We start from the raw sequence: 71,345 nt of genomic DNA on the forward strand, positions 1-71,345 counted from the left end.
CGTACTTCGGAAAAAGAGGGTCTCGATGGGCCAAAACTGGGCCCAATGGGCTTACAGACCAATATGGGTAAGAGAGGGGCAAATTAGCCTGTTAGTTAGATGGTGGAACCAAATGGCATAAAACTGTTGAAAATTACTGAAGTAGCTTGTGTAGTTGCTAAGTTACGAAAATTACCCCTAAAGAGCAAAATTACCGATATACCCCTAAGGTTTAAATTGGCTAATCTGCATGATTGATTAATACTGTATTTTACATGATATGCTTTTATTAATATCTGTTGCATGGGATTGGGGTATTGATGGAGGAAGTATTGAAAGTGGTTCACCCACGTACTGGAGGCTTTGCCTCAACTTACTAATATTTGAGCAGCGTTGCTGCAACTGTGGAGTGTAGGGTTGTGTGGGTTGAGATATTCCCCACATGGAGTGTAGGGCTGGTATGGGTGTAGTGTAGCGGTTGGTGGGTTGAGTAGTCTCCCCAGATGGGTTTGCATGTATTACTACTATTGTTACCTATGTTGCTGAACTGGGCCTATGGGCCACACTGTTATGTAAAAAGGGGCTACTGTATTCTGGAAAGGGCTTCAGTCCACTGTGTACTGTTATCTGAATAGGGCTTAGGCCCAATGGGCTCGAGCTAATTTGGGCTTTGGATGGGTTTCTGTATGCACTGAGTTTCCCAAACTCACCCCTTCCTCTTCCATCCTTGCAGGTGAGCCCTAGTTGGTGGACTTGGAGCTGGGCGGGATTCAGAGTGGCCATGAAGATTGATTGCCGGATTTAATAAGTTTAGCATTTAATTTGGATTATTTTTATTATGCCTAAAGTTGTAATAAGGCCGCCCTTTTTAATTAATTTTATTTTGGGGATTATTAAACTGGTTAGCATTAGGGTTCGTTTTATAAAAACTACTTGTTTTTAAAAAAAAACTACCTGTTTTTAAAAGATCACGATGACGCCAAAGTTTCCGCAAAGTAAATGTTTTTCCCAAGAAAATAAATATTTTAAGCAGACTTAAACTTGTTTTAATGTTCGTAGACACGTAACCTGCTTAAAGTGTGGCAATGGATGTCTGCATGTCTAGGATTGGATCCGGGAAGAGCTTGGTACTTAAGCGGTCCTATAAGACTCACCTCCTCTTTTCTAGCTTCCTACCTGGTGCACAGCTTCCATTCACTTTAACTTAAAACAAGAACAGATTTTTGCTAAACTCTAAACAAAGAATTTAGATAAACACATGTTTTTTTGAAACATCTCCATGTGACATACTAAATTCGGCCGTAACGTTTGGGCCGGGTTTGGGGTGTTACAAGTTTCCTTTGGGATTTGAGGTTGACAGCAGAAAAGGGAGATTTAGGGATTTTTAGGGTGTAAGCAAATTGCTTTGAGGGATATGAAAATTAGTGGAATGGAGAGGGGTTTATATAGGGAAAAATTAGGGCAACATGTAGAAAAAAATTAGCTACATTAGGGTTACTTGGGCAACAAGTAGTGGGAGTGGCGACAATAGGTATGGATTTTTCCCTTCTTTTTGCTGTCTTGGGCCTCAAATCAGACTGTATTTTCATGCTTACTCAAGAGAGAAAAAAAACTGATTAGTACTTGGGCCAAATTCGACCCCCTCTAAAAATTTAAAATTTAAACAAAAGAAATTAAACCTAAAAATTTTAAATCTCAATTAGAAAATTTCTTCTCAATAAATTAAATTAAATTAATTCCCAGGAAAGGTTGGAGGGGCCACAGCGGTCCCGCTTAAGTTCTAATCTTCTTAGATAGAATTAATTGAATGTACTAAATTAAGAAAATAATTTATTTACAAAATAAGCTCATGAAAAATCAAGGGTCTTTAATTTGAACAAGGATTCAACTCACTCAACTTCACCATCCTAATAATGTTTGAGACGTTGACCATTAACTTTAAACGTACCTCCGTGATTGTCGTATAATTCAACAACTCCATGAGGATACACTCGGTAGATGGTATAGGGTCCTTTCCATCGGGATTTAAGCTTCTCAGGAAATAACTTCAACCTTGAATTAAACAACAAAACCTTCTGATCTTCTTTAAACTCGTGAGGTTGTATATGACCATCATGCCATCTTTTTTTATCTTTCTTTATACATTTTAACATTCTCATAGGAAAACAATCTCAACTCTTCCAACTCATCCAATTGCAACATCCTTCTCTCATCGACTTGCTTAAGATCAAAGTTCAATTGCTTCAAGGTCCAGTGAGCTCTACTCTCCAACTCTAATAGCAAATGACATGCCTTCCCAAAAACTAACCGATATGGAGTTATTCTTAACGGTGTCTTAAAAACTGTTCGGTAGCCTCATAATGCATCATTGAGCCTTCGAGACCAATCTTTTCTACTAGGGTGTACTACCTTTTCAAGGATACCTTTGATTTCATGGTTCACTCTCTCAACTTGCCCATTGGACTGGGGGTGATAGGCAGTAGAATCTTATGCTTCACATCATATTTGTCAAGCAACCGCTTAAGCCATTTATTCACAAAGTGAAAACCTTCGTCATTAATAATAGCTCTTGGTGTCCCAAATCGTGTAAACACATGCTTATGTAGGAATCGCATGACTACCTTAGCATTATTTGTAGGGTATGCTTTAGCTTCAACCCACTTGGAAACATAGTCCACAACTACTAAGATGTATTTGTTCCCATACTAAGAAGGAAACGGGCCTAAGAAATCAATGCCCTATACGTCAAATAATTCAATCTCCAAAATGCTTGTCAAGGGCATTTCATTCCTCTTTGATATATTTCCGGTCCTTTGGCATTTATCACAGTTCTTCACATAAGCATAAGCATCTTTAAATAGTGTAGGAAAAAAGAAACCTACTTGCAAAATCTTAGCTACAGTATGTGAACCACGAAAGTGTCCCCCACTTGGGGATGAATAGTAATGATACAATATCTTAGCAATCTCACTTTCAGCTACACACTTTCGAATTATATTATCTGCCCATGTCTGAACAAAAACAGATCCTCCTAAAAATAATACCGACTATCATGATGGAATTTTTTTCTTTGTTGGTTTGTCATTTCTCGAGGAATTATTCTAGATGCAAGATAATTGGAAAAATCAGCAAACCAAGATCTTTCATGAATTTGACTTACCTCAAATAAGTGTTCATCTGGGAAATTCTCGTTGATAGGCACAAATGATTGAGTTACCTCATCTTGTTCCAACCTTGACAGATGATCAGCTAATTGATTTTTGACACATTTTCTGTCTTAGATCTCAAGATCAAATTCTTAAAGTAAAAGGATCCAATGAATTAGCATTGGTTTCGCATCTTTCTTTGTGAGCAAGTACTTAATGGCCGCATGGTTAGTAAATACTGTAACTTTGGTACATTCCAGTAGATCTAACATCTAATCCATAAAGGGCAATGGAAAATGGTCCTTTCGAATGGCTTTGTTCAACTTTTTATAATCAATACAGATTCTTCAACTAGTAACAGTTGTCATTCGAATGAACCCGTTGCGCTCATTTTTAACAATCATGATTCCACCTTTCTTCAGCACACAGTGTACCAGACTTACCCACGGACTATCTAAAATAGGATAGATGATTCCTATATCTAACCATTTGATCACTTCCTTTCTAACAAATTGAGTTGCACAAATTCTCTAACCTCCAACTCCAACGGTTCAAACCATGTGGATTGAATAAAATTTCTCAGATTGGCTTCCATCAAAGCCATGTTTTCTTCACCTTCTTCATCTTCCAAAGGGTCAAGATCTAAAGCTTTATCCAATGGATCTTCTTCAAAATTGTTTTCCATAGAAACCAAGGTTTCTATCTCTTCCATAACTGAACATTCTTCTGCCAAATCGAGAAATTTCACCATTTTAAGAATGTTAAAGGTTACCTGATCGTCTTGAACTCGCATGGTGAGTTCACCTTTTTGCACATCAATTAACGTTCTTTCCGTGGCTAAGAATGGTCTCCCAATGATGACCGGCACTTTCTTATCTGCTTCAAAATTTAAGACAATGAAATCAGCAGGAAAAATAAATTTATCGACTCTTACCAAAACATCCTCGATCTTTCCTTCGAGATATGCTAAAGATCAATCCGCTAGCTGAACCGTCACAGTTGTAGGTCTTACTTCACATATCCCTAATATCTTGAAAATGACTTAGGCATCAAGTTGATACTTGCTCCTACATCACACAAAGCTTTACCACAATAGGATTCACCAATGTTACAGGGTATAGTAAAGCTTTCTGGATCTTTCTATTTCGGTGGAAGTTTGTTCTGCAGGAATGCACTGTACTCCTTTGTCAAGGCAACATTCCCATACTCACTCAGTTGTTTTTTCTTGGACAATATATCCTTCATAAACTTCACATAATTTTGCATTTGTTCTAAAGCATCCACCAATGGAATATTGATGTGTAACTACTTCAGAACATCAAAAACTTCTTGAATTGCACCTCTTGTTTCTACTTGTGTTGCTGTAGTCTTTGTAGATATAGAGGTGATGGAACTTTCGGTTGAACCGGATAACTCTTTTGAGTAGGTAAATCTAGATCTAAAGAAGATGTTAAAGTATCTAAATTCAGTAAATTAGGATTTACCTGTCAGTCTTTGCAGATTCTGATTCCTTTGGTGTAAGAATTTCAACAGCTAGTGATTCTTCTCAACGGGCTTATCTTTGACATCAATCAATCGGGGCTCCAAAATTTTTCCACGTCGCAATGCCACTTCCTTTATATGTTCTTTACCCAAATTTCTTGGATTCTCAGTACCACTCAGCAAGATTCCTTACGACCTATTATGAAGCTATATAGATAACTGACCCATTTGTTTTTCCAAATTTTTTAGTATTGCTCTTGCTTTGGATCAAAGTGTCATTCTTTTCCATGTATGCTTTCAACAAGTTCTCCAAACTATTTGATGCCTCAGCTTGAGGTGGTTTTGGAGCTTGTTGATTAAACCCATGAGATTGGTTGAGTCTGTGCTACAATGAGTTGTGGTTCGATCTATTTCCTTGGTTGCTCCAAGAAAAGTTAGGATGTTCACGCCACGAAGGATTGTAGAAGTTGGACTGGGGTCCTTGTCCACTCCTATTCTGATGTTGGTTCCCCACATAGTACACTAACTTCGGATTTGATGGGCAATCTCAAAAGAATGACCTTTCTTACAGTACACACAGGAAACTACTTTCGTACGGACTTGCTGGCTGAGCTACAAAATTATTAGCACTATTAGCAGTAAACTGTTTTAACATAGAGGAAATAGACGATACTTGAGCTGATAACAAAGTGAGGGTGTCAACTTTATGAACTCTGGCTACACGTCTTCCTGAAGCTATTTGACTTGTTGGCCATTGATAGTTATTACTCACGATCCTCTCGATGATCTCATAAGCCTCATTATAAAACGTAGACAAAATTGCACCATTTGTAGAAACATCTACCACCAATCTCGTATGTGCATTGAGACCATTATAGAATGTCTCCAACTGGATACAATGAGGAATCCCATGACGAGGAAACTTACGAAGTAATTCCTTGAATCGCTCCCAAGCCTTATATAAAGACTCGTCATCCAATTGTTGGAAAGTTGTGATCTCGTTCCTCAACTTAGCATTTTTGCTAGGCGAGAAATACTTAATGAAAAATCTCTCTGCTAATTCTTGCCATGTAGATATGGAACTTTGTGGCAATGAATTGATCCATGCTCGTGCTCGATCTCAGAATGAGTACGGAAAAAACTTCAACCTCAGTGCATCTTCAATCACACTGGCTATCTTGAATGAATCACTCACCTTCATAAACAATCGAAGGTCGAGATGTGGATCTTCTGTGGGCATACTACTGAATTGGCCCACCATTTGGAACATTTGAAACATCATTGGTTTCAATTCGAATTGGGTTGCCTCAATATCTGGCTTCTAATTCCTAGGTTTAACTCACAAAAAAGTGGCACAGCAAATTGTCTGATGCTTCGATCCCTATCATCGATAATGAGGATAGGATTTCATACATGATTGGCTTCATTACCTTGATCTTGGTTCTGATTTCCAAGGTCCATCTCGACTTGTCTTTGAGTTGTTCATTCACATCTTCTTTGTCTGAAAGTTCGCTCAATTTTAGGGTCTACAGAGAGTAAATTGATAATTCTATCTATGCTCATAAACACCTGAAAAGAAAATCACAAAATTAAAAAAATAAGTTAGTAATGTTAGAAATAAATCAAATTGAAAATAAATAATTTCACGAAAGAAATGACTATGGCAACAGTTGACAATCCCTGGCAACGATGCCAAAAACTTGTAATGCGTAGGTTTGTGCAAGTGAACACAGTCATTATCAAGTAAGTATCGAGTTATCATCTCTACAGGGATTGTATTTGTGCTAGGTCACTTAATTTGTAAAATTCTATTAACAATTTGGTAAATAAAAACACAATTTAGTTGAGAAGTGATGATTAAAATATATTAAACTAAATGCAATGATCCCTAATGCAAGTTAACCTAAGTATGCAAAGTATATGAATGAAATAGATTTTAGCAAAATTAAACACAATTTGCAACAATTATAACATAAATAATCTAGGAAAATTACTTTAATTAAACTCAATCTATTATCAACATGCTTAATAATGTTCGAAAAAACATTCCATGGCAACTCGATCTTTCATGAGTTTGGAAACCACGTTAGGTCCTTTCGGTATCCTTTACTTAGAAAATACACATTTTACTGATCCTCATTTACTAAGGTTTTCTTAGTATTCGTGCGAGGTAACATGGACGTGTTAGGTTTGAAACAGTTTAATCACACAAATCTAAAAACTATGTAGATAACAGAGCCTGGTGAGGGTTGTTATGCAACTTGCAATATAATCGGGTTAGGATCTAAATTTAGCATGCACATTTTAATTATGCATCCACTAGCCATCGTCTGGTTAGGATCGCTCAGCTAATTCAGGTGCTTTTCAATCACGTATGAATGAAATACAGACTTGATTTTAATTGAAAACATGATCGACTGAGGCATAAACATTATAAGCATGAATCTAATAAATATTATTTAATCAAAGTAATCATCCTAGATCAAATAAAATTAAGCTAACATTGTTGTAAACAAGAACAAAGAACACATAGCAAACATCTTTAAATTAAATTAAAGAAAAGAAAGATTAAACCCAATTCAAAATGGCTGTCACCCAAGACCCTGACTGACGAGGCTCCTTCGTTCCTTTACTTCGCTCATTTGCTGATGGCTCTTCAAGATGGTCGACGAAGGGTTCTTTAAGAGGCTCAAATGCTAAAATCTTTATGAAAAGGTGATGATAGGTGTGGGGAGAAAAGTAGAATGCTAAGAGAATGAATGAGGAATGAAGGATAAGTGATGAGGGATGATTAGAAATGTGAGAATGAGGTCTTATTTATAGGTGAGGAGAGGGGGTAGTTTATTAAAAATAGGAGTTTTCATCTTTTGAAGCATCTTCCATGGGTGGCCGGCCATAAATTGAGGAAGTTGAGCTGATTTTTGCTTGATTTTTGCTTGATTTTTGGTCAATTTGAGTGCCACAACAACTCAAGACTGAGACTCAGTCAACTGTAAATCTTCAGGTAAATCTCTAATTTCTTCAACTCTTCAAGCACCTTGTGCAATTAAACTAAAAATTGGTTTATGGACAGCTATGTCCAGCCGAATTTTGGGTTGACTTGGTCCCAATTTGGACGGTTTTGTAATTCAGCAAAACTATCAGACTGTCCAGAATAAATCAACAAGTTATTAATGAAATATTTTAAAATGAATTATTCAATATGATTTTATGTTTTATTATTTAATTTAATCATGCATGGCCCACTTTATGTCTTAAAAATATAATATATTCGAATTAATGTAAAATAAGCCATTTATTGCATGAAAACTATATAATAAAACATATTTTAATAATTTTGATGTCCTAATTTCATATTTTCACATATTTCATCAATTTATTAAACAATTACTTAGTTTTAACAACATATTTAAGTAAAAAAGTGATAAATTACATAGGAAAAGTCCTATATATTTTTTAGTTTACATGCTTCTTCCATGTGGGGTTCCTACGTAGAAAACTTCAAAACAAAACAAATATAAAATCTATTGTTAGTCCTATTCCTAAAACTATTAATTACAATCTTTCAAAATAAAATGCTCAATTCAATCTTCCTCATCCTCTTTAGAGGCTATCTCATTTGCCTCTTCTCTTTGCTCTCCATTTTCAGTTCCCTCTTCACTCTCTTATTCTTGTTTTTCACAATGAATTTGCATCAGATTAAGCATGTCAATCAAATAATTAAGGACTCTCATGTTGTTCCATCGTGCGAATTCATAAAGGATCAAACTTATTTCTTCTATCCATCATATCATTTTGTCTATTTATACTTCACTATTCTCAATCGTTTTTCTTTGTGGTGTCATCTTTTCTTTTCTTCTGAGCAAGGGGGCACATCAATCTTTTCTATTCTCCTTTAGTTCCATTCTATAATCTAATTTCGATTGACTTCTCGATACTGAATTTAAATAAAATCATCAATTAAACTCTTTTGTTGGGCGTATGTATTGTTTATTCTTTCCATAAAAACCTTTATTCTTTTGCAAAGTATCGTCACGAGATGGGGGAAGAAAATCCCAACCTTCTAACCTTTAATGTAATACTTCATACTTTGATGGATCCATTGCCCTATACATACATGTTTTCTCTATAAACTACTATATATTATAATAGCTCGAAATGTATTGACATTAAAAACATTAAGAGTAGGTGTAATTCTAGTGAAAATAAATTACATCCACATTTTAGCTATTGGAAACATGATAGCATGATTAAAGTTGGTCGGTAGTCTTGTATCTGGTCGGATATTCCATTCACCTCAATTTTCAGTTAGATACTTAACAATGCTTTCCATATCATCATCTTTAAATCACATTAGATCAGAGTTTTATAAATAGTCAGGCTCATAATATGTAGTATCATAGTATTTACAATTTTTTTTTTGTGGAGAATGGCGTATCCTTCCCTCTTACTGTTACCGTTTCCACATGACTTCATGTGGCCTCCGGGTTTCCTAGTCCCTAAGAGCAACATAAAATACCTAGATGAGTGGGATAACAACATTTTCTTTTTTGATCGAACAAAAACATTCCCATTTATGATACCATACTAAAGACCAAGTTTCGTTGTAAATAACTGTAATAGCCCCTTTTTTGGTCAAATCAGAATAGTAATTTCGGGACCACAAATCCAAAATAAAATAATTATTTTATTATTATTTCAATTTTTACAGCATGATAGTGTGTTTGTGTGAAAGTTTCGTTAAGAAATTTTATCATTTGAGTGTTTAATTTGATAAAAAGGACTAAATTGCGTAAAGTGCAAAACTTGAGTTCTCTTAGCTAAAGGTGTCTAATAGCTATAGAACCTTAGAATAAAGGTCCTTATGTGGTAAATAGCCCATTAATTATATAGTAGATGTTAATGGTTTGGCATTATTGAAATTTTGAATTAGTAATAAGGTTATTTTTTATATTTAGTAAATATAGTTAATTATAATAAAACAAACAAAAATTAAATGCTTTCATCTTCATATTTTGTCAAAATTGAAGAGAATAAAAATCCATTTCTAGGGTTTAAAGTTTTGGTCAATTGCTAGCCTAATTGTAAGTTCGTTTTTGTCTCGTTTTTAATGATTTATATGTTTTTTAGAATGTTGCAACTAGGTCTAGCTAGCCCAGGGACTAATTTGTAAAACTGCTAAAGGTTTAGGATGTTTCCATTGATGAATATGTATCAGCTTTCATGATTGATGATAGATTATGAATGTTTGATGATAGTTATACAAGTTTTGTTAAGTGATTTTTAGTAAAAATGCAAATTAGGGATTAAATTATGAAATGTGGAAACTTTATGGTTAAAAGGTGAAATAAATGAAAAATATGGGTTGATATGTGTACTAGGAAGATTCGGCTAGCATGGGTTGATATCAAATTGCATTAATTTGTGTTTTCATGAAATAAGGACTAAATTGTAAAAGTTGTGAAATACTTAGGGCAAAAGTGTAAATGTGCTTTAATGAGTGTTTTTGGATTAAATTGAATAGAGTGATAATTAAATAAGCTAAATTTTATTACATATAGATCAAGAAAAGCAAAATTCGGATCTAGATTGGGGGAAAAACAAAGTACTCGACTAATCGACCTATTTCGCCGTTTTTGCATCCGAGGTAAATTTTTATGATTAATAAGCTTAATGTTATATGTGTTTATATGATTAAATATTATAATTGTGATATTACAACACTACAGAACCTATCGACAGAGCATTGACACAGTGAGAATCTCGGTTGAACCTTAGGAATAGATAGGATACTAGTGACATGTCATTAGGGGTTATTGTGATTATGTGATCCAGGTGCTGGTCTTGTACGTCCTACCAGTGGCTGAGTATATTGGCATGTGTTACGGTTATTTGACAGCTTGTGTGAGTAACACCGTGTAGCTATGTCTTGACTGACAGTTTGTGTGAGCAGGCCCGTTGATAGCTCAAAAGTGAGCATATATGTGATATGAGATTGATATAGAATTGGCTATGTATGTGGCACTTTGGTGCGAGATTTCCTAGTATCCAATATTACTTTGAATGGTTCAACGGGAAAAGATGATGGTATTAGGATATAAGCAATGATATGGATCAGTTCAAGTACTCGTGATAAGTTTGGCAAGTAAGTGATAATTGATAAGTTTATTTGAAACGTAAGTGAAAGTTGATGAATTTATACTTGATACATAGAATTACGACAATGTGCAAATTGTTGATTTGAATGTAATACTTATGTTACTTATGTTCTTTAAATGGTGAATGAGTAGGCAAATTATACTTATTAATCATATGAGCTTACTAACCTATAAAGCTTACTCTGTTTATTTTCCCGTGTTTTTCATGATTTCAAAGCTAGCTCGGATTCAAGGATCATTGGAGACTTCATCACACTATCAGGCTATCGTTTTGGTACTTTTGAATCTACATTTTTGGAATATATGATGTGTATAGGAACTTTGGTCATTTTGGTATATGAGTTAATAATGATTTTGGTAATTTGAAATGGCTTGTAAATGTTAAATGCTTCTAGTTTTGTATATAGCCATGTGAGTTGGCCTAGTTTGGTTAGTTTGGTTATGAATATATATGTGTGTAAATGGCCTATATTATGTGATTGAGGTGGGATTTTTATGCTTATTGATAGAAGGGATTATGGATGTCAAATGGTTGATAATAGAGAAGATGGATGCTTGTGAATTTTAGCATAATGATGCATGTTAGGAAATGTTTAATTAATTGAATTGTATATGTGAATTTGGTATAAGGTAATAGCCCATTTTGTGACTTGTGTATAATGTGGATAATGGAATTGAGTTGGCATGATTTAGGTTTGATTTAGTTGGTTTGAATGCCTATATATGTTATGTTATGGTACAATTTGGTTTGGTGTAAGTGCATTCAAATTTGGGAGGCAAAATGGTTTGGTAAATAGCCTATTTTTGTCCACACGGGTTGGGACAGGGCATTTTTCTCATTCGTGTGTGACACATGATTATGTTACACAGCCGTGTGTCCCTTGGATTTGAATTAAAAATCAAGTCAGTATGCTCCATATGGCCTAGCACATGTGCGTGTGATGAGACGTGTGGCCTAAGTCAATATACCCTACAGTTTTGGCACGGCCTAGCACACGGCTTGGTACACGGGCGTGTGTGACCATTTTTAGGGTACACGGGCGGTAACACCCCTAAACCATATTGTAACACCCCAAACCCGACCTAGACGCTATGGTCAAAATCTGGCGTGTCATATTGAAGTGTTTTTTGAAAACCATGTTCTCATTGAAAACCCTTCTTGCTATTTAGAACCTCTGGCCATTTTAAAAATTTGTGAAAACCTTAGTTCTGTTGGTTTATTAAAATCCATTCTCTTATAAAAATTATTACCTTTAAAACTTTATTTGCTGCGGAACCTTAGCTTAAAGTTTTGCAAAAACGTGATATTTTGAAAAACAGTTATTGTTTTGGAAAAGAAAACCGTGTTCTACTCCAGCAGTTATAAAATAGTATAAAGAACCAGAAATTAAAAGAGGCCTTGTTACAACCCAGATCAAATATAAGTACTTGTAAATATATAACTTAAAAGAAAGTCAGAAACAATAGCAGTTGTGTGGCCACCTCCGAGTCCCTCGCAGCACCGATCCTCCTAATGCTGGGGATTACCTGCACAGTTAATAAAAAGGGTAAGTTTATGAAAACTTAGTGTGTAATCCCCTCCTAAACTAAAATAGTCAGTAAATAGACAGGATTCAGAATTAGTCTGGGCCGGAGCCCATTACAGCAATAGAACAACGTGTGTAGGCCAAATCCAAGTACAATTTCACTTGGGTCTCAGCCCTCATTAGATCAATTGGGCCTACCCCATTCTCAAAATCAATAATAGTTGGGCCTAGCCCATTAATAGAATCTGGTGGGCCTAAGCCTAGTATAGAATCAGTATCAGATGCAGATATGCAACAGATTCCCAGCCCAGTCCAACCAACACACCATGTGGGATAAAATCGACCTACCTAGCCAACACACCAAGCTTAGCACCGGTTGTGGTACTAAGGCAATAGGACGACTCAACACCGTAAATAGGATGGCTCAATGCCGTAGAAAGGACGGCTAAAGGCCGTAAATATCGCAGCAATGCTGCCAGTTAGCAGAACGACTATAAGCCATAAGTATCACAGAAAGGCTAAAGCCTTATATAAAATGGCTACAGGCCGTACACTTCCTCCGTTCATAATAACCCAACCCCATGCAATATGTCATTTCATAAATATTACATGCATGCAAAGTCATACTCAGCACAATCATATATGTAAATCATATGCACATCAGTCATACGGAACATAAGGGCATAATCGTCATTCTACCATACAGGGGTATTACAGTCATTTTACACTATAATGGTATTTTGGTAATTTTACAAACTGAGGTCTTAACGACCCAACAGAAGGTCCATCGTCACCTCGAGTGAATTAAGTAACCTAAACAGACATAACAGTACAAATAGCCCTAAGGCCCATTACTCGGCCTAAGTGGGCCCACACCCTCGTGTGCCCTACTTATCCCAAATTTAGATACGGCTATGTGACATGTATAGCCCAGTCCAATAATTATCACAAGTTGCAGATTCAAATCATGTGGGGCCCACGAGCCTATTAGGCCCATATAGCCCATCTAGGCCCAACGTGGCCCAGAACTACCAAAGTCGTGTGCGCGACATGTCAAGTCTATCTACATCCCACTTGATAGTGAAGTTTACACAAGCGGGCCCACAGGCCCATCGAGGCCCAGCACAACCCCAGCACACGAGAACGCTCGTGGCAGCCTCTACAGTCTTTCACCCATGATTTGTGGGCTAGGTTTGCCCCTTGTACGCTCGCACACTCGTGAGGCCCCTAATGCCGAGGTTTCAGCTTTTCAGATTTTGCCGACTTCCAACAAAGAAGGGCTTGAATACACACTTCTTTATGAGAATGCACCGAAGTCCACGATCACTAACCTTGGCACATCCTGCATTGAGTCTTAATCACTTTTTCCCTCACCAACTCATCTTGTTCGCTCTATTTAAAGTCAACTTCTCGCCAAAACTCATGTTAGCTTCCCGATGTGGGATCACTTTCAACCATTAAGAAGATTTCTTTTTTTTATATGACCACTTCAACCACAGAGTTCCAGTCCAACTCCACCTCCTACACAGCTCAAACAGTAAAATAAATACTCCATTGCACATCCCAGGACTTGAACCTTAGACCTCACAGTTACACAACACGCCATCTTGCGACTATGCCATAAGGCTCTTTGTGTCACCATTTTAGCCTCAATTAAATATAAGGTCTATAGGTCAAAGTTCAGGTTTTTTTAAAAGAAGCCAAAATAAATTGCAAGGCCAAGACTTGAACCCAGGCTCCCTTGCAACCTTAATGACACCGCAACCACTAGACCACATGCTTCCTTGAGTCATTTATTTACCACAATAATTTAAAAGCCCTTCATCCAAGCACCTAGGGTTTTATTCACTTAAAACCAAGATTTTTGCTGAAGCCCAGATTTGAACCCAAGATTTCTCCAACACTTTTCAGAGTCATTGACCACCAAAGCAGACATTTAATTGTGTCATTTCCTTGCACAATTAAATGATTATATACAACCTCCTAACAGACCCATACTCAAGGCCCAATACTTCTAGGCCCAAATTCGAGGCATTACATTTCTACCCCCTTAAAGAAATTTCATCCTCTAAATTTCCAACTATCTGAACAAGCGCTTTGCTCAATCAACACCACTACGCTCCTGCTGCGCACTTTAATTCCAAACTACACTAATACACTTTTAACTTAAGCTCAAAACCTCTCACACCCAACCAAACATCTAACCACAAAAGCAAACAGATATTTACCACACATGCATACAATTTCTATATTCAAACATCACATCCAAACAAAACAAACCTGACTTAAAAGGAACTGTGCAATCCCGAACCCGATGCTCCTTAGACCCGAATCTGAGACACGCTCCTGACTTCCTCTATCATTCGCCAGGATGGCACCTTTTGGAACGCTCGCAAGCCAAAAATTTCAGACACGCCTTAAAGCATTTCACAGAACGAGGCTCCTGCTTCAGAGGACTATGATCCCTCTTCCTACTGCACTCCAAGCGCCTAGCCTTAAGTGTTTCATCATACGCCTTAACTCTTACCTCGGACATTTCCTCCAGCACTTTCCTTACCAACCAGGTCAATGCCTCCGTACCAAGTTCCATGTTATTGTTACCCGAATTTGGCGGACTTACCTTGACTACAGTTTCTTGAATCATTCCATGTTCCGGGGAGATGGGCAACTCCTCGCGACCTTTCTTAACTTCAGATTCCATCACAGTACTGTTGCTAACTTAAAAAAAATTCAAATTTCCAGAACATACACTGAATAACTACAAAATCTAACTTTAAGTACAGTCTAAAAGAAAACATACAAATTCGGCATCGGCGGTAACCACACTTTCAGGAAAATATTTAGAAAAACATTTCAAATACTTCAAATATTTTCAAACCTTTTTGAAACAATTCTTTCAGAAATACAATATTAAAATCCATTCCACAATCGAGTTTTACAACTTGGCTCTGATACCACTAAATGTAACACTCCAAACTCGGCCTAGATGCTATGGCCGAAATCTGGCGTGTCATATTGAAGTGTTTTTCGAAAACCATGTTCTCATTGAAAACACTTCTTGCTATTTAGAACCTTTGGCCATTTTAAAACTTTCTGAAAACCATAGTTTCCATTGGTTTATTAAAAGTTATTCTCTTGTAAAACATTATTACCTTTAAAACTTTATTTGCTACGGAAGCTTAGTTTAAAGTTTTACAGAAACGTAATATTTTGAAAAACAATTATTGTTTTTGAAAAAAAATCGTGTTCTACTCCAGCAGTTATAAAATAGTATAAAGAACCAGAAATTAAAAGAGGCCTTTTTCTTGTTACAACCCAGATCAAATATAAGTACTTGTAAATAGATAACTTAAAAAAATCAGAAACAATAGCAGTTGTGTGGCCACCTCTGAGTCCCTTGCAGCATCGATCCTCCTAATGTTGGGGATTACCTACACAGTTAATAAACAGGGTGAGTTTATGAAAACTCAGTGTGTAATCCCCTCCTAAACTAAAACAGTTAGTAAACAGATAGAATTCAGAATCAGTCTGGGCCAAAGCTCATTACAGTAACAGAACAATGGGTGTGGGACAAAACCCAGTACAATTACACTTGGGCCTCAACCCTCATCAGAATCAATTGGGCCTAACCCATTCTCAAAATCAGTAACAGTTGGGCCTAGCCCATTAACAGAATCAGGTGGGCCTAAGCCCAGTACAAAATCAGTATCAAATGCAGATATGCAGACAGATTCCCAGCCCAGTCCAACCAACACACCATGTGGGGATAAAATCGACCCACCCAGCCACCACACCAAGCTTAGCACCGGTTGTGGCACTAAGTCAACAGGACGGCTCAACATTGTAGACAGGACGGCTAAATGCCATAAATAACATAGCAACGCTACCAGTTAACAGAACGGCTATAAGCCATAAGTATCACATAAAGGCTAAAGCCTTATAGAGAACGACTACAGGCCGTACACTTCCTCCGTCCAAAATAACCCAACCCCATGGAATATGTCATGTCATAAATATTACGTGCATGCAAAGTTATACTCAACACAATCATATATGTAAATTATAGGCACATCAGTCATACGAAACATAAGGGCATAATCATCACTCTACCATACAAGGGTATTACGGTTATTTTACACTACAAGGGTATTTTGATAATTTTACAAACTGAGGTCTTAACGACCCAATAGAAGGTCCACCGTCGCCTCGAGCAATTTAAGTAACCTAAACAGACATAACGGTGCAAATGGCCCTAAGGCCCATTACTTGGCCCAGTGGGCCCACACCCTCGTGTGGCCCATTTAGCCCAAACTTAGATACGGCTATGTGACCTACATAGCCTAGTGAAATAATTATCACAAGTTGTAAATTCAATTCGTGTGGGCCCTACGAGCCCATTGGGCCCGCACGGCCCTGTTAGGCCCAACGTGGCCAAGAACTACCTAAGTCGTGTGTGCGACATGACAAGTCTACCTACATCCCACTTAACAGTTACACAAGTGGGCCCACAGGCCCATCGAGCCCTTCGAGGCCCAGAACAGCCTCAGCATACGAGAACACTCGTGGCGGCCTTTACAGTCTATCACCCATGATTGTGGGCGTGGTTTGCCCCTCGTGTGTTCGTACGCTCGTGAGGCCCCGAATGCCTAGGTTTCAGCTTTTCAACTTTTGCTGACTTCTAACAAAGAATGGCTGGAATACACACCTATTTATGAGAACGCGCCGAAGTCCACGATCACTAACCTTGGCACATCCTTTATTGAGTCTTAATCACTTTTTCCCTCACCAAGTTATCTTGTTCGCTCTATTTAAAGCCAGCTTCTCACCAATTATCATGTTAGCTTCCTAATGTGGAATCACTTTCAACCATTAAGAAAATTCCTTTTCTTATATGACTACTTCAACCACAGAGTTCCAGTCCAACTCCACCTCCTACACAGCTCAAACAACAAAATAAATACTATATTGCGGATCCCAGGACTTGAACCTTAGACCTCACAGTTACACAACATGCCACCTTGCCACTACACCACAAGGCTCTTTGTGTCACCATTTTAGCCTCAATTAAATATAAGGTCTATAGGCCAAAGTCCAGGTTCCTTTAAAAGAAACCAAAATAAATTGCAAGAGCCAATACTTGAACCCAGGCTCCCTTGCAACCTTCATGACCCTGCAATCACTAGACCATACGCTTCCTTGTGTCATTTATTTACCAAAATAATTTAAAAGGCCTTCATCCTAGCACCCAAGGTTTTATTCACTTAAAACCAAGATTTTTTCTGAAGCCCAGATTTGAACCCAAGATTTCTCCAACACTTCTCAGAGCTATTAACCACCAAAGCAAACATTTAATTGTGTCATTTCCTTGCACAATTAAATGCTTATATAGAACCTCGTTACTGACCCATACTCAAGGTCCGAAACTTCTAGGCCAAAATTCAGGACGTTACACGTATCCGTCACCGGACTAGGGTTATGAGGCAGTACCGAACATACCAGAAAATTTCGTAATCATTTCAAAACAAAAGTCATACATTGTCATATCATAGTCAATTATCAACATAAAATCCCTTTCTTAGGTTAACGAGACCTTAAACATGCATTAGGAAGAGGTCGGGACTAACCCGAACACATACATAATTTTTCAAAGCTAAACAATTTTTCTAAGTTACAAAGTCACACACTTGTGTGAACAGGCCGTGTGCCTCACACGGCATTAGACACGCCCGTGTGTCTAGGCCATTGAGAAACAGGGCATACGTACTGACTTGTCTACACGGCCACAAGACACGCCCGTAAGCCAGGCCGTGTGAAAATTATGGAGGCTACTGACATGGGTTACATGGCCAGTCACACTCTAACACCCCAAACCTGGCCTAGACGTTATGGCTAAATCTGCGATGTCACATTGCAGTGCGTTTTGAAAAACGTAGTTTCATTGTAAAGTCCATCTTGTATTAAAACTCCGTTGCGATTTTTAAGAGTAGTTATCCTATCTTGTTTACTGTTAAATTGTAGGTTGGTTTAGCAAAACATGTGTCATATTAAATTTTTATTATACTTTAAAAACAATGTTTGTCGCGAAAGCTTTTAAAACAAATTGCGTAGCGTGGTAGTTGAAAACATTTATCTTTTGAAAACCCGAGCCTTACTGCTAACGGAAATAAACCAACATTAATAAATCCCCAAATAAAAATAAAAACTTAAAGCGGCCTTATTCAAAAAAAATTCCTAAATAAACTACTTTTACTTAAAAGTCAAATACGAAATCGTAAACAGTGGTATGGCCATCTCCAAGCCCATCGCAGCATCGACTCGCCTAAGGATTACCTGCGCAGTGTGACAGCCCAAAATTGACCCTAGTCGGGAAGTGGTTTCGGGACCGCTAAACCGAGTCATAAAAATAATTAGCTGTCATATTTGATGCTTATTATATGTATATATGCATGTGTGAAAATTTCATATTTGAATTTTGTTTAATTGTAGGTGAATTTTAGTAAATAGGACTTATGTGAGAAAATTTTGAAATGTGATAGGTTGATTTATAAGGACCTATTAAAGCATGTAGTGAAAATAATGGCTTTGCATGTCAAATACTCCTTTTTTTTATACATAGTGGCCGGCCATGATGGAGCATATATTAGAATATGTGGTAAATTTCCATGAAGTGGTCATTATTTTATGTAAAGGAAAGGAAATAATAAAAGAAATACTAAGGATAATAAAAGAAGTAAAAAAAAAGGGGTTATTACCTTGTTCTTCTTAGCCGTACAAGAAGAAGAAAAAGAGGGGGGGGCAAAGGCATTCGGCCTTTTGAATGAAGAGAAGGTTAGTAAATTTTGTTAATCTTTCTTTTGAAATCTTAGTTTGTTCAGGTTAATCATCACGTTTTTCTTACCTAGCCATACCAAAATTTTGAATTTAGAGTGTTGGATGGAACTTTCGGTTATGGTATGTGTGAGAAGAACTTGATTTTTTTCTTACCTTTAAGTTTTGATGGATAAAGAAACAAAAGATTGTTGATGAAAGAAATTAATGTGTTAAGAGATTATATGAAACTTATTCATGTTTATATATGTTATATGCATTGAAAATGGTTGATGATTTTGGATGTGATTAGATTGAATCGGCCATGGTATATCCATAAGTATGATTTATGCTTGTTATGTTACTCATGGTTAAAACGATTCGGCTATGGTTCATGTAAAAATAAAATATACATGTGAATTTAAAAGATGGTATGAACAAATGTGGAGTTTTGCTAGTTTAGGATTATTCGGCCAAGTGTTTATGTGGTGGAAATTAAGTGTTAAATGGAATGAAAATGATATTATATGGGGGTATGTATATTCGGCCATATGAGTAAATATATAGATGCTGTTAAATTTGATTATGTATAATGGGCCATATAGAGTACACATTGTGATATTAACTTTAATTCTCTATAATTGATCAAGTGGATGATATTGGTTTATATGGTCGAATTTGAATTATGAATATGTACCTTGAAATAAAATGTTGTTGTATGCTTCTTTTGATATGAAACTATTAATGTTATGGGATATAAATAACTAGCAAGGTAATTAAACTAGTTGATTTATTTATTTAAGCTCAAGAACCTAAAGGAGAGGCGTCCAACAAGGGGAAATCGAAGGTCATCGAGTAGCCGACTTGGAATTATTTTACCCAACATAAAGTAAGTCATTAAGCATATAGTTTGTATTAATTTAAATGGTCATAACGTCTATGTAATGATGCTGAATGGAATGATAAATATATATATATACGTGTATGTATGTGGTGATGAAAGTGTTGAATGAAAAGAAAAGAGGTGAGATGTATTGAGTTGTTGATCTCGGCACTAAGAGTGCGGGTATAAACATTTATGATCATGAGATTGGCGCTAAGTGTGCGGGTTTAAATTGTACAGCACTAAGTGTGCGAGTTTGATTATGTAGCACTAAGTGTGCGAGTTTGATTATGTAGCACTAAGTGTGCGAGTTTGATTATGTAGCACTAAGTGTGCGAGTTTGATTATATAGCACTAAGTGTGCAAGTTGATTATATAGCACTGAGTGTGCGGACTTAATATATACTTTTGAATCACTATGGACACTAAGTGTGCGACATTATTGAGTTGATCACGGACAGCGGATCGGGTAAGTACCTCGAGTTCGTGACTAATAGGCGCTATGTTTATATTTGAAGTTGAGCTTGGTAAGTTTGAACCTATGTGACAATTATAATTGAAGTCACGTACATAAGATTTATCATGGAATAGGTGAAAGGTCGTTTAGTTGTATGATTGTAACGAAAATAAAATGATGTATGAAAATGCCTCAAATATCCTATTGATTAGTATATGGAATGTGAATGCATGACTTGGTATGAGCTTGAACCGATAGGTTTGAGGAACTATGGTATGGTTCGGTATGGATGGAGTAACTAGCCTCGTTCCATTTTGCTTCCTCTTGTGATAATGTTATTAATGGATGGTAGTGCATTGCTTATGACTTACTGAGTTATATACTCACTCGGTGTTTCCTTGTCACCTATTTTAGGTTTCTTGGACTCGTCTCTTTTTTCGTGATCGGGCCGTCATCGGAGTCATCACACCGGCTAGCAACTTTTGGTATCTTCTTTTTAGTCGGTCTAGGAGAACATTTCGGCATGTATAGGCTAATATGTTTTGTTGAAATTTGGTATGTAAAATTTTAGCCATGCGAAAATGGCATAAATGTTCGGTTTGATTTGGTTTTATAACGTTAGGTAGTAAGTCTTGGTAATTCGATTTTCTTTTTATGCCATATGTCATGGCTGATTAATTTTGGTGTTAAGATTCATGATATGGCAATAGTGTAGTAGAGAGATGTTTGACAATGATTAGCCTTTGGTATGGCTAGTCATGATTATAATTTTGTGATATGTATGATGAATTACTAGATAGATCAATGAGAAATCACGAAATGGGCATAGTTGCTTCAGTAACAGATGCTGGCAGCAGCAGTGATGTGGGATTGAAAAATTACAAAAATTAGTAGAAATGGAATTAAATAGTGAATAAATTATGTAATCGAAGCTCGATGAGTCTATTTTCATATAGAAGTAACGAAACGATCATATGGATAGTATGTTAAGAGATATTCAGGTTCTCGTGAGACAGGGCCAGAACGGTTTCTGGGTTCCCTGTTCCGACTTTGGAAATTCATTATAAATTTACCAGAGATAATTATGAGTCATGCCATATATTTATAGATTCCTCTCTGAGTCTAGTTTCTATAGAAACAAACGGCATCAGTATTGAAGCTTTGTGCAGGGAGTTATCCAAATCGTAATGCATGAAGGTCAGTGTAGTCGCACCCTGTAATAGGGGAGAATTTAACTAATAAACTGTACTAATTGGCCCGACCAAAAATTCTACAAAAATTCTACCATATAGGTATATGAGTCTAGTTCCAGGGAAAATTTACGAAACTGGATTTTGAGTTTCAGAACTCAAGATATGATTTTTAAAGCGACTAGTACGCAGATTGGCAGCTTGTCTGGGAAATGTCAAATAAGTGGTTTGAAGTCTGTTAACACCTCGTGTTCGACTCCGGCGACGGTCTCGGGTTCGGGGTGTTACAATTTTATTGGTATTAGAGCCATGGTTTAGTCGGTTCTAGGACTACCATAGCACGTATGAGTCTAGCTATACATGCCTTAATGTTAATGTTTAAATGTGTGATGACTTCTGACGGTTAAAATTTTTGTTTTGATTAGTAAATGGATCCCGGTGTAGAGAGAACCTTGGCGGATGACGTTGAAAGTGTAGCGGCTGCTCCTGCACAAGGGACGCCGCCTGTTGAACCTCAGTCATCTGCGAATGATCAAGGTGAGGGGGCTAAACAAGCCTTCTTTACCATGATGAATGAGTGGGTCGCACAATATGCCCGAACCAATTCGGCTGTCCAACAATTCCCGAATTTGAATAATCCACCCCAAGAGCCCATAATGCCATCAGTCACTGATCCTGTGAGGCTGAGTAAGCCACCTGTAGACTTGATTAGGAAGCGCGGGGCTGAGGAGTTCAGGGCCATAGTTACTGATGATGCTGAAAGGGCCGAGTTCTGGCTTGATAACACCATTCGGGTGTTTGATGAACCGTCATGCACACCCGATGAATGTCTAAAGTGTGCTATATCCTTGTTGCGGGACTCAGCCTACTATTGGTGGAGGACCCTGATTTCCATAGTCCCAAACGAACGAGTTACTTGGGACTTCTTTCAAACAGAATTCCGAAAGAAATATATTAGCCAACGGTTCATTGATCAAAAGCGCAAGGAATTCTTGGAACTCAAGCAAGGCCGTATGACAGTATCTGAATACGAACATGAATTCCTAAGACTCAGTAGGTATGCCCGGGAGTGTGTAGCTGATGAGGTTGCTATGTGCAAAAGATTCGAAGAAGGATTGAATGAAGATTTAAAGCTACTAGTGGGTATTTTGGAGATAAAAGAATTCGTAACACTAGTCGAACGAGCCTGCAAGGCGGAAGAACTTGGAAAGGAGAAGAAGAAGGCTGAATTTGAAGCTAGAGACTATCGTAAAAGATCGACGGGTAAAGCTCCATTCTCAGCTGTAAAGAAGTTCAGGGAGGACACTAATAAGTCGAGGACGACTGCGGGAATTTCCATCAGGGCACGACCATCGACGGACTCCCGAGCTACTTCGGTAGCTAGTGTAGGCAATAATCGTCAAGAGAAACCTGAATGTCCCCAATGCGGAAGACGACACCTAGGTGAATGTTGGGGTAAGTCTACTAACAGGGCCTGTTACGGATGCGGTTCGAAGGACCACTTTATTAGAGATTGCACAGAGCTTGATGAGAAGAATAAGATTCAAGGTGCAAGACCTAGTGGAGTGACAACTAGAGGTAGACCACCGAGAATTTTAGGAGGTAGGGGTGGTAGTCAGAGAGGGGCCTCTGATACGACTGTTCGAGCCGAGAACCGTACTCCTGCTAGAGCATATGCCATTCGCGCACGAGAGGAGGCATCCTCCTCTGACGTCATCACTGGTACCTTCACTCTCTTTGATACTAATGTGATTGCATTGATTGACCCTGGCTCTACTCATTCATATGTATGCAAAACCTTAGCATCCAGTAAGACTCTACCTGTTGAGTCTATTGAGTTCGTAATTCGAGTGTCAAACCCTTTGGGTCAATGCGTACTTGTTGATAATGTGTGTAAGAGATGCCCTCTAATAATCCGAGAATCCTGTTTTCTGGCCGATTTGATGCTTTTTCCATTTGACGAATTTGATGTTATTCTTGGTTTGGATTGGTTGACCGCGCATGATGCGATTGTGAATTGCAAAAGCAAGACTATTGATTTGAGGTGCGCAAATAACGAGATAATCCGAGTTGAGTCTACAGACTTAAGGGGGTTGCCAGCTGTAATATCAGCAATGTTGGCCCAGAAATATGTAAGAAAAGGGTGCGAAGCATACCTTGCGTATGTACTTGATGACAAGGAATTAGAAAAGAAACCCGAATCTGTGCCGGTGGTTTGTGAATACCTGGATGTTTTTCCTGAAGAGTTACCGGGTTTGCCACCTGTTCGGGAGATAGAGTTTGGTATTGAGCTTGTACCTGGAACTACGCCAATTTTGATAGCTCCGTATCGTATGGCACTAACCGAGTTAAAGGAATTGAAAGCTCAATTGCAAGAGTTGACGGATAGAGGTTTCGCTCGACCAAGTTTCTCACCTTGGGGTGCACCAGTATTGTTCGTGAAAAAGAAGGACGGAACCATGAGATTTTGCATTGACTATCGTCAACTGAATAAAGTGACGATAAAGAACAAATATCCATTACCGCGCATTGATGATTTGTTTGATCAACTAAAGGGAGCCTCAGTGTTTTCAAAGATAGATTTGAGATCGGGTTATTATCAATTGCAGATTCGAGATTCGGACGTACCCAAAACTGCTTTCAGAACGAGGTACGGTCACTACGAGTTCTTAGTGATGCCGTTCGGGCTCACTAATGCCCCTGCGGTATTTATGGATTTGATGAATCGGATCTTCAGACAGTATTTGGACCGGTTCGCAGTTGTGTTCATTGATGACATCTTAGTCTATTTAGGAGATGAGACCGAACATGCTGAGCACCTGAGATTAGTGTTGCAAATTTTGCGGGATAAGAAGTTATATGCTAAGTTCAGTAAGTGTGAGTTCTGGTTAAGAGAGGTTAGTTTCTTGGGTCATGTGGTATCCGCATCGGGTATTCGAGTTGACCCGAGCAAAATTTCAGCCATACTTAACTGGAAGCCTCCAAGAAATGTTACCGAAGTTCGGAGCTTCCTGGGGCTCACCGGTTATTACCGACGAGTTGTAAAAGGTTTCTCGATGATAGCCACACCAATGACGAAGCTACTTCAAAAGGATGCTAAGTTCGAATGGACGGAGAAATGTCAGAAAAGCTTCGATCAACTGAAAACTCATTTGACTGAAGCTCCAATTTTAGTGCAACCCGAATCAGGCAAAGAGTTTGTCATTTATAGTGACGCATCCCTACTCGGGTTGGGTTGCGTATTGATGCAAGAAGGTCGAGTTGTGGCCTATGCGTCGAGACAATTGAAGCCACACGAGAGAAATTATCCAACCCATGATCTCGAACTAGCCGCCATCGTATTTGCTTTGAAAATATGGCGACATTATTTGTTTGGCGAAAAGTGCCATGTATTTTCGGATCACAAAAGTCTCAAATATTTGATGACTCAAAGAGACTTAAATCTGCGACAAAGACGTTGGCTTGAGTTGTTGAAAGATTACGAGCTTGTCATTGATTACCACCCGGGAAAGGCTAATGTGGTTGCGGACGCCTTAAGCCGGAAATCACTGTTTGCTTTACAAGCGATGAATGTACACTTGTCTGTTCTACCCGACAATGTGTTAGTAGCTGAATTAAAGGCCAAACCATTATTGATTCATCAAATTCGTGAAGCTCAGAAAGTCGACGATGAATTGGTTGCAAAACGGGCTGAATGTATTCCGAATATGGAATCCGAATTTCAAATTGATGATGACGATTGTTTGAGGTTCAGAAGTCGGTTGTGTGTTCCAAGAAATTCAGAACTCATTTCGATGATTCTGAACGAAGCTCATTGTAGCCGAATGTCAATTCGCCCGGGGAGTGCAAAAATGAACAACGATTTGAAATGTCGGTTTTGGTGGCATGGTATGAAACGGGACATCTCCGACTTTGTTTCGAGATGTTTAATATGTCAACAAGTGAAAGCGGAACATCAAGTGCCTTCAGGATTACTTCAGCCGATCATGATACCCGAGTGGAAATGGGATCGAGTCACAATGGACTTTGTGTCCGGACTGCCATTGTCAGCAAGCAAGAAGGATGCGATTTGGGTTGTTGTTGATAGACTGACTAAGTCGGCTCACTTTATCCCCGTGCGTACGGATTTTTCATTGGATAAACTAGCCGAATTGTATGTTTCTCAGATTGTGAGATTACATGGAGTACCTATTTCTATCATGTCGGATAGAGATCCGAGATTTACCTCGCGATTTTGGAAGAAATTGCAAGAAGCTTTGGGTACCAAGCTGCATTTTAGCACCGCTTTTCATCCACAAACCGATGGTCAATCCGAGCGGATAATTCAGATACTTGAGGATATGTTGAGATGTTGCATCCTCGAGTTTAGTGGTTCATGGGAACGGTATTTACCTTTGATTGAATTCGCTTACAACAATAGTTTTCAATCAAGTATTAAGATGGCACCTTACGAGGCTTTGTACGGTCGTAAATGCCGTACACCATTGTTTTGGACCGAGCACGGTGAAAGTAAAATTTTCGGAGTCGATTTGATTAAAGATGCCGAACAGAAAGTAAGGGTAATCCGTGAAAGTCTAAAGGCAGCCACGGATCGTCAGAAATCGTATGCGGATTTGAAACGAAAAGACATTGAATATCAGGTGGGAGATAAAGTGTTTCTTAAAGTTTCGCCTTGGAAAAAGGTACTCAGATTTGGCCGAAAGGGCAAGTTGAGTCCGAGATTCATTGGGCCATACGAAATATCCGAACGAGTCGGTCCAGTTGCGTATCGATTGATTTTACCCCCTGAACTTGAAAAGATTCACGACGTCTTTCATGTTTCGATGCTTCGACGCTATAGATCTGATCCTTCGCACATAATTAGTCCGTCGGAGGTTGAAATTCAAGCCGATATGAGTTATGAAGAAGAGCTGATGCGTATCCTAGCTCGTGAAGTGAAGGGGTTGCGAAACAAAAGGGTTCCGTTAGTAAAGGTGTTATGGCTCAAACACGGGATCGAGGAAGCTACTTGGGAAACCGAGAGCTCGATGAAAGAACGATACCCAAACCTATTTACCGGTAAGATTTTCGGGGACGAAAATTTCTTGAGTGGGGGAGAGTTGTGACAGCCCAAAATTGACCCTAGTCGGGAAGTGGTTTCGGGACCGCTAAACCGAGTCATAAAAATAATTAGCTGTCATATTTGATGCTTATTATATGTATATATGCATGTGTGAAAATTTCATATTTGAATTTTGTTTAATTGTAGGTGAATTTTAGTAAATAGGACTTATGTGAGAAAATTTTGAAATGTGATAGGTTGATTTATAAGGACCTATTAAAGCATGTAGTGAAAACAATGGCTTTGCAAGTCAAATACTCCTTTTTTTTTATACATAGTGGCCGGCCATGATGGAGAATATATTAGAATATGTGGTAAATTTCCATGAAGTGGTCATTATTTTATGTAAAGGAAAGGAAATAATAAAAGAAATACTAAGGATAATAAAAGAAGTAAAAAAAAGGGGTTATTACCTTGTTCTTCTTAGCCGTACAAGAAGAAGAAAAAGAGGGGGGGAAAAGGCATTCGACCTTTTGAATGAAGAGAAGGTTAGTAAATTTTGTTAATCTTTCTTTTGAAATCTTAGTTTGTTCAGGTTAATCATCACGTTTTTCTTACCTAGCCATACTAAAATTTTGAATTTAGAGTGTTGGATGGAACTTTCGGTTATGGTATGTGTGAGAAGAACTTGATTTTTTTCTTACCTTTAAGTTTTGATGGATAAAGAAACAAAAGATTGTTGATGAAAGAAATTAATGTGTTAAGAGATTATATGAAACTTATTCATGTTTATATATGTTATATGCATTGAAAATGGTTGATGATTTTGGATGTGATTAGATTGAATCGGCCATGGTATATCCATAAGTATGATTTATGCTTGTTATGTTACTCATGGTTAAAACGATTCGGCTATGGTTCATGTAAAAATAAAATATACATGTGAATTTAAAAGATGGTATGAACAAATGTGGAGTTTTGCTAGTTTAGGATTATTCGGCCAAGTGTTTATGTGGTGGAAATTAAGTGTTAAATGGAATGAAAATGATATTATATGGGGGTATGTATATTCGGCCATATGAGTAAATATATAGATGCTGTTAAATTTGATTATGTATAATGGGCCATATAGAGTACACATTGTGATATTAACTTTAATTCTCTATAATTGATCAAGTGGATGATATTGGTTTATATGGTCGAATTTGAATTACGAATATGTACCTTGAAATAAAATGTTACCGTATGCTTCTTTTGATATGAAACTATTAATGTTATGGGATATAAATAACTAGCAAGGTAATTAAACTAGTTGATTTATTTATTTAAGCTCAAGAACCTAAAGGAGAGGCGTCCAACAAGGGGAAATCGAAGGTCATCGAGTAGCCGACTTGGAATTATTTTACCCAACATTAAGTAAGTCATTAAGCATATAGTTTGTATTAATTTAAATGGTCATAACGTCTATGTAATGATGTTGAATGGAATGATAAATATATATATACATGTATGTATGTGGTGATGAAAGTGTTGAATGAAAAGAAAAGAGGTGAGATGTATTGAGTTGTTGATCTCGGCACTAAGAGTGCGGGTATAAACATTTATGATCATGAGATTGGCGCTAAGTGTGCGGGTTTAAATTGTACAGCACTAAGTGTGCGAGTTTGATTATGTAGCACTAAGTGTGCGAGTTTGATTATGTAGCACTAAGTGTGCGAGTTTGATTATGTAGCACTAAGTGTGCGAGTTTGATTATATAGCACTAAGTGTGCAAGTTGATTATATAGCACTGAGTGTGCGGACTTAATATATACTTTTGAATCACTATGGACACTAAGTGTGCGACATTATTGAGTTGATCACGGACAGCGGATCGGGTAAGTACCTCGAGTTCGTGACTAATAGGCGCTATGTGACAATTATAATTGAAGTCACGTACATAAGATTTATCATGGAATAGGTGAAAGGTCGTTTAGTTGTATGATTGTAATGAAAATAAAATGATGTATGAAAATGCCTCAAATATCCTATTGATTAGTATATGGAATGTGAATGCATGACTTGGTATGAGCTTGAACCGATAGGTTTGAGGAACTATGGTATGGTTCGGTATGGATGGAGTAACTAGCCTCGTTCCATATTGCTTCCTCTTGTGATAATGTTATTAATGGATGGTAGTGCATTGCTTATGACTTACTGAGTTATATACTCACTCGGTGTTTCCTTGTCACCTATTTTAGGTTTCTTGGACTCGTCTCTTTTTGCGTGATCGGGCCGTCATCGGAGTCATCACACCGGCTAGCAACTTTTGGTATCTTCTTTTTAGTCGGTCTAGGAGAACATTTCGGCATGTATAGGCTAATATGTTTTGTTGAAATTTGGTATGTAAAATTTTAGCCATGCGAAAATGGCATAAATGTTCGGTTGGATTTGGTTTTATAACGTTAGGTCGTAAGTCTTGGTAATTCGATTTTCTTTTTATGCCATATGTCATGGCTGATTAATTTTGGTGTTAAGATTCATGATATGGCAATAGTGTAGTAGAGAGATGTTTGACAATGATTAGCCTTTGGTATGGCTAGTCATGATTATAATTTTGTGATATGTATGATGAATTACTAGATAGATCAATGAGAAATCACGAAATGGGCATAGTTGCTTCAGTAACAGATGCTGGCAGCAGCAGTGATGTGGGATTGAAAAATTACAAAAATTAGTAGAAATGGAATTAAATAGTGAAAAAATTAGTAGAAATCGATGAGTCGATGAGATATTCAGGTTCTCGTGAGACAGGGCCAGAACGGTTTCTGGGTTCCCTGTTCCGACTTTGGAAATTCATTATAAATTGACCAGAGATAATTATGAGTCATGCCATATATTTATAGATTCCTCTCTGAGTCTAGTTTCTATAGAAACAAACGGCATCAGTATTAAAGCTTTGTGCAGGGAGTTATCCAAATCGTAATGCATGAAGGTCAGTATAGTCGCACCCTGTAATAGGGGAGAATTTAACTAATAAACTGTACTAATTGGCCCGACCAAAAATTCTACAAAAATTCTACCATATAGGTATATGAGTCTAGTTCCAGGGAAAATTTACGGAACTGGATTTTGAGTTTCATAACTCAAGATATGATTTTTAAAGCGACTAGTACGCAGATTGGCAGCTTGTCTGGGAAATGTCAAATAAGTGGTTTGAAGTCTGTTAACACCTCGTGTTCGACTCCGGCGACGGTCTCGGGTTCGGGGTGTTACACGCAGATAAGCAAAAGGGTGGGTTACGAAAACTCAGTGTGTAATCCCTATGTATCAAACAGTAGATCATGCAGCGCAAAACAGTCTGGGCCTAAGCCCATATCAATGGCAATATCAGTGTGGGCATTAGCCCATTATAGTAATAGTATCAGTGTGGGCCTTAGCCTAATTCAATACTTTATCAAAGATGCAAACAGAGATCCTACCCATCCATCCTCTACACTCCACTCCATCCAACCCTACACTCCATGTGGGGATAAAATCGACCCACCCATCCCTACACTCCAGAATATAGCACTGGATACGGCACTAAACAGTATTTGCAGCAGAGTTGCCAGTACAGTACACTTCCTCCAAAAATATCAATCCCACCCCCATGCATCCTATCATGCCATAATATAATACGTGTATGCAAAATGTCATGCTCGAATATAACCAAAAATATCATAAGGGTATATCGATCATTTTACCTCTTAAGGGTATAACGTCATTTTATCAGTACGGGGTCTAAATGTCCTTACTGTCCCTACAGTAGGTCCACAGTTGTCTCGGACAATTCGGGTAACCCTAACAGTTAAACAGTGGAAATGGGCCCAAAGCCCATAACACGACCCATGAAGGCCCACACGCTGTATGGCCCAATAAGTCCAAACAGTTGCCTTGGTCGTGCGAACTACATAGCCTGGCCCAAAGTCTTCATATTTCCATGCATGGCCAACAAGCTCGTAGGGCCCACACGACCCATTTTGCCCAACATGGCCACAGTCGGCCTAAGCCCATGAAATTGATCATGGTGGCCTCCACGATCGAATGCCAATGTTTCGTGCATTCATCTCACTAAACGAGCGAGTGTCTGCTCGTGTAGCGTCAACAATCGTACATTTTTGGCTTTTTCTGACCTATGCTAATAGCTGTGTGATTACACACCTGGTTGTAAAAACAAGCAAATTAGCCCACGTGCACTTGGAATGACGGAAATGTGCAAGTGTACACAATTGCGACAAGTAATAAAGTGACAAGTAAATGTTGAGTTATCGTACCCACAGGGACTGTAAAAAAGATTATTTATGAATGCAATTTAAAACACTTTGGTGAAAAAATATTTTGTTTAAAGAGGGTGATTAAAAAACTTAAGAAAATTAAAATAAATAAAAAATGATGTAAAAGAAAGTTCTAATGCGCGATCTCAAAATAAGATTTAATCAAGATGATATAGTTGTGTTGGATTAATTGCATTCTCATCTTAGAATTATTAAACTTATGTTTATATTGTTATGAATAAAATCACGAAAACCCGGTAATTTGCTAAATTATGAATATACTTACATACCAAAATCCATTCATCTCTTGATGTATTCTTATGTCAATTCAACCGACTAAACAGATTCTAGTAAGCAAACATGTTATTGCAGATACATACTCATTAAACTGAACTAATCTCTTGCATATCCCTATGTCAATTCAAATGATTAATTAAATCTAACAAGTGTATAAAAGACTATGTAAGGTAACAAGGTATCCCTACCTTGAAACAGTTTAATCACAATAATCTTGCAAGTTATGCAAGGCAATAAGATCGCCAGATACATTGCTAATTTAACCTTCCGCTACCTTAGAGGAATAAACATGCACTGATTAAGTACTGTGTCAATTAATTATAATTTCAATCCGTTTAAATAATTAATTCATGAGTTACCTCACAGTCATATGCAAGAATAACTTAGGCATAATTTTACTTAATCAAGCATTTTACCGAGGCCTATAACAACAAAAACACAATTTTAACAATTTAAGAAGACGAAATGCAATTAACGCAACAAAAATTAAATTCAAGCTAAGCTGATTAAATTAACCACTCCAACAAAATGAATACTCATAGATATGTTCATCATAACAACAACAAAAATTAAAGAGATAGGGAACAAGAATCAAATCCGGTGGTTTTTCGAGGCTTGACTTGGTTGCTCCGTTATTTCTTCTTGTTGTCCTTGCCAATCAAGGCTTCGATGAACACTCAATTGCTGCTCCAAAATTGTTGAATAACACCCGTTTTGCAAGGGAAGAAATCGGCACAAGAGCAAGGGAATTAAATGGAAAAATGAGAGAAAAAGAATGAGAGAGGAGAGAAGTGTTGTGAAATGAATGAGGAATGAATGAGATGCTTTGAATGATAAGCCAAAGGGGGCTTTTATAGCTGAGTGTGACAGCTAAAATTTTCTAAAAATAGAAGCCAAAGAGCTACCCCTTGGCCGGCCAACTATGTGGCAAAGTTAATGCTTTCAACTTTGCTAAAAATGGCTTAGGGCAAATCCAAAAATCCACCAATTGTGGAGGGGTTTGAATGCAACTTTGACAACACTTCAAGGGATTCCTTACAAGCTTAATTAGTCAGCTAATAAGCTGATTGGGGTCAGCATATGGCATTTTTTGGGTTGCCCAATCTTTGGCCGGTTCGGTTCAACTGGACCATTTTTTTCATAATTAATTAATATTAATTTATTTAGCCCAAATTAAATTGGGTATAAATTAAAATTAATTATATTATGAATTAATACACATAATTGGGCCGTCTTAGGCTGGAAATTAATTCGCCTTGATACTTCAAATTTCTTCTCGGTTTTGTGCTTCAAGTAGTGTTTGCCGAGCCATTTTTCATCATTTGTGCAATCCTGTCGAAAATAACCAAAATCACACAAAATTAATTATAAAATTAACTAAAATTCATCCTGTTCATATTTTAAGTATAATTTAATTATTTTATAAAAATTAATTACTTTTTGACAAGAATTTAATCAAAACGGTATGATTTTAAGCTAAAAAGTGTATGTAAAAATGCGTAAATTTTTGTGTTTCCACACCCCCAAACTTAATTCATTGCTTGTCTCGAGTAATGCACAAATTTTGAAAAGAATTTCTTGGAAACACCTTTGAAAAAAGTCCTTCAGAACAATAATTTTCCCAAAATTATGAATTTAATATACTTATGCTCAAAGACAAAAAATTTGATAGTTATGCTACTTAAGTATACATATTGTTCAAATTAATCTCAAAAACTATTATGATAGCAAAAATTAGACTAAATGCTTCCTAATAAAGTCATGTGAAACCTTACCAATGTAATTTTATTCCCGTTATTCAAGATTATGCTACGATCATTAAGTTTAACTTATGTCTTCATATGTTGTATGTAGAAATTTCTCTCCACAAATGTAGGTAGCATTGGAACTTTTGAATCAATAGGTCTTTAACAAGGTTGTAATGTGGCTGGGCTTAAGGGTAGGTAAAAGATAGATAATTTTAGGCTTTTAAACCTTAGACTCAGCTTGTATTGGACCTTCGAAATAATCACCTTCAAAACATCAACTTTCTTTGCTTTCATATGCTCTTTTGTACATTCTCTTTTAGGTACATATGCTTTTTTTTTCAATCTACACGAGCATTGCCTGAATGTACCATAATTTTAAGAGTATTTTATACTTCTTTTCAACTCCCCCAAACTTATTTTCAACTAGTATCGAGTCTAGTGTTTGGGACAATTTTGAGATAGTTAAGAGAGAAGTGATGGCTAAATTTGCAAGGGTTCAAATGAAATTAAGCCATATAGTCTCAAAGTTAGGTTTCAAAGGATAAAAATTTCATCACGGTTGGCTTGAAAGGCTCAAACGGTCTAAACAAAAGTTGCCTAAATCATTTCCAACATTCCATGCTTCCTAGGATTTTGCCTCAAGAAACTACTAAGTCAATTCTAAAGACTTAAACTTTCATGCATGCCTAACTTTTGTAAGGAACTAAAATTTTATTGTGTGATTTGCATGCTTTATCAAAAATACATTCATATCATTATTAAGCTAACATAACAATTCATTGAAATAATAAAACTTTATTCATACTAAAGTTTAGCATACCTAACAAAATTTCAAATTATTGAACAAAATATATCCTAATCATAATTAACAGAAAAATTTATTTTGAGTGGAAATAGTTCAAATTTTCGGTCCCCCCAACTTAAAATGAACAATGTCCTCATTGTTTAAAGTGAATAGATACTATTCACCAGGTAAGATTTTAGAAAAGAGGAGGTGAGTCAATTCGACTGCTTAACTACCAAGCTCTTTTCTAAATCCAATCCTAGACATGTATATACCCATTGCCACACTTTGGACTTCGTGACTTGCTCAAATTTTATTAGTGATTTTCCTCTCTTAATTTATTATGCAGAAATAAAAAATTTCTAATTAACTTAATCCTAAAATGATCTAAGAACAGAAATAAAATAAAGTCAAGATCCCCCCTTTTATTTATTTGTAGACCCTTCCGAATTTGACTCATCTTTTGCTTCATCATTATTGCCTTTGTATGAATCGCTTCACTCCTTCTTCGATAATGGACTCCATGGTTCAAATATAAAATCTGGAAATTCAGGCACAAAAATAAATGGGTCATTGTAAATTTTCTTAAGAGCACTTCTCATCAAGTCGTCCCTTATTTTTGTGTATCTTCAGTAAGCTTGTTGCTGCCATTGCATATGCTGCATTATGTCCATCAACTTTGACAGTTCATCTCGAAGATCTGGGCTAGGCGGTTGAGCTCTAAATATTGAAGTTTTGTCATCGGGCTCAATTTCTGGTTCTATTGGTTCCACCTTATTAGGGACTTCAACCGATTGTATTGGATCAATCTCTGTGGGATATTCTTCCTCTTTATCAGGATCCTCACTTTCTTCAACTCACTGCTGTAGAACATAATCTCCAGCTACTTAGTAGAGGTCCCAATCTGTGATTGTGCCCTAGCTATACCTTGTCTTCTTTACGTTTGCAAGAATCTCAACTTTTAAGTACAAAATTGTTATCGTAAAGGGGAAGTAAGCAGGACCAGGACGTCTAGTGGCACAATTCCTTATTTCTCTTAGGATGATTTTCCCCATATCAATGGTCTTTCTAGTTAAAATTGAATATAATAAGACCATTCGCTCTAATAAGATTGTAGTCCCATGCGAGCTAGGCATAAGGCTAAAACGGATGAAATAGAACCATACCTTTGCAAGTGGTGTCAAAGATTCTCTTTGACAAGTGTAGATTCGTTGCTTTGACACAATCCACTTAGAACCTATAACTGTAAGTTCCTCAAGAATTTCTTGCAAATTTTCAGGCTTGATGTTGCTCATCAAAGAAGAATATTCATCGTCTTCGAAATCAGGTAATTCAAAGAACTCATTAATAGCGTTTGAACTTATTGGTGCCTTGATTCTGCGAACTAGACCTTCTGTCAAATTACTTCAGGTTAAATTCACATAGAATTCACGAACTAGTTCCTCATCCACACTAGGCCTCTTTCGACAAAACAATTCTCAATTGAGCGCCTCAGCAACTTGACGAATGCGTGCCATAAAGTCTTTGTAGTTTCTCTCTTTCAAAGTGAAGCCTTTCTCTAGATGCAGCTGTTGATTTTTGAAGATACTTTCGTATCTTGCTTTGGCTTCTTCACAATGGAATTTGTTTTGTGTTTCATCAATTTGAGCACAAACACGAGTTGTCTTGCGAGACATGATTAACCTGAACAAAAGATGGGAAAATTTATGTTCTCAAAAATTTAATTCACAAAATTTATTAATAATTCAGTAAACTAAAAAATTAAATAATTGAATAAAATTAAAATTTAGGAGAAAACAAATTGTCTTACCACATTTTTTTATAAAACTCAAAACTCCTAAAAATAATTAAAAAACAAAAGAGGTCAATTTAAGGTGGGTTGGAAGATTTCGGCTAAGGGGATTGGTGCAGGTGTGTGCCGCACAAGTGTCGGATAGCAAGTAGACTCGTTGAGCAGGACCAAGAAGCGGCACAGGCTTGACGCGATGAGCTGCACGAGCAACAGGCCACAAAGCTGAGCGGGCAACAGCTTAGGGGCGCGCATGCTGGAGTTGGAGCAGATGCAGCGCCAAGGTGTGGGCCTGGTGAATGCTGGAGCTAGACATGGGCAGGTACTGGAGTAGTATGGGGAGCGCAATGCAGTGCGCGATAGGGGCAGGTGTGCTCGGTGTGTGCGATGGAGCTGGGCTGCTGGGTGCTTGCTGCTGAATGGCTGCTAAACTAGGGGCTTGCGGCACTTTAAGGGTTTTGGTGTTTGGGATTTTTAGTGATGAATGAATGGAGAATGTAGTATTTATAATAAAAGGAATAGGACTTAAAGTAGAATTCTTAGAGAAATTTAATAATTAGAAACTCTAAGTTCTAATTCTAATCCAAGTTAACAACAATTAATAATTAAATATATGCATATTAAATTATTAATGCTATTAATTTATTTAAACAAAAATGAGATAGGATTAAAACTAATCCTAATTCTATGCTAAATTGATAAAAATTAATATATAAATTATAATAGATATAATTACATATCAAAGATTATCATCTTATTATTATTAAAAACTTATCAAATAAAATATGATTAAATTAACACTAATCCTAACTCTATCTAAAGTTGATAATAATTAATATATATTATAATGGATATAATTATATATTAATAATTATCATATTTTTTTATTAAATTAAAAAAATTTATTCTAGAAGCCTTTTGAAAATATTTACAAAAAGAGGCATCTAATTTTTATTATTTATGAAAAGAGCAACCAAATTTTGAAAATAATTCAATTAAATCCCTAGACTTAATGAAAATTTGAAATTGAGTTGCAAATTAAAACTTAGGTCAAAATTGACCTTTTTATTTGGAAAACTAAAAATTTATTTTTCTATTTAGGGAATAATTTCTCGGAAAATTATGTTAAAATCAATTCCTAGGAAAAATTGGAGGGGTCACAAGCAGTCCCGCTTAAGTTCCAATCTCCTAGACAGAATTTATTTAAACATAATAATCTCAAAAATATACCCTAAATCATTTATTAAAAAGGAAAATAAGAAAATTTAAACATCTGATAGAATGAACGAAATTTGATTCCGTTCAGTCTTATCTCCCCAATAATGTTTCAGACGCTGAGCATGAACTTGAAAATTACCTCACTTACCTTGGAGTTCAACAACTCCGTATGGATAGATGTGATGAATTGTAAATGGACTGGACCAACGTGATTTTAGTTTACCTAGAAAAAACTTAATCTGGAATTAAATAAAAAGACTTGCTCACCTGCTTCAAACTCTCGAGCTCGAATGTGCTTGTCATGCCATTTCTTAAGTCTCTCCTTGAGTAGTTTGTCATTTTCGTACAAGAACGCTCGGAATTCCTCTAGCTCATTGAGTTGGAGCATCCATTTCTCTTTAGCAAGCTTAAGATCCAAGTTGAGTTGTCGAACGGCCCAGTAAGCTTTGTGTTCTAACTCCAAGGGGAGATGATAAGCTTTCCGAAAGACCGACCTGTAGGGTGACATCCTTAAAGGTGTCTTGTATGCTATCCTGTAAGCCAATAAAGCATTATCCAGTCTTTCGGACCAATCTCGTCGATTCGGGCAAACAACCTTCTCAAGTATGCCTTTGATCTTCTTATTTACCAGTTCAGCTTGCCCATTCGTCTGCGGATGGTAAGCTGTAGTGACCTTGTGTTTCACTCCATGTTTATCTAACAGCCATTTCAACCACTTGCTCACAAAATGGGACCCTTTAACGCTGATAATGGCTCTTGGGGTTCCAAACCTTGTGAACACGTGTTTCTACAAAAACTTTATTACAACCCTAGAATCATTTGTTGGATAAGCTTCAACCTCGACCCACCAAGATGTACTTCTGACCAAAAGACAGAAGGAAAGAACCGAGGAAATCAATGCCCCAAACATTGAATAATTCTACCTCAATGATGTTTGTTCGAGGCATTTCATTTCTACTGGTGACATTTCCGATCCTTCGACATCAATCACAACTCTTTACATAAGTGTATGCACCTTGAATAGTGTTTTCCAAAAGAATCTGGCTCGTAATACTTTGGCCGCAATACGAGTACCTCCAAAGTGTCCCCCACTTGGAGCTGAGTGATAATGGTATAGAATCTTTTGTACTTCATCTTCTGCCACACATCTCCTGATCATTTGATCTGCACACTTCTTGAACAAGTATGGTTCTTCCCAGAAATAGTACTTCACATTGTGAAGAAACTTTTTCCTTTGATGGTACGTCTTATCAATCGGCATCAAACCACAAGCTAAGTAGTTCGCAATATCAGCAAACCAAGGGGTATTATGGACATGATTTACCTTCAGTATGTGTTCATCTAGAAACGTCTCTTGAATTGGTATAAGAAGAGAGTTCCCTTCTTGCGACTCCAATCTAGACAAGTGTTCCGCTACTTGATTTTCCACTCCCTTTTGATCTTGAATTTCTAGATCAAACTCTTGAAGTAGAAGTACCCATCGAATTAACCTTGGCTTAGCGTCTTTCTTAGAGAGTAAGTACTTAATTTCCAAGTGGTCCGTACAAACAGTCACTTTGGTACCAACAAGATAAGATCGAAACTTGTCAAAAGCAAACACAATAGCAAGTAACTCTTTATCTGTTACCGTATAATTCAATTGAGCTCCTAACAGAGTTCGACTTGCGTAGTAGATGGGATGAAAAAATTTGTTCCTTCGCTGGCCCATGACAGCTCCTATCGCGAAGTCACTTACGTCACACATCAATTCGAATGGCAAATTCCAGTGGTATGACTATTATGAGTGACGTAACTAACCGACTCTTCAAATCTTTAAAAGCCTTTAAGCATTCCTCATAAAACTTGAACGTCGAGTCCTTCTCCAATAATTTGCATAAGGGTTTAGCAATTTTGGAGAAGTCTTTGATGAATCTTCGATAGAAACCGGCATGGCCCAAAAAGCTCCTAATACCCTTTACAGATGTTAGAGGTGGGAGTTTCTCAATAACATCTACCTTTGCTTTATCTACTTTGATTCCATGTCTCATTGTCCGATGCCCTAGAACAATCCCTTCTCGTACCATGAAATGACACTTTTCCCAGTTAAGTGCTAGGTTTGTTTCTTCACATCGCCTTTGTACCTTGGCTAGATTAGCTAGGAAATCATCATATGTATCTCCAAATATTGAAAAATCATCCATAAAAACTTCCAAATACTTCTCAACCATGTCAGTAAAAATAGACATCATACATCTTTGAAATGTAGTAGGTGCATTACATAAACCAAATGGCATACGTCTAAATGCAAATGTACCGTATTGGTAGGTGAATGTTGTCTTGTGTTGATCTTCTGGTGCTACTGTAATCTAATTATACCCTAAGTATCCATCGAGAAAATAGTAGTAGTCTCGCCCCGCAAGTCTATCCAGTATCTGGTCCAAAAACGTCAAAGGAAAGTGATCTTTCCTAGTCGCATTGTTCAGCTTTCGGTATTCGATGCAAATTCTCCATCCCGTGACCGTTCTAGTCGGTATCAACTCATTATTCTAGTTTTCAATGATAGTGATACCTCCTTTCTTTGGCACGCACTGGACTGGATTACCCATAAACTATTTGAGTTGGGGTAAATTATACCCGCATATAACCACTTAATGATTTCTTCCTCTACTAAGTCCTCCATGATTGGGTTCAGTCTTCGTAGTCCATCAATCGTCCCTTTCTACCCATCTTCTAGTATGATCTTGTGCATGCATAGAGATGAGCTAATACCGCAGATATCGGCTATGGTCCATTCGATAGCCCTCTTGAATTGTTTCAACACCTAGATGAGTTTCTCTTCTTGGTCAGTAGTTAATTCTACTGAAACAATCACAGGCAGAGTAGAAGAGTTACCTAAATAAACATATTGTAGATGTGAAGGTAGTACCTTGAGTTCTAATTTAGGTGGCTCCTCGATTGATGCTTTTGGTTGGGCATAATCACTTTCCTCTAACTCCAAAGATTCAAAGTGGGACTGCGGAATAAATCCCATTTAATTAGCTTCTAACAATGCTAACTATTCATCCTCCTCTTCATCATTCGCAGGATCTGATGTCAAAATCTGTTCCAATGGATCCTCAACATAGTTGAGCTCCTTCTTCACTATTAAATCTTCTAAATCGGATATTGCAGAGCAATCATCAATTGTGTCAGGAAATCGCATAGACTTGAAAACGTTAAATGTTACTTGATCATTCTGAACACTCATAGTAAGCTCGCCCTTCTGCACATCAATAAGGGTCCTTCCAGTTGCTATGAACGGTCTTCCTAAGATAATTGGCACTTCTTTGTCTGCTTCAAAGTCTAGGATAACAAAATCAGTAGGGAAGATAAATTTATCTACACGTACCAATACGTCTTTGATTTTTGCTTCTTGATGTGATAAGGATCGATCTGCTAATTGAAGTGTAACCATAGTAGGTCTAACTTCACCTATCCCCAATTTTCTAAATATTGACATAGGCATCAAGTTGATACTTGCACCTAAGTCACATAGTGCCTTACCACAATATGTTGCTCCAATGTTGCAAGGTATGGTAAAACATCCATGATCCTTCAATTTTGGGGGTTGTTTATCTTGAAGATATGCACTGTATTCCTTTGTCAGAGCTACCATCTCAAATTCTCTGAGTCTATGTTTTTTGGACAGGATATCCTTCATGAATTTAACGTAGTTCAGCATTTGCTGAAGTGATTCAACCAATGGGATATTGATATGAAGTTGTTTGAGTACGTCTAGGAATTTCTTGAATTGAATCTCCTACTTCTACTTTTGAAGTCTTTGAGGGTAGGGTGTGGTGGTTTCTTTATTGGAATTGGTTGATTCGTCTTTTGTGGTAATTTTGCATCTGACGGGGTTGTTAGTTGATCAGAATTATCTAGTTCTAAAATTACCTTGTCAGGTTTTGTAGATTTTGGTTCTTGTGAAACTGGAATTTCAACACTCGGTTGAACTTCCTCTGAATCTTAAGCGTCAGCTTGATCCTTTTCAGCTTCGATGGTGTTGGGCTCTACTGTCTTTCCATTCCTCAATGTCAGCGCTTTGCAATGCTCCTTCCTCAGATTCCTTGGATTCTCCGTATCACTAGGTAAAGCACCTGGTGGTCGATTCCTGAGTTCAGTTGCTAGTTGGCCCATTTGGTTTTCCAAAATTTTCAATGTAGCTACTTAGCTTTGGATTAAGGCGTCACTCTTGGCCATGTATGCCTTTAATAGATTTTCTAAGCCATTGGATGGTTCAGCTTGGGTTGGTTTCTGAACTTGTTAGGGAAAACTTGGTGGCTGGGTCGACCTAGGTTGGGTGTAAGAGTTACTAGTTCTAGCTCCTTGGTTACTCCAGGAAAAATTCGGGTGGTTTCACCACGATGGGTTATAAAAATTGGATTACAGTCCTTGCATTCCTCGATTTTGGTTCTGGTTACATATGTAGTACATGGATTCTGGGTTTGATGGACATTCTTCGAAAAAATGTCCTTCCCGACAATAAACACAGGCTATATTTTCTAATTGATTTGGTGGCTATGCTGCAAAACTGTTAGACCCATTAGTAGTAAGATTTTTAAGCATTGAGAATATTGATGATACCTGAGATCCAGGTGAAGTAAAAGCGTCTACTTCATGTAGTCTATCAACTTGTCTTCCTGACACTACTCTGTTGGTTGGCCATTGGTAATTGTTGCTGGCAATCCTCTCGATAATTTCATAAGCCTTATTGTAAGACTTAGAAAGGAGAGCACCATTAGCAGAAGTGTCAACTACCATCCTCGTGTGAGCATTGAGGCCATTATAAAATGTCTCAAGTTGGATGCAATGTGGGATTCCTTGATTAGGGCACTTTCGTAATAACTCTTTGTACCTTTCCCATGCCTCATACAAGGACTCATCATCCATTTGTTGGAAGGAAGTGATGTCGTTCCTCAACTTAGCATTCTTGCTAGGTGGGAAATACTTCATAAAGAATCTTTCTGCTAACTCTTGCCATGTGAAAATTGAGTTTGGTAGCAATGAGTTCAGCTTGACTCGAGCTCTGTCCCTCAGTGAATATGGGAACAGCTTCAATCATAATGCATCTTCGGGTACTCCGGCTTACATGAAAGAATCGCTCACCTCCATAAATAGCCTTAAGTATAGGTGAGGATCTTCGGTAGGCATTCCACTGACTTGGCCCACTGTCTAAAGCATCTGAAACATGACTGGCTTCAGCTCGAATTGTTGTGCCGCAATTTCGGGCCTCCTAATACCTGGATTAAGATCATTAAATACTGGCACAACATACTGTCGTAAAGCTCTACCCCTATCATCAGTAATAACAATAGGATTTTGAGCAGGGTTTGTTCCGTCTCCTTGAATTGGATTTTCGAAGTTCATCTCTTCGGTCTTCCTTTGATTTGCTTGTCTTCTTCGTTGTAGTAAAGTCCTTTCTATTTCAGGGTCTACAAGGAGTAGGTCAATAATTCAGTCAATACTCATAAACACATGAAATAATCACAGAAAAATTAATTAAGTTAAACTTTAAACAGAAAAATAGACCAAAATGTAAACTAACAAATTCATAAATAAGGACTTTTTAAAATAGCCCCCGGCAACGGCGCCAAAAACTTGGAACGACGGAAATGTGCAAGTGTACACAATCGCAGCAAGTAATAAAGTGACAAGTAAATGTTGAGTTATCGTACCCACAGGGACTGTAAAAAGGATTATTTATGAATGCAATTTAAAACACTTTGGTAAAAAAATATTTTGTTTAAATAGGGTGATTAAAAAACTTAAGAAAATTAAAATAAACAAAAAATGAAGTAAAAGAAAGTTCTAATGCTCGATCTCAAAATAAGATTTAATCAAGATGATATAATTGTGTTGGATTAATTACACTTCTCATCTTAGAATTATTAAACTTTTGTTTATATTGTTACGAATAAAATCGCGGCAACCCGATAATTTGCTAACTTATGAATATACTTACATACCAAAATCCATTCATCTCTTGACATATCCCTATGTCAATTCAACCGACTAAATAGATTCTAGTAAGCAAACATGTTATTGCACATGCATACTCATTAAATTGAACTCATCTCTTGCATATCCCTATGTCAATTCAAACGATTAATTAAATCTAACAAGCATATAAAAGACTATGTGAGGTAACAAGGTATCCCTAATCACAATAATCTTGCAAGTCATGCAAAGCAATAATATCGCCAGATACATTGCTAATTTAACCTTCAGCTACCTTAGAAGAATAAGCATGCACTGATTAAGTACTGTGTCAATTAATTACAATTTCAATCCGTTTAAATAATTAATTCATTAGTTATCTCAGAGTCGTAACGGAAGAATAACTTAGGCATAATTTTACTTAATCAAGCATTTTACCAAGGCCTATAACAACATAAACACAATTTTAACAATTTGAGAAGACGAAATGCAAGCAACCCAACACGAATTAAATTCAAGCTAAGCTGATTAAATTAACCATTCCAACAACATGAATACTCATAGATTTTTTCATCATAACAATAACAAAAATTAAAGAGATAGGGAACAAGAATCAAATCCGGTGGTTTTCCGAGGATTGACTTGGTTGCTCTATTCTTCCTTCTTGTTTTCCTCGCTGATCAAGGCTTTGATAAACACTCAATTTCTACTCCAAAATGGTTGAATAACACCCCTTTTCCAAGGGAAGAAATCAGCACAAGAGCAAGGGAATTGAAATGGAAAAATGGGAGAAAAAGAATGAAAGAGAAGAGAAGTGTTGTGAAATGAATGAGGAATGAATGAGATGCTTTGAATGAACAGCCAAGGGGGGCTTTTGTAGCTGAGTGTAGCAGCTGAAATTTGCTAAAAATATAAGCCAAAGAGCCACCCCTTGGCCGGCCACCTATGTGGCAAAGTTGCTGCTTTCAACTTTGCTAAAAATGGCTTGGGGAAAATCCAAAAATCCACCAATTGTGGAGGGGTTTTAATGCAACTTTGACATGACTTCAAGAGCTTCTTTGCAAGCTTAATTAGTCAACTAATAAGCTGATTTGGGTTAGCATATGGCTGGTTTTGGGCTGCCCAATCTTTGGCCAGTTCACTTCAATCGGTTTCGTTCAACTGGACCACTTTTTCCATAATTAATTAATATTAATTTATTTAGCCCAAATTAAATTGGGTATAAATTAAAATTAATTATATTATGAATTAATACACATAATTGGACCATCTTAGGCTGGAAATTAATTCGTCTTGATATTTCAAATTGCTTCTCGGTTTTGTGCTTCAAGTAGAGTCTGTCGAGCCATTTTTCGCCCTTTGCACAATTCTGTCGAAAATAACCAAAATTACTCAAAATTAATTATAAAATTAACTAAAATTCATCATGTTCATATTTTAAGTATAATTTAATTATTTTGTAAAATTATTTATTTTTTGACAAGAATTTAATCGAAACGGTATGATTTTAAGCTAAAAAGGGTATGTAAATGCGTAAATTTTCGTGTTTCCAGCACTCCAACCTATTACAATAGAATCTTCAGTTAAATACCTAACACAAGCGTTAAAGAAACCTTAACCGAACTTGTTCCAACAAATTACTTACTATCGCCTTGCTTGCACAAGTGTGGTTTAAGCCTGCTTAGAACGCTGATGAAAGTTGATAACAGACACCTTGGTGATTATCTGCATATCAATGCATATCAATCCAACGAAAACACAAGTCTCAACAATGGAAGGAATATTCGGCCAAGACCAAATAACCCCAAACCAACGTGCCTTAGTTCCATAAAAACCAACGAATAGCGTTACCATAGAACGGGAGACGAGAGGAAGATTTCAATCGCTTCAAGAGTCCTAACGAACTCCTTCACTCCACATGTAACACTAAAACCCGAAACAAAACACAATGACCAAAGAGAAAAGAGACGAAAATCGATATCTATGGAAAAGAGAAAATATGCCGAAAGAGTAGAGACAAATTGCGACTTACCCAACAGTATTTGGTCACCCACAGTGAAAATAGAAGGGCTGAAGAGAAAGCAAAAAAGCGAAGGAAAAGAAGAGGAGAAATGGCAAGGTAATCTGCCTTAAGAGCACAACTGATTATGGAAGAGACGGAAAAGAAAAGTAGCAATTGGTTAAGCAGAAGAGAAGATGCCAAAAGAGAAAGGGGGAAACAAAAATTAGTAACTCCGAAGTAAGAGGTCAGAAAAGAAACATAAAGTCGCAAAACACTAAAGAGAAAAGTCCCGAAAGAAACAACACTATTAGGCCTTAACATTCAAGGAAACCGCATAAAAAAAAATAGCCAAAATCGACACCAATAGAAAAAGGGAAGCTAAAGCTAATTTTTGCCAAAGAGAACTCCCAATTCGGCATTCCCACACTTGACTCTCCAACCTATCCCTCCTCAGCTGAAACTCTCCCTAACAAGAATTAAATTTCGACACAACACCACTACACCTCAAACACCACTTTTTCCTCTCATTATCACTCTCCTAAAATCTCTCCACTTTATTCTACTAAACCGCCCATTCAAAATCCCACAAGCATCACAATTTTGGTCAACTTAGGATACCTCCCTAGCAGTTGTAGCAAAAATATAACGCTCCTTCCAACTCGCCACTGCTCGAACCTCAGACCCTAAGGCACACGCCACTTACCACTAGACCAATAGGCTCTTTATGACAACCTTTACTCACAAAAATTTAAAAGACATCCAACCAAAGGCAAGGGTTATTCTTAAAAAACAATTTTTTTTTTTTTGCAATTACTTAGGCTTGAACCCATGACTTCTCAGGCGCTGCCTAGGACACTTAACCATTGAGACAAGCATGCAATTGAGTTATACAACACACAAAAGATTAGCACCCACAATTTGGGGCATTACACACATGCCCGTGTGTCTAGCCCGTGCTCGAAACTGACTTAGCCACACGGCTTGGCACACACCTATATGTGCGACCGTGTGATCTACCCAGGCTCATTTCAAAATGACACTCGAGCAACACGGTAGAGACACACGCTCGTGTCCCTGCCCGTGTGGGAAAAAATAGGCCATTTACAAGGCCAGTATGCCACCCATTTTCGGTCCTCCCTACAAATATCAATTTCAACATAATTTCAACCAATTTCAATCCCAAAACATACATCATTCATGTCATATTATTATCAACCTATTTCATGCTTATAACCATACCAAATCATGCTGAATCATAAGCCAATGTCATACTAAATCATATGTTTCATAACCTTAATTTACTTCATTCAATCTCAGGCCATGATCTTACCAATTCCTCAAATAAGCACACACAAAAATCTTACCAAATTGACCAATTCTCTTTGGCCATCTATGAACACATCATATTGGCAATAGTGCATCACATAGTTTATACTCAAAAGTCATTCATAAACACAACCAAAACCAAGCCATATCACATGGCTAAATATTTTTAACTCAAAAACATATCTCAATTTATCTAGACTATACATGCCATAAGTTAATATTTACACTTTCAAAAGGTACCAAAGATAAGTTTGGTAGTGAGGTGATGATCCTCGATGATCCCCAATCTTTCAGTAGCTTCGATATCTAAAACACAATGCAAACACACACAAAGTAAGCTTTCCAAAGCTTAGTAAGCCATATACAAATAAACTTATCACATAAAACAATTCAAGACCAATTCGTTCATGTAGCTCATGGCTTAATACAATCACATATCCATATGTCTCATATAGCTCTTTTGTTCATAATTCACTTACATATATCATATGTTCGCAAATGTACATATACTTACCTTTCATTCTCAAACATTATATACATTTCAAACATACACGAATTGAGTACTCATTCACATAGTCATTCGTTTCTAAGAATGCTCGTTGAACAGTACAGAATCAAATAGGATACACGGATAACTCGAAAAGCTCGTACAATGCCAACATCCCAAACGTGGTCTTACATGTAATCAAATATCGGTGCCACTGTCCCAGACAGGGTCTTATATGAAATCAAATACGATGCCAATATCCTATACATGGTCTTACACGTAAATCTAAAATCGATGCCAATGTTCCAGACGTAGTCTTACACATAATCACATATCGAAATCCTATGTCATGACATATGTATCCTAACTATTCCTATGGTTCGTACAGGGCTTTCGAACGTCGTTACGTTATCAAAACTTTCTCAATTTCAAATATTCAGCTTTTATAATCATTCATCACAATTCAATATCATATAAGCATGAAAAATCAATTCAAATACATTTATTTGTATATAGACTTACCTCGTATGGAAATGAACGGAAACGAACGGCTATTCAACTACTTTCGGCTTTCCCTGATCTAATTCAGTTTTCTTTGGTTCTTGATCTATATAAATTCAAAAACTTATTCAATCTCACATTCATTCAAATAAATCCATATACACATATTTAGGGCATTTTACAAATTAGCCCTCACATTTTCACATTTTATCACTTCAGTCCCTAATTCACAAAATCACAAAATACACATAATTTCTTTTCACACATTCCTAACCAAATTTTCCTTTAGCTCGTATAAGCCAACATATTTCATTTGTTTCACATTTTAGCCTCTCAATTTCTCATTTTCACAATTTAGTCCAAAATACTCAAATTCATCAAAAATCCAAATACAAAACATAGTAATCTAACACATATCTTTCATTTTCTATCATCAAACTTCATAAAGCTTACATTATCAACAATGGCACATCTTAAAATCATCATCAAATTTTGAAATTGAGGCACGAAAACGATTACAAAAACATAGAAATTATCAAAAATCGAGTCAAAACCGTACCTTAATCAAGAAATCAAAGTGCCGAATGCTAGCAAGCTTATTTTCTTTTCTTTTTATTTCAATTTTTGGCAAAGATGATGAATATAATACTAAATTCATGTTTTGTTTTATTTAATCAATGTTAGTACATAATTTTCCATTTTAACCTTTGTTTAAAACATAAAAATTCATCCATTTTAAGGTTATTTATGACAAATCCCACTAACCATGGTCAAATTACAACATAAGGACCTTTGCTTTAATAAGCCATAACAAATAGGCACACTTAACAAATAGAACATATCTTTTGCATTTTCTGCAATTAGGTCCTTTTATCTAATTAAGCACACAAACAATCAAATTTTTATACGAAACTTTCACATATATTAATTTGCATATTGTAAGCACGAAAAATAATATTAAAATATTTTTCTAACCTCAAATTTGTGGTCCTAAAACCACTATTCTTGTAACACCCCTAACCCGTATCTGTCGCTAGATTAGGGTTATGAGGCTTTAGTTAAGTAAAAACATATTTTCGAACAACCACACATATATATATAAGTTACATCCATATAAATAAAGCATAAATTCAACTAAATAATAAACATGTTTTCAATAATCTTAATATAATGTACAAACCATATTTAAAACATTTCAATATTATTCGTATGTTAAGAAGAAATCAAACTATTTGCAACTTATTTTACATTAACATATCTTAAACACTTAAAAATGTTTACATAATACTATATTCAATAGCATATACATATAATATTGTCAACTTTACCCAATGGTCATATATTTAATAATACAATTATAAACTTGCTCAATTTCAGACATAATTAACATGTTTTGCACTTACTCATAATAAAACCAAACAAAACTTATTACATAAATTAACAAACAATTACACATACAACCTAATATATATATTTACATGTTCGAATATGCTATTAAAGATTAGAAACATATTTCTTTCTTGCCATAGGTTTCAAAGCTACACTTGGAAATTGAATTTATACCAAATAATGGACTAAAACCATCATGGAACATTTTTCTAATTCATTACCTTGCATATTTAAATCTCATTAATAAATATACATGCATATCCAAATTTTATATCATGGAACAAGTGGCGAATTACAAATTGTAATAAAATTAAAACATAAATCTTGCATACCATGTTATAAACATATTAAAACATATTTATATCAAACTCGGATATAGTAAAACAACCTTAGATGCCAAATCTCTTACAACATATTGACTAAATACAACGACCTAAAACACTTATACTTTTATCCATGCATATCATAACCGAACCAACCACACAAAATCAACCCAAACATTAATCTTTTCCAGAACATATAATACCTATCTCAACATCATTTACTTATAGCATATAACATTATAAACAAACGATTTCAAACCAAAACCAAACATGACCTAATTATCAATATCAAACTCATTAAACATTATAAATAAGCACTCATGTAACCAAAACTAAACATAATTACTAAGCCATTTTCACATGGCTTTATACAAAACCAAAGTTCATCATTTCAAAACATAATCTAGTTTATACATGCCACAAGTTCGAAAATAGACTTTAAAAAGTACAGAAGGTTGACGATAGTCTGGATGACTTCGATGACGATCCCTGAGCTCGTAACTTACAACTAAAATCTATAAAACAACGTAACAAAAAACACACAGAGTAAGCTAACTTAGCTTACTAAGCCTTAAGCAAATTAAACAATTCAAAAGAATAATCAAAACATTTTAAGCAAGCCAAATTAAATCATTAATGTTATACGTTTACACCAATAAGTTACCTTGGTCGAATGCTATTGTTTCTCATTCATTCAAGTTTTCATTCCCAATGTACATTATTCCATGTATGCTTACATTCAAATAAATGTAGTCATGAATCATGCTCAACTCCATATATATGTATATATATATGAAACCAAAACATACTTCTCAGATCTACTCACATTCTTCACTTTCTATACCAACATCAATCTTTTGGCCAAATTTACAAAATCAAATACATTATCACATAAGTACATACCTATGTGGCCGAATATACAAGATCATTTATATCAACGTACTTGCTCAATTTCCACATCAATGTGAAGTCTTATAGGCATAGGCTTGAAAATAAATCATCAGTACAAAACCTGCTAGGCATAAAGCCCAATCAAATTCACCATCACAAAGCTTGCTAGGCTCAAAGCCCGAATATCACTATTATAAAATCATTTCATAAACAGTTCATATACCGAATCGTCCAAATATTTCATGTAGTTCATACAAACTTTCAGAGGTTTTTAACTCAGTCAAATAAAACTCAACCATATTAATTCTAAATTAAGCCACATTCGACTACTCTACTATACAACTATAAAATTCGAATCATCATAGCAAACCATTTTATATTCAAAATAAACAATGTTTAATTGCTTAAAGACTTACCTCGGATATCGACGAACATTGTAAATTGGCTTGTAACACCCCAAACCCGGCCTAGACGTTATGGCTGAACTTGGCGTGTCACGTTGAAGTGTTTTACCGAAAACCTTGTTTTCATTGAAAACCCTTCTTTGAAATAAAAACCTTGAGTAAAATCCCAGCTTGTATTTGTTGCTTTCAAAGCGAGGTGTATTTTCAAGAAAAACTATTCCTTCTTGCATGATAATAATTACTTTGTAAAATCTCTTTTCAGTTGTGGAAGCTTTATTTAAAACAAATGATCTATGAAAACTCGTCATTTAAAAATTGAGTTGCGGAAACGTAGTATGTAAAAACAGTTATGGTTTTAAGAAAACCATGTTCTACTTCTCGCAAATATAAAGCATAATAATAAATATAATCCTAATTTAAATAATAACCAGAGGAAAGGCCTTATTACATATCGGACTAAAATAACTTTAAATACTATAAATTATAGGCTTAAGAAAAGAAGTCCAAGTCTCTTACTAGCTGGCCACCTCGAAGTCCCTCCTACCATTGAACCATATACTGAGGATCACTTGAGAAAAATAAAAGAGGGGGTGAGTTTTCGAAAACTCAGTGTGTACAACCCTCGGCAAATAAGAAAGCATGCAATAGCAAGTCTTTTTGGGCCTGAGCCTAATTTAATATCAGAACAGAAGAAAAGCAATCAAATATGCACGAATCCCACCCATCCAACCGCTACACACCATCTCCATCCCCCGATACACTCCATGTGGGGATATAAATATCGATCCACCCATCCGATACACTTCAATGGTAGCCCGATTGCGGTACTGCCTAACGTTGCAGCAAAGTTGCTAATCATATATTGGGCTAAAAAAACCATCGGTGGATCCACGATCGTCAAGCAACCATGCGATCTTCATATACTTCCTCTGTTCCATAATTCCCAACCCATATGCAACCTAAATAGAATATCATATGAATGCAGCAGGTACACATACAACATCCATAAATCTTACATTCAACACATAGGGGTATTTTAGTCATTCTCGCCCTTAGGGCATTTTAGTAATTTCTCTTTATTATGGGTTTATTACTTACCTTGGCCCGTTAACAAGTCCTCGTTGGCTAAAGTGAACAAATACTATGCACCAGGTAGGATTCCAGAGAAGAGGAGGTGGGTCATTAAGACCACTTAAGTACCAAGCTCTCCCTAGATCCAATCCTAAACATGCATATACCCATTGCCACACCTTAACCTTATGACTCATCCATGGTCGAAATTAATTAACTAATTAAGTTTTATGTCTGTTTAAATAGTTATCAAATACTAGGTCCAAAAACCCCTTACGAAGCCCAAACAAGTCTACATACATGCATATGGCCCACTAGGCCCAATCTCATTCATATGGCCCATCGGCCCTAATCATATTTATAGTCATGCAATCATATTATTTTCCATCACTTAGTATCAAATTGCCAATTTTGCCTATTATGGGCCCTACAACCCATCGGGCCCTACAACCCATCGGGCCCATTTAACCCATTCTGGCCTGATTGGCCAATACACGGCCTAAGTCCATGGAATTACTCATGGGGCCTCTGATAACCTATCAATTTCCCCCCTTAAGAGTGTTCGCACACTCGCAAGACTATTGTAACCAAACTTCCAGCTTTTCGGCATTTCAGCTTTTCAACATTTCAAGATTTGCCGGTCTACTGTGTGTGTACACACCTGGTACCAAATGTGCTACGATCTCCTTAGGCACGAACCTACAAATGATATCACTCAACAATTACTCACACACTTATCAAATACGATCACCAAAAGCCAAAAATCTCACATTTGCCTTACCTTGAACAACAAGCCTTACAGACCTTTCATGATTACTAATCACGAGATTTCCTTAAATCTGCATCAATCTTAATCATTAAGAACTAACCAACAAGTGACTCGCATTCATCTTAAGTCACTCTTAAAACATCCATGACCATTTGGCCAACCTTAACCAATAAAAGAGGAACACTTACCCAAACCCCAAAACACCTAAGGAGCAATTCGGCATAGATCTGAAATTCGAGATTCGGTACTAATCCCTTACCAATATCAATTTAGAAAGAGTGAGGGAGAGAAGAAATTGGTACCAGGAAAATCGACTGAAAGAGCAAAGCACTTACACAAGAATCGAGTGAAGTAGGGGGAGTAGTGGCGGTACAGAGGGTATTTAGCCAATGAGGTATTCTGCTTTTGAGATTTGTATGGTGAAAGGGGTTATTCGGCACAAATAAGAAGAAGAGAAGAAGGAATCTGCTAAAACCAAAGGTGAATCAAAAGAGAATTTAAGAAGAGAAAGAATGGAAAATCGGCAAGCAAGGAACAAGGAATTTGGCTTCTGAGCACTTAGAGAGAAAAGTGTTTTGGCAACACAAAAAATGAGGAATTCAGATAAAGGAAGAGAAGAAATTTTGGCATTACCCTAGAATCCCCAAAATCGGCACCTATATATACTATAGCTGAATTTACATACCCCCAAATTCCCTATTCGGCTCCACTTCTCTGCACCCCTCATCTCCTAACTTTTCTACCTGATAACTCCTTAATCCTTTCGTTAAATTTCTCCTCTGATCACTCCCTTCAGAGTTCACATCCAACGCCACTACTGGCCATTTATTGAACAAAAATAAATCCTTTTTTTGAGTAATGAGGGATTCGAACCCCAAACCTCCTTGCCATGCATGTGACGCCACCTGTAAGCCCCACATGCGACGCTACTTGCCACTCTAACACAAGGCTCCTTGTGTCCAGTTCCTCCTTCATTTATTTAAAACCCAAACTGCTTGCCATCAAGGTTATTTTAATTATTAAACTATAATTTCCTTCACCTTAAAGTTCGAACTCTAAACTTAACCAAGGCCTATTATCACATAAATAACACTTGACTAGGAATATTAAGCACACCTTTTATCAAAACCATCATAAAAATAAAGTTTAAGATTTTTGGGGCGTTACACGGCTATTCGACTGTTTTTGCTTTTCCCCGATCCAAGTCCGATTTCTTTTTTTCTTATCTATATAATTTCAAATTAACCTCATTTAAACACAACTTCATTCAATTTAATCCAACAACACATAAATGAGTAAATTACCATTTTACCCTGATATTTCATACTTTTACAAATTAGTCCTAATTGCATAAAACACAAAATACACAAAATCTCACCACATCATAGTTAGGCTAAATCTTCCTTATACTCATACTAGTTCATATATTTCATTTATTTAGAATTTTAGTCCTTTAATTTATTATTTTTTCAATTTAGTCCTAATTACTCAAAATCTTCAAAAACTTCAATACAAAACATGTTAATCTGAAACATATTTTTAATATTTCATCATCAAACATCACAAAACAAAAATATTCATCAATGGCATAACTCAAAATATGCATCAAAATCAGTAATTTAAGCATGGGTCAGATAGTGCCGAACAAAAACCGAAAACATAAAAATCATCGAAAACTGAACAAAAACTAACCTTTTATCAAGCTTCCAAAGTGCTGAATGCTTGAAACTTTCTAAAGCTTTATTTTTTTCTTTTATTTTCGGTCATGCAAAGTGTATGAACACTTTTGTCTTATTTTTTTATGTTTTATGTTATTATTACATGTTATTAATTTACTTATTTAACCGTGTAAAATAAAAAACATAAACATGCATAATAAGGGTACATTCGGCCATCAATAGTCTAAAGGAATATTTGCAACATAAATGCTTCAACTTACAAAGCCATTAACAATTTGGCACTTAAGCTTTTAACTATCAAGTTTTTGATTTATGCGATTAAGCCCTTTTATTTAATTAAGCACACAAACAATCAAATTTTCGTACGAAACTTTCACACATGCAAATTCACATATAATAAACACGAAAAATAATATTTAAATATTTTTCTAACTCAGATTCATGGTCCCGAAATCACCATTCCGATTAGGATCTAAATCAGACTGTTACAATTTTGACTAGGGTCTAAACCAGAATGCTACACGGGCTAGCCACACGAGTGTGTGTCTTGGCCGTGTGATCCAAGTCAGAGAGTTACACGGGGTTAGACAAGGGTTGAGTCACGGCCATGTGATTCCATTTCGAATGTCCACACAGCCTGTGACACGGGCGTGTCGGGCCACAAGGGCGTATGTCCCCTGTATTTTGCAAAAAATTCCTAAGTGTTTGAAAAGTTTCTAAAGTTATCGCTTTAGTCCCGAACCACCCCCGAATGGATGTTTTGGGTCTCGTAGGCTTGTATTAGGGACAATATGAATGTTGTTTATTGATGATTATATGAAATTTGAAAATGTACATGAAATGTATGTGTAACTGTGTACTATGTCCGGTAACACTTCGTAGACGTTGAATACGGGTGAGGGGTGTTACAAGAACCATAGATGGTTCGAATCCCCTTTCCTGAATAAAAGTTTTGCCTTGCAGTTCGAGAAAATACTTCTCAGCATTTTGTTTTCAAAATTTTAAGGGATTCAAAATCGCCGGTGGTTCTTGCGTGTTAGTTTTTCTACTCTCCCTATAGGGCATATTTGATATAAAAACTTTAAGGAAACTAATAAATTTAAGCAAAGTATTTCACAAACAATGGAACAGTATTGGAACTATTAACCTCGTATAATTTGTTCTAATTTCCTTGAAAAGCTCGCTCATTGTCGTTCCTTTGATTTATTTTCTCTTGCACCAAATTAGCTTGAAAGAAGGGGGAATTTGCCACAAACTAATTATAAAAATTGAAAAAGTTATTTAGGGTTTATAAGGTTTTAAGAAAATTTGAAAAATTTGGGAGAGTTTAGTTGTTAAAAGAGGCTTAGTCTTAGTTTTTAGGTTTTTAATATGGTGTTTTAAAGCTAAAAATCGGGTTAGGTCAACCCTGCAAAAAATTACAGCGACGTTGCAACACACTCTGAAATCTTGGAAACTTAGGTAGGTTGTCGTCTATGTCGCAACATTGAGGTACTGTGTCATGACATCAAGATGATTTTCTCGATCATTTGCTATTGGACACGGTGTTGTGACATAGGAGTTTCGTCTTACGACACTGACTCTATTATGAGCCCAATTTCCTTTCCAAAAGTTTTCTCGGTTCCTATAAAACATAATGGTAATAAAGTTAACAGTCTAAACTAAGAGTTTGTTAAATATGAAATAATATACACAAAATGAACATTTCAATTTTAAATTACAAGTCTTGCTATCGGATTCATCCATCAGCTCACTCAATGTATCTGGGGATGCTTCTTCGGTTCTATCAGTGTTCGTCCAACATCCATCGTGCCATTCCACCTTCTTCACTTATCTTGTTCTCGAAACTTGTTCATCTGACTTGCACTAACCAAAGAGAACACTTTCCCTCGCTCAAGGTAGTTAGGTTTTTGAATAATTATTTTGTAACAAGGTTTTCCTAGATTTTCCCTATTTTTCTTATTCTATTGGTGACCACATTTAAACATTTTTCCCTTACCCTTGATCTTCATTGTTAATTCATTATTTTCTAGGTCAATGGTGGATCGCAATGTCGCTAAGAATGGCTCACCCTGCAGAATGGGTAATTCATGGTCTTCTTTAAAGTCTAAAATTACAAAGTTCACTGGGATTATAAAGTTCCTCACTTTAACTAATACATCTTCAAGTAGTCCCTTCGGTTGTACTTAAGACCTATCGATTAATTGTAGTGTGATTTTTGTATTTTTAAGATCCCCTAACCTGAGCTTTTTATAAATATATAAGGGCATTAAGTTAATGTTGGCTTTTAGATCACATAGAGCCTTACTAAAATGGATGTCCCCTATTTCTATAGGTATTATAAAACTCCTCGGGTCTTTTAGTTTAGGGGGAATGTATTTTGAAATAACCACACTACATGAGGTGCTTATGTTAACTTGCTATCTTGTTTTTACTTTCCTATGCCTAGACATGATATCTTGCAAATATTTGGTGTAACACCCCGTGCCCGAGACCGTTGCCGGAGTCGAACACGGGGTGTTAACAGACTTATTTCATTGTAAAACACGGTTCATTTAAAATTTCCAGACAAGCTGCTAACTGCGTCACTGTCACCTTAAAAATCATATCTCGAGTTCCAAAACTCGAAAACCAGTTCCGTAAATTTTTTCTAAAACTAGACCCATAAGTACATCTAAAAATATTTTTCTAGAATTTTTGGTCAGGCCAATTAGTACAGTTTATTAGTTAAAATCTCCCCTGTTTCAGGGTTCGACTGCTCTGACCTTCATGCATTACGACTTATATATCTCCCTGTACAGGGATTCAATACTTATGCCGTTCATTTCTAAGGAAACTAGACTCAAAAAGGAATCTATAAATATATGGCATGACTTCTAATTATTTCTGGTTAATTTATAGTGAATTTCCAAAGTCAGATCAGGGGATTGAGAAATCGCTCTGGCCCTGTTCCATGAAAACTTAAATATCTCTTAAAATACGACTCATATAATTGTTTCGTTTCTTCCATATGAAAGTAGATTCATCGATTACATAATTTATTCACTATTTAATTCCATTCCTACTATTTTTAGTGATTTTTAAAATTTACATCACTGCTGCTGTCAGCATCTGCCTTTAAGGTAGACTTTACCTATTTCATAGTTTCCCATGAATCAACTAGAATTTGTCATACAAAGCACCAAAATGATCATGATTAACCATTCCAATGGCTAATCGTTACCAAACATTTCCATACCTCTCAAAGAACAACATACAAAATGATTATAATGCTATGCTCAAAGTATATATAAGCCATTTTTGCATGGCTATCCAAATTTATACAAAACCAAAGGGTACATGACCAACAACAAAAAGGGTAGTCCTATACATGCCATTTTCAGAGTTCAACCAAAAGTGTACCAAAAGGGCTTTGATAGTGTGGACGACTTCGACTTCGACAATCCCGAGTCCGATAGCTGACGAACCAAAATCTATAAAACAGAGAATCAAAGAAACGGAATAAGCATTTAATGCTTAGTAAGTTTTGAGCAATGAAATTCGGCACAATTGAAGTATAGCATTCATATGACTAAACGGATAATTTCATATACACACATTCTCAAAATCACACCTACTTCACATTACCAACCCTTATACTCATACAAGAGATAAACTTAACCAAAAGCCGGAAGCTCATTAATCGACTGAGCGAATACTATTTAAAAGGAATCAACTAATCCAATACATATACGAAACATACCTCATCATTGGGATTTTACGAGCATATTAATTGAAATTATTACAGCAAGCTCGCTCATTCCCAAACCAAGTACCTTCGGGCTTTAACCGGATATAGCCACTCGCTCAAATGCCTTCGGGACTTAGCCCGGATATAGTAGTTCGCACAAATGCCTTCGGGACTTAGCCCAGATATAGTAACTCGCACAAATGCCTTCGGGACTTAGCCCGGAATTAATAACTCACACAATTGCCTTCGGGACTTAGCCCGGAATTAGTCACTAGCACAAATGCCTTCGGGACTTAGCCCGGTTATCATCCGAATATTCATGCACATATCAGTAAATCATGACACATCTTTATTTCATTTTCATAACTAGAATTCAAACACAAGTCAACTATTAAGCATTCCCATTTTTGGCTCAATAGCCACATACAAATAGCATGATTTGGTTTGCTTTGTGACATGATCTCTATGCACATACGGCTACCCATCATACGTATAGACTAATTAACTCAACATATAATTCAAGTAGAATCATTATATCACCGTATATTTGTTATGATTATACGTCATGACTTAATCAAATCGTAAACTAAGTTTCATTACTCGAAAACTTACCTCGGATGTTGTCGAACGATTTCGACAGCTATTCGATCACTTTTTCCTTCCCTTTATCGGATTTAGTTCCCCTTTGCTCTTGAGCTTAATTTAATAAATAAATTGATTTAATCATTTGAACATCAAAAAGAGAACTCAAGGTACTTAACCCATATATACATTAGACATTAGAGTCACGTATATATGAAATCATGAATCAACTCAACATATTAGCCCACACTCTCTTTTAGCCGATTATCTAAGCCAAGATAAAAGCATCAATATGCTTGCCTCTAACCGAATTCATGCAACACCAATCTACCTCATGTGGCCGAATATGCATGTCTATGTTTAGGCCGATTATATGCTTACTACTTCCTACAAATATGGTTACTTGTATTGACTACATACCATTTTGTTTCAAGTTCAAAACTCGGCTAATACACATATATACACTAGTAATCAAATACTAACATTTGCACTTCACCTTACTACCAATTCTCATCTACTTCCTACCATGGCCGAATGCATCAAGACACCATACCATTTCAATTTTGGTCATGGGTTAAACAAAGAACTTAATGTCTAACTCAAAAATGCTAAAAAGAAAATCCAAGAGTCATCAATCACCATCACATGTATCACTACAAAGCTTCACACTTAGCATGCAAATGACATCAACACAAGTCCACCTTAGCCGAAACTTAGCTCATCTTCATGCCTCATCACCACAACATCAAACACCAACCAAGAAGACAACACCCATGGCCGAATATCATTTCCATCTCATAGCAAAGATTTAAACCATGGGCTAGGTAGAACTCAAGCTAACAACTAAAAATATGCATGAATCCCATGGAACAACATCAACATACCTTAGTCTAGTGAACCACCATAGCCGATTTTCTCCAAGCTCTTTCCCTTCTTTTTCTTTCTTCTATTCGGCCAAGTTCAACAACATGAGAACTTTTTCTTTTTTTTTTTCATCATTTTCCTTTTCATTATTTTATTGCCATGCTCCTTATTTTATCATTTCTAACATAAAGCATTAACACAACATGTTTATGACATGTTTTACCCATCACATTTTGTCCACCCTCATTGTCATGGCCGGCCACTACTAATTAAGTGGGGAAATTGACATGCAAGTCCACCCTTTTGATTACATGCACTAATAGATCCTTATAGATTAACCTATCACATTTCAAAAGTGTCACACATAAGCCCTATTTACTAAATTCACATGCAATTAACTAAATCGAAGCTTAAAACTTTCACACATTCATATTCACATATTTTAGACAATAATTATCATATTCAAATAATTTGGTGACTCGGTTTAGCGGTCCCGAAACCGCTTCCGACTAGGGTCACTTTAGGGCTATCACATTTGGCGTACTTAGGAACCTTTTCAATCAGATCAATTAAAGTCAAGTTAACATTAAGTGATTTGAATAAGTTAAAAAAACTTATTCATCCTCGTCCCCTATTCGCTTTTCTTCCAACCGTGAAGGGAATGGTATCCTCTCATTGCAGGTTTTTTAATGGAATCATCTTTCAGCTCAACTACTGGTTTGGCTACCTCTTTAGGTTTTGGTCCAACATTAGCTCTTTAAAAATATTCTAGAAGTCATCCCGGGCTACTTAGTACTTTAATCGAACTAAACACTATTACCTTCACATGCTCCTTTCCCTCTCTCTGAGGATTATTTTCTGTGTTACTTGGGATTCTTGTGCCAATTTTCCTTTTAATATCTCCCATAATTCTCATTAATTGGCCCATCTAATATTGTAGTTTAGTCAATATTTTCATCGTATTGGTACACTTAGACTGTACCTATTTCACTTCTGTCGCCATTGATTGCATCTCGCCCTCAATTTCATCTAGGTGTTGACAACTTATAGTATGGTCATTCAGGTTTGCCCTTTCCTGAGGTTTTTATAGATAAGTAGGTTGACAATTACCATTTGTAACTTTGTTAGAAATATTACCTCCTCCCTAGTTTCCGCCCCATCTCATGTTTGGGTAATCTCTCCATCCAGGATTATAAGTATTTGAATAGGGATTTCCACCCTTATTCCCTAAATAGTTCACATCTTCGGTGGGATTATTGACATAATGGCAGACAGGTTTGTTTCATCCATATATAGATGACACACTGGATAAGGATTCTATATGGTTTAACCTGTCCACTATCTATTGGTATATTTCATCCTCTTGAAAAACTGACTGTGGATGGCTTCTGGCCATATGTGTAACATTTTGTTGGCCACTAGTAGGAATTCATTGATATACTCTCCATTAGTTCATACGCATCATCGTATGTTCTATTCATTAAGGCTCCTCCTGTGACTCCATCTATTCTTAATCGTGATTGTGCCTCGAACCCATTATAAAACATCTACAGTCTTAACCACTCAGGTAGTCCTTAGTGTGGACATCTCTAAATTAGCGTTTTAAAACACTCCCAAACTTCGTGAAACTTTCTCCTTCCAATTTTTTGAATGTTGCAATATCCGTCCTTAGTTGGACCATTTTATTGATAAGGAAGAACTTTTGTAAGAATTTTCCTCCAAGTTCATCCCATGTCATGATTGATCCTAGTGCCTGTGAGTCTAACCAAGAGAAAGCATTATCTATTAAGAAGAAGGGGAACAACCAAAGCTAAATAGCATCATTGGTGACCCCAGTTATATTTAAAAGTATCACAAAGCAGAAAAATCATTTGAAATGCTGATTTGGGTACTCTACCATCGTTCCTCTAAACTGCAAATTATTTTGGATCAGTGTTGGTTTGATTTCAAAATTATTGGCCGTAATGGTTGGCCTCATTATACTTCCTTGAACCATATCCAGATTCAGCAATACATTCCTTGAACCATATCCAGATTCAGCAATACATACTCCCTTAAGGTTCTCCCGTTGTGTGCCATAATTATGTTTGCGGGTAGCTGCAGTGTTGGTGGTAGATCTTCCAGGTTATTATTGTTAACCTCGTCAAACAGCAGATTGTCTCATGGTGGTAATTTGCCTACAGCAGGAGGTTGGTTCTCTATCTGCTATTGTTGTTGTTGTTGTTGATGATTCTTACGAATTATTCTTTCTAGATCTATAGTTGGCAGTATAGGTATTCCTCTACTACGAGTTATACACTAAACCCAAAAAGAAAATAAAGAAGTTATCAAAAATAATAAAATAAAATCGTGTCTATAATTTAAGAATTTCCTAATTATTCTATTTACTACAATAAATTAAAATCAATCTAGTGACATTACCTCCCTGACAATGGTGCCAACAACTTGACTGCCTCCAGACATACCAACGTCCAGAGTAAGGATCTTGCACAAAATATATTGAATAAGTAATGTATACAAGTATATGGTTCAGGTTGTAATATAGTTACAATGAAGTAACGAGTACTCCAAAGATCGTACCCAAGGGAGGCAACCGCTAAATTAATCCTAAACTAAACACCAATAGAGCTAATTACTAATTTAAATAAATTATCTTACGACTAAACATAAAGAATGAGTTTCAAATGTAGCTGACTTACCACTTTTGATATCAAACACCTAAGTTTAGTATATTATAAAGCATATAAACATTAAGGGTTTCAAATGTAGGGATCCATAAATAAGTTATATGAGTACTTTGATTAACCTAGTAGAATACAAATAGTCGTAAATGTAATTATTTAGTATAATGTCAATTTGTAAATAAGTCTACCTAGACCACATAGGGCTTTTCGGCTTGTAACATTTTGATGCTTAGGATGGGTATAGAATTCAAGAACAATAAGTGTCAAATAGTTTCAAGCACAAAAATAGTTTCGCACATCGTATTGTTGCCTATTTTCCCCCCTTAGTAATCCTTACCCGCTCACCACCTTCTTTCTCCTTCTCTCACCTTTCTTATTTTTCCATAGGAAATTACGACATAATACAACAACTATGGTAGCTTACAAGTTTGCGTACACTTAGTGAATGAGTCTCTCTATGGTGACTATATCACTTTTCTTTCTTCAATACATTTCTCATTCATGATTGCTTTTACTTTTAAGAACTTTTACTACTTGTTTTTTATTTTTCTTTTTGAGTTTTTTTTGTTGTTGAACATGTTGGCTAACCTATAATTACTTTATCACATTAATCTTTCCTATTTCACTCTATTTTTACAAAATTTTGCCTAATGTATCTATTTAACATTCAATAACTTAACCCTCAATATGTATGGCCAGATGTCTATAATCATGTAGTTTAGGACTAAGGAAAAAGGGTAAATCCAAATTAATGTTTTTGGCTTAGATTTTGCATGAAGGTTCATAAAAAAGTGTTTCCTAGGTCAAATATAGGTACTAAGAATGAAATAAATAAGGTTAGATTTCTGGCTCTGGGTGTACACTAAACAATGCCTTAGATCATCCCTGCATATCTCAATAATCACAAATTAAATCACCCAAAAAATTACAATTTCAACAATTTATCATACATACTAGCTTTCTCGTTTACCTGTATTTCTTATACCATATGGTGCATTCAATTGCTCGATGCCTATTGACACTGTAATTAAAAAGAACTTAGTAGTCTAATAATAAAAAAATTAAAATCATCTACTATCATGCTAAATTTATAGTAAATACAATCAACTTATATATATGCTCCAAACCAATCACTTGTATTTCACAAGCTCAAGCACACAAAGAAAGAGTTTTTAAAAACTAAAGAAAGAAAATAAGATAAATAGAAAAACTTCAGAATTTTGCTATGGAAACTTAATCAGATTTGAGCATGGGTTATTAACTCGTTCGGTAATCATAACCAACTGTTGCTTCAGGTTCCCTGTTCAATCAACGAGTTGTTACCCTACCATGATCTCTCGATCTTCCACAAGAATAACGAGTCAGCAAGAACTACTTATCTATCGACCTCAAAGTCTAAACTTGTTTAGGATTAAGGTGTTCATAGATAGGCCATTTCAATTTTTAGTTAATCCTCACCGAAATGGCTTCCTATTATCGTCAAGACTAGGCTTTAAATTCTTCATTTCCCAAACAGTTGATCCATTTAGAAAATCATGTACAACAATTAGTTAATCATACCTCCACTCGCTAATCCCCCATAAGAGTATTAGTTCCTCATAAATCTTAAAAACATAATAAACTTGATATGAAAGATGCACATTAACAACAAATTAAGAGATTAATGTGTAAGAGAAGTCTAAATTGTATTTAATCAAAGTACAAAATCCACAAAGAGTTGATCAAGTTTCACAAATCAAATCTCATGACAAATGCAAAATTGAAAATAACCTAAAGCCTAATAAAAAATGGAAAGACTAAAAATTGAAACTATGAAGAAAATTATACAGTGCTAAAAGCTCTCCATAACAAGTGTTAAATGAGCCTATTTATAGAGTTAGGGCTTCTATTGTCCTCAACCCTAGGTCAGTTGACACTTTCATGCTTAATATTTGATTGTGCAGACCAAAATGTCTCTAGCTAATAATATCTCTCGTACAGGAACGGTGTCGCGACACCCTAGTGCCTATGTCGCGACATCCCTTGGTTGTGTCGCGACACTGAATGCAGTATTTTGGATTTCTTACTCTCTACTTCCTATGTTGCGACATAAAACTCCCTATGTTGCAACATAGCGACTAGTATTGAGTTCGTACTCCTTCTAATGGTCTCCTACACACTCACAAAGTATGTTAGCTCACCTTTAGGCCTCATTTTTCCCCTAAGGTCAATAAAATAATCAAATTACAATTTTTATTTAATGTCAACAAAACTAAGAAAACTTAATTAAAACATAATAAAAATTCTTGTATTCAAGCTCTTCAAGTGCGAAAACTAGTGTAACACCCCTCACCCGTATTCAATGCCAGAATAGGGTTACGAAGCATTACCAAACATATTATACATTTACACATACATTCCACATACAATTTCAAATTTCATTTAATCTTCAATCAATAACATACATATCGTCCGTAATACGAGCCTACGGCCCAAAACATGCATTCAAGGTGGTTTGGGACAAAACCAATAACTTTAGAAACTTTTGAAACCCATAGAAAATTTTCACAAAAATAAGAGACACACGCTCGTGTGGCCCGGCCGTGTCTCCCACAAGGTCAAAGACACGTCTATGTCGCAGGCCGCATGGACATTCGAAATGGGAGCACATGGCCATGTCCCAGCCCATGTCTAACCCCGTGTAACTCTCTGACATGGGTCACATGGCCAACACACATGCTTGTGTGCCCTAAAAATAGCCACACACGATCGTGTGCCAGGCCATGTGGTAGGCCGTGCCAATCTTGTAGGGTATACTGACTTAAGCCACACAGCCAAGTCACACACCTGTGTGTAAGGTCATGTGGAGCATACTGACTTGGTTTTTAATTCAATACTAAGGGACACACAGCCGTGCAACATAACCTTGTGTCAGATACAGCTGAGATACAAACCCATTTCTCTACCTGTGTGGACAAAAATAGGCTATTTACTAAGCCATTTTGCCACCCAAATTGCATGTACCTACACAAAACCCAAATGGCACACAACATAGCATATATAGGCATTCATACCAACTCAACCAAACCTAATTCATGCTAATTCAATATCATTATCCACAAAGCACTCAAGTTAGAAAATAGGCCAATCCATTTATACCAAATTCACATATACTTTTCAACTAATTATACAAGTTCAAACATGCATCATTTGGCTTAAGATTTACCAACATATATCTTCTCTAATATCAACCACCATACCTATTATTAATAAGCATCACAAAAATAACCTCAATCACATCACATAAACCATATGCACACATACATATATACAAAACCAAACCAACCAAATTATGTAATGCCCCGTACCCGAGACCGTTGCCGGAGTCGAATACGATGTGTTAACGGGCTTAATTCATTACTTATACAGCTCAAGCAATTTATTTTTAAAACTTCCAGACAAGCTAGCAATCTGCGTTATAGTAGCTTAAAAATTCATATCTCGAGTTCTGAAACTCGAAATCCAATTCCGTAAATTTTTGCTAAAACTAGACTCATATATCTATCTACTAATTATTTTCTAGAATTTTTGGTGGGGCCAATTAGTACAGTTTATTAGTTAAAATCTCCCCTGTTTCAGGGTTTGACTTCTCTGACCTCTGTGTATTACGAATCATATTTCTCTCTGTACAGAATTTCAATGACTATGCTGTTTGTTTCTCTTACAAATAAGCTCAATAAGGAATCTGTACATATAAATAATGACTTATAATTTTTTTTTTAAATTTATGGTGAATTCTTAATTTCAGAACAGGGGATCCAAAAATCACTCTGGCCCTGTTTCACAAAAATTCAAATATCTCATAAAATATAATTCATATACCTGTTTTGTTCAATCCATATGAAAGAGACTCATTAAGCTTCAATCCCTTAACTTATTTATCATTTAAGTCAATTTCTACTATTTTTAGTGATTTTTCAAATTCACATCATTGCTACAGCAATATTCTATTTTATAACAAATTTCACTTTACTATAGATTTCCATGGACTAAAGAGCATTTTAAACATACATGGCATCAAATATGATTTAGATTGGCCATTGAAATGGCTAATCATTCACAAACTCTTTTCTTACCAAACCATAACCATGTCATAAAATCATTTACACAAAGTGAGTATTTTTCCATACATGCCACATTCAAAATACACAAGCCATTTTACCAATTTAGGCCTTCGGATAGTTTGAACGAGTCTTCGACCTATCCTGATTCTCAAGCCGGCTTGTCAACAACTACAATGAATGAAAAGGAGGGGGTAAGCATAAATGCTTAGTAAGTTCACATGCAAATAGCAAGTAACATAATCATGCAATTCCACATAAAACATCATTTGCATAAACAACATTAAGACATTCGTATTTCGTTTGCATTTAATATCTTTCTACGATTTCATCATACCAAGTTCTCAACCCAAGGATTTAAGCACATCCCTGTCAAATTTTCTCATTCACCACACTTACCAATATATCACATTCGTTTTAGGCGTTCTTCTCATTCACTTAAGATTCACCCGTTGAACACATCGGAATATAATTCGAATACGCGGATTTCATGAACGTAAGTGCCATACCCGCAGCTAGACAAACTCAATAGCCTGCGGAACTTATGTAGCCAAGCTACCATGTAACCCGCCCATAAGTGAACTCGGACTCAACTCAACGAGCTCGGGTGTTCGCATCCATAAGTGAACTCGGACTCAACTCAACGAGTTCGGATGCCTAGTTACATCTCACGAACTCAGATCAACTCAACAAGTTCGGAACTCAAATATCCTAGTGACATGTCACTTGTATTCTAATCTATTCCAAAGGTTCAAACAGGCTTTTTCCTCGATTACACATCTTTGCCATCTTCCACATAATATCGAAATCGATACTTCGGTGATAGTTCATACTTATCAAGTAATTCACATCAAGGCTTCATAAGCCCGTGTGGGTATAGAGCACACGCCTGTGTGCTAGGGACACACCCGTGTCCCGAACCCATGTCCAAAAACCTGAACAAATACAAGGCTATTTTCCAAGCCATTTTGTCACCCTCCCAACACATGCACACATACTTAAACAATAGCATACAACATGGCAAAATTAGGTACTTAAACATTCCTAACATGACATGACCATGGTAATTTCACATGCAATAGATATCATAGATTTTTCTCACATCTTTACCACATTCATGCTATAATCATTATAAACTCATCACGTAATACCATAGCACATGCATGTATAATTAAAATGAATTTACAATCCCATAATCAAAATAGGCCAACACATATTGTCAAAGCCATATCACATACTCTAATATTTAAACTCCTATACATGCCATAGACTCAAAGTACTTGAAATCACTACACCAATAGCGTTAGCTTGACAGTGTGATAATATCTCCGACGAACTCCAACCCGAAAAAACCTGGAAACCCTAGAGAACATGGGAAAGAAGGTGGGTAAGCTTTTGCTTAGTAAGTTCATATGAAAAAAATAAGCAACTCATTAACTTGTTTTATCAATGTTTACAACATATTCTCAAGTTCACGACAAGCTGTCTTCCTGCACAATAGTCACTAAATTATTTATATCTAGAGTTACGAAACTCCGAATTAAGTTTCATAAATTTTCTCTGAAACTAGACTCATTTATCTTTCTTCCATAAATTTCCAGAATTTTTTTTCGATCCATTTAGTACATTTTATTAGTTAAAGTATCCCCTATTTCAAGGTATGACTACTCTGACCCTTGTGCACTACGAATCGAATTTCTCCCTGTAAAAATTCCAATGACCATGCCGTTTGTTTCCCTTAAAAATAGACTCAATAAGGAATCCATGCATGTAAGTTATGACTCTTAATAATTTTTTTACAATTTATGGTGAATTTCTAAAGTCAAAACAGGGGATCTCGAATTCATTCAGACCATGTTTTACAAGAATTCAAATATCACACAATATAGATTTCTTTTTCTTCCCCTGTTTCTTTAATGTGAAAATAGACTCATTCAGCTTTAATCCCATATTTTATTCTGCCTCTAACTCATTGTCTACTATTTTTAGTGTATTTTCAAAATTACACTACTGCAGTAACTCAAATCTGTCAAGGCTAAGTTACTCATTCATGATCATTGTTCACAAAATTAATACAACACCATTTCATCCATCATGGTAAGAACACATATTATGCATCATAGAGCATCACATATCAAGGCATTCTCATAGGCTTAGTATACATACTTGCACAACTCGTAACATAACTCAAGTGCATACTCACCAATGACTTACCTTATTGGGACCATTATCAATCTTTCCTCGGATTACCCGTTGAACACTTGGAATACTAATTGGATACTCAGAAAAGCCTTTGCACATAAGTGCCTCAATTGTAGCTAAAGCTACCTCATATCTCATGACATTTCAATGCTCACTCTCAATCTAGTTATCTAGACTCATAATTCCTAGTGACATGTCACTCGTATCCTATTTTATTCCTAAGGTTCAAACGGGATTTTTCCTCGTCTATTAAGGCTTTGTCTTATCATATTTCTATTAATCACATACACTTAATATCTTTACAATTCATGTAATGATAACATTTAAATACATGTATAGCATGGTATTGTTTACATACAAACTTACCTCGATACCACAAAGGAGAAAAGGACATAATCATCCCTTAATCGATTTCTTTCCGTTCTAGGTCCAAATCTCGATTTCCTTGATCTATAATATCACATTTAGCCTACCAATCAGTCACAATATTCATAGGGGTATAAAAATCATATTTTTACAAATTTTCATTTTGACCCCCTAAACTTTTGCATATTTTTACTTTTGCCCCAATGCTCGTAAAATAATTTTTATCACATTTCTTTACTCCTTGAGTCTAGATGAACCATTTTCATAACTATAGCAACTCATAATTTCAACTATTTTACACATTACAACTCATTTTACAACTTAGCAATCTAGCCCTTTTTTTAAGGTGTTTTCATGCAATTTCTTTCACAAAAGTTGTTTATTAGACAACTAGGACTCATAATCTTCCATAAAAACACAACAAACAACACATTTAATCTCATGGAAAAACCCTAGACTCTTCATCATTTTGTAAAATAGTCCCCTCTTATGAAAGCTCATGCTTTAGGGGTTCCAAAAATGTAAAAATCATCAAGCAAAGACATTAAAATCACTTACAAGCAAGGGAAATATGTTGCTGAAATTTTCCAGCTTCAAAACCCTTTCTTTGCTGCATATTTCGGTGAAGGAGAAGAGAAAAATGATAGCTTTTTCTTTTTGATTTGTTAATAATAAAACTAGTCAAAATTGGTGACCAAATTTCACCTAATTTTGACTTTTCAACAATTTTGTCTCCCATGGCCGCCCATCACACTTTCAATGGCCTAATTTCACTTTAAATACCCCCAATTTAAAATACAAGGCAATTTAACACCTTTAGGTATTAAAACACAACTTTTACCTTTTACGCGATTTAGTCCTTTTTCAAAATTGGACTAGAAATTGCTAAAATTAACTTACCAAAATTTACAAGAACTTATAAAATTATATTATAACACATAAAATAAAAATAATTTTCTCTGGCCTCGACTTAGTGGTCCCGAAACCACTGTTCCGACTAGGCCCAAAATCGGGTTGTTACATTTCTTCCCCCCTTTAGGGATTTTGTCCCCGGAAATCTTACCAGAAAAAGTTGCTCTCTACTTTCATGAGTCACTTATATCTTTTTCTCAAAACTTACAAAACAACTCAGCTGAAGCTCATACTCAGGATTTCTGTAACCTTTCCACAATTACCATAAAATTCTCGGCTTAATTCAAAATACTGAAAACTGACATTCTAAGAACTATAAGCTTAGAAACACAACTCGTCCCATTCCGTCTAACAATACCTCTGTATATACCAAAATAGTCATGCGGACTACTATCATCAATCTATCACAATCCATTATGGTATTTCTTATTTCCCGGAGAAGAGAGACATCCCGATACAAAATTCATACTAATCATTTCTCAATTTTCTCTTTCAATGTCAGCACTGACAATTATAATCTTGAATATATCTGATAATCGGCTTTACCCGATAGTCAATTTAACATCCTTTGGAAGAATAAACAAAAGACTGCTCTAAACTCTGTACACAATTCTCTGCATAACCTAGATTTTCTCAGTACCCTAATCTTACTCTGAAATAATAGTAACAGAAACCAGAAATCAAATCTTCCTTGCAATTCCAAATTAAAAGTCGAATCATGCTGTACTTGTTTAATTTACCACTTATAGCCAGATTTCTATACTCTGATCATCAACTGTTTAGAAACTTTACTAACATGAATCAAATGATTCCAACTTCATAGATGTGGTCTCTTTATTAATCAGGATAACTATACTTATAACATCTCTCGAACAAGAGAAATCCAACTAATATGTTTCCATAACATACTTTCAAGAATAAAACCCCATCATTTCTGACTGTACGAGTACTTACCAAAGAAAACGTAATGGTATTCTCGAACCAGAGAATAAACTTAAATGCACATAACTCAGATTTACTTTTGCAGAATAACCATTCTTTACCCCAAGAATTTTAAAGAAATCTCGACACTGAAATCCCCACACTTTTATGGTCGAGCCAGAAGCTTAATCATAACAGATTCTAATATCGCAAGTCAAAGATTACTCATAAAGATAAGCCAAGCTTGATAATTCTCGAAACAAGAACGAGAGAAAAGCCAATATAAGAAATTCCAAGATATAAAGACTATACCAGAAATTCGAGAATATAATCCAGAAGAAAATAATAAAGATGATTCGAAAAATCCCTCAGAGAAAACCAGAAGGAAACTACTGTCTGGACACTCTAGAATTCCTCATAACAGGGATAATATAATTCCCGTATATATATAAACCATAATCAAAAGAACATCAGAATAATCTCACATAGATTTTACTATCAACTTCATTTCAATATATTAGAATAGAAATCTGAAGAGATGGGGAAAATGTTAATCATAACTAGCTGGACTAATAGAGCTTTTCATCTAATATCACAGTCACTAGCATCCTCGTATGATAAAATTTCCATTCGAAAGGGATAACCATACGTATTCCCCAGAATTGAGGAAAACATAGAATACTCAGAAGAGAAAGATAGCCATCACTTTTGTTTAATTGAATCTGTCATACTCAGACATCTGTGCAAGTCTGACATTATTCCTCTAACTAATTCTGTCTTCGCTAATCTCATACTATTCCATTATTGTACTCTTCAGTTTCACTTTTGCAAGCTTATGCAACATATCTCTCGAAAATCTCATTGTATAACTCTATTCTGGTAAGGGGGCGAAGATTGTAAAGCCTCTAAACTTTTGACTCTCAAGCAAATACATATTCAACAACAACATAGCATTACACACATCGATTCAAACCTTTCAAATTTCCAACTTGTTATGAACACATTTTCACATATCTCAGTAATACATGCAACTTTATTTCATGCGAATATTAGCTAAACATAAGTGAATTTATCATAACTCAAACTTTTATTTCTTTTTTTCTCAAGTTACCCTTAATGTCTTATCAAGTTTCAACATTTAGTCTTAATCACTTTCCAATATTTATCAAATTGGAGAACGTCTTACGGTTTTGAGTACATCGCTTACTTGATTCCATAGTCCAACTATGGTCTTGTACTAGCTTTCTTCTATCTGTGTCAATGCCGTGTCCCAGGAAAGTCTTACACTGACACATGTAACCGTGCCGATGCATGTCCCAAACATGTCTTACACTAGCACATCTTGTAGCCGACGCATGTCCCAGACATGTCTGACACTGGCTAACAT

General features: G+C 36.2%; 2 non-coding genes across 2 annotated transcripts; both read left to right on the forward strand.

The window, feature by feature from the left end:
* The first annotated feature begins 5,512 nt into the window (after positions 1-5,512).
* LOC121211733 (small nucleolar RNA R71) lies at positions 5,513-5,619 on the forward strand. The gene has a single exon (XR_005906951.1). It is a non-coding gene; the product is annotated as a small nucleolar RNA R71 (small nucleolar RNA).
* Positions 5,620-41,634: 36,015 nt separating this feature from the next.
* Positions 41,635-41,741, forward strand: LOC121212067 (small nucleolar RNA R71). Its single transcript, XR_005907277.1, has one exon. It is a non-coding gene; the product is annotated as a small nucleolar RNA R71 (small nucleolar RNA).
* The last annotated feature ends 29,604 nt before the right edge of the window (positions 41,742-71,345 follow it).

The sequence above is a fragment of the Gossypium hirsutum genome, chromosome A12, assembly GCF_007990345.1.
Source record: "Gossypium hirsutum isolate 1008001.06 chromosome A12, Gossypium_hirsutum_v2.1, whole genome shotgun sequence".
Taxonomy (NCBI): Eukaryota; Viridiplantae; Streptophyta; class Magnoliopsida; order Malvales; family Malvaceae; genus Gossypium; species Gossypium hirsutum.